The sequence below is a fragment of the Musca autumnalis genome, unplaced genomic scaffold (genome assembly GCF_047663935.1).
Source record: "Musca autumnalis isolate F117 unplaced genomic scaffold, ASM4766393v1 scaffold_3, whole genome shotgun sequence".
NCBI lineage: Eukaryota > Metazoa > Arthropoda > Insecta > Diptera > Muscidae > Musca > Musca autumnalis.
The window spans coordinates 191,490,239-191,562,327 of NW_027411866.1; the positions used below are offsets into that span (position 1 = coordinate 191,490,239).

Here is a 72,089-nt window from a genome sequence, read left to right on the forward strand (position 1 = left end):
TACGAACGCAGTATTCGGTACCAGCTCTCTAGCCATTACATATGGTGGAATAGGAGTCTTTTACAACTTTCGGGCTGTTTTCTCAAGATGTATAGATTTGCCCCTGAAAAAGCTTTTACTGTCATAATTGAGGGAGCGAATGCAAGTTGCTTCAACAAAAATCAAAGTGATTCGAGAGCTGGTCTTAAAGTGAATTTATCCCAAATTTTGTGTGGGAGGTACCCGAAGGAGTGGACAAATATAGTCCATATTCGAACCTGATCTATATCTGGTAGATATATTAGGATGTGTAAAGTATGGACCAAATAGGTCACTCCCATCAAGAGTTATCGTGCGAACAATTTTTCGGACATATTATAAATATAACGAAGGCAAAATTTGGACCGAATCGCCAGATCCGTTCGAGAGTTATCTTGCGCTCCAACCACTACACACGGTGTCATAGGGATTTTTTGCAACTTTCAGGCTATTTTCTCAGGAAGTATGGGTTTGCCCCTGAAGATACTTGTACCGTCGTATGGGGTGCAGTGAATACAAGTTGTTACAACAAAAAACCAAGCGATTCGAGAGCCTGTCCTAAACTGAACTTTTCCGAAATGTTGTGTGGGAGGTAACCGAAGGAGTGGACCGATTGAGTCCATACTGGAACCTTATCTAAGTCTGGTAGAATTTTCACGATGTGCAAAGTATGGACCAAATCGGTTACTCCCCTCAAGAGTTATAGTGCGCACAAATTTTCTGACAATTTTTGAACTTTTGTGGGGGAGATACCGGAAGGAGTGGACAGATATAACCCACCTTCGAACTTAAACTAAGTTTAGATAACTCTCGAACTCATCCGTTCGAGAATTATCTTGCGCTCCAACCACCACACATGGTGTCATAGGGGTTTTTTTCAACTTTCAGGCTATTTTCTCAACAAGTATAGACTTGCCCCTGATGAAACGTGTACCTTCGTATGGGGGACAGTGGACACAAGTTGTTACAACAAAAACCAAGGCGATTCGAGAGCAGACACTCAACTGAACTTTTCCGAAATGTTGTGTGGGAGGTAACCGAAGGAGTTTACCGATTGAGTCCATATTGGAACCTCATTTAAGTCTGGTAAAAATTTCACGATGTGCAAAGTATGGACCAAATCGGTTACTCCCTTCAAGAGTTAATGTGCGCACAAATTTGCCGAACATTTTCGAACTTTTGTGGGGGAGGTACCGGAAGGAGTGGGCCGATATAGTCCATCTTCGAACTTGAACTAAGTTTGGACAAAATATTACGAAAGCCAAATTTTGGACCGAATCGATTCGTCCGTTCGAGAGTTATCGTGCGCTCCAGCCAGACAGACAGACAGACGGACGGACATGGCTAACTCAACTCAAAATTGTCTGAAACGGATTTCATTCAAACATACTTGGGGTCTAAAACCACTATTTCGATGAGGCACATATTGCCCGTATGAAAGTGCGTATACCCTCGTTAGTATAAATGCTGAGGGTATAATAAAGGCTATAAATTAAGACTTAAACTGTGGGATGATAGAGTACCGGCTACACAAACGAAATCCTATTTTACCCAAAAATTATTTGTGACCTTTTTTAGGGACTTCCGATGACAACAACAAGCAGATTTACTTTCCAAAGAGAATTTTAAAAGTTCAATTACAAAACTTTCAAAAGTAGGTGAAATCAAAACATGTAGGGGCTACCTCTTATAGAAACAGGCCATAAATGTGTATAAACAATATAATATTAATAATGTTTTAAAGGAGATTTCATCAAAATTATTATTCAATATAGGGATAAACTTGACTATCATCTGCTGGTAAATTTCTTGGCTTTGCAAACATATTTCGTAAATTCTTGCGATATTTTCGATGAGTTTTGCGAACACGTTTTACCCAGGTTTTCTTTTTTAAATCGGTGGCGGATATTTCCATGTTATACGAATCTTTGGTGATCCACTGTAAAAAATAATCGACTTTAAACAAAGCTCCAGGAAATAATTAAAAGCGGTATATATACCTTTATTTCACTTTGTCTGCGTTTCTTTTCCAACTCCACTGCACGGGAAGCACAATATGGTCTCACGGTGATATAATAAAATATTTCAATTATGGAAAATATGCTAAAACCCATAAAGAGACCCAATAGACCACCCGTGTTGGCTGAAAAGAACGATTCATACAATAAATGACGGACATATTTTGTTAATTCTTACACAAAAATTCTGTAAATCCAAACATTTCCGATTTTGTGGTGCCACGAAAGGTATTCGATATGTAATAGAAGTGCATAATCGACAAATCATTAATTTTCGTATCAGCATTAAAAATACCCGGAGGAAAATCATCTGAAGTACGAAAATCACCCAAAACCATGGCGGATGATGTTAAAGTTGTTCGATAATTCAGCTCAAAACAACCCGGCATGCAATAATCACATGAAGCACTTTTATTTGATGATTCAATTTCCGATTGCACCTGGGTTGTACAACGATTATCATTTGGTCCACAAATCGATATATTTGGATCGATTCGAGGTAAATAATACAAAACACATGAACATTTTTTCATTAGAATTTTTGCTTCACATTCTAGTTCACAATTTTTCCTTGAATAGGTTCGATAATAGACCAAATCGCCTTCATCGGAAAACAAACAACGACGTACATTTTGCTTAATGCTTCTTATACTAGCGACAGCATCCTGATAGATGGGTTCTATGGGTATGCGAGCTTCACGACCAGCTGTCATTAGAAAACCGTAATTGCTAATTTTTGGTAACTCAGCGGGATTGTGTATGAGGACCTGAAAATTGGAAAAAAATGCACAGAAATCGAATTTCGTTATTTCGGCGATTACACTGAAAGAAAAAAGGCTTCGTTGCATCAACAAACATTTTCCTTAATGTAATGAAACTATTTCATAGTACTAATATCAAAAAGTTTCATTAGTACTATGAAATAGTTTCATTACATTAAGGAATATGTTATTGATGCAACGAAGCCTTCTTTCTTTCAGTGTAATGGCCGAAATAACGGGATTCTTTTGCATTAATGAAACTGTTTTTTAGCAAAAATGAAAAACTTTTATTACTTTATGATAGTCCTTCATTGCAGTTAGGAAAAATGTTAGAACAAATTGCACAGAGATCGAAAATAAAAGAATCCCCTTATTTCGTCCATTACACTGAAAGAAAGAAGGCTTCATTGCATCAATAACATATTCCTTAATGTAATGGAATTATTTCATAGTACGAATGAAACTTTTTGATAGCATTAATGAAACTGTTTCTTAGCAATAATGAAAAACTTTTATTACTTTATGATAGTGCTTCATTGCAGTTATGAAAAATGTTCATCGCATTAATGAATATATTCATTAATTTTATTTTAATGAAACTCGATGGTATATTTTAAAACCGTAGAAACTCGTTAATTCGTTCATTACACTGAAAGAAAAAGTCTTCATTGCGTCAATGTAACTTTCATTAATGTAATGAAACTGATCCTTAACAATAATTAAAAACATTCATTACCTTAATGATAGTGTTTCAATGCAGTTTTCGCTGATTTCAAATCTATGACAAATATCATTTATATAACTTACTTAGGGGTAGTTTACACTATATGTAAATGTCATATGACATGAAATTTTCCATCATTATATAGTCGCTAATATGTGCAATATGGGGGATTTTCCTTACGCAATTTACTTTGTGCGTCCACACCAGCAAAAATGTAATAAAACAAGTAAAAAAGTATCAGTCAGCTTTGCCGACAGAGATATACCCTCAGCCTGTGTATATTGAAACAATTTTTTCCAAAAAACGTATGTATTTAGCGGGTTTTAAAAATGTTGGTGTATGAACCGACAAAAATGTTAATTAGGATTAAAGATCAAAAGTTTTGCGGAGGAGATACTTAAAGGAATGGATCGACATTGGCCATTATGGAAGTGGATCTCCAGCCATTACTTATGGTGCCATAGGGGGTTTTTGCACCCTTCGTGCTGTTTGCTCAAGAAGTATGGACTTGCTCATGAACAAATTTTACCATCGTAATTGAGGCAGCGAATGCAAGTTGCTTCAACAAAAATCAAAGTGATTCGAGAGCAGGTCTTAAAGTGAATTTATCCAAAAATGAAGGAGTGGACAAATATAGTCCATATTCAAACCTGACCTATATCTGGTAGATATATCAGGATGTGTAAAGTGTGGATCAAATCGGTGTCTCCCATCAAGAGTTATCGTGCGCACAATTTTTCCGAACATTTTCGAACTTTTGTGGGGGAGGTACCTGAAGGAGTCGACCGATATGGCTATTTTCTAAGGAAGTGTGGACTTGCCCCTGATGAATCTTGTACCGTCGTATGGAGGGGCAGTGAATACAAGTTGCTGAAATCAAAGCGATTCGAGAGCAGGTCCTAAACTGAACTTTTCCCAAATTTTGTGTGGGAGGTACCCGAAGGAGTGGACCGATACAACCCATCTTCGAACTTAAACTAAGTTTGGACAAAATATTGCGAAAACCAAATTTTGGATCGAATCGGTTGATCCGTTCGAAAGTTATCGTGCGCTCCAGCCAGCCAGACAGACGGACGGACATTGCTCAATCGACTCCAAATTGTCTGAAACACATTTCGTCCAAACATACTTGGGGTCTAAAACCATTATTTCGATGAGGCACATTTTGCCCGTATGAAAGTGTATATACCCTCGTTAGCATAAATGCTGAGGGTATAATTACGTCTCCACATTGCCTGCGTGGGTAGATATGGAATGTTTTTATTTCGTGTCATATGACATTGATAGATAGTGTAAACTACCTCTTACTTAGCCCATTACAGAACATTTGTTCCATAGACCGAACTAAGAAAAGATCTCCAATTCTCTCTGTTTAGTGTGTCCCTTTCTGGAATACCGCGCCTTGTCATCTCTTCATCCATCTATTCCTTGGCCTGCCAAGTCTGCGTGCACCGCCATGTGGCTCGAATTTATACGCCTTTTTAGAGGGTTCATCATCGCTCATTCTTATTATATGGCCTAGCCAACGCAATCGCTGCATCTCGATACGTTTAATTATATTGATGTCGTTGTATAGCAGATACAGCTCGTGGTTCATACGACGCACACTGGTCCAAACCATTGATCTAGCGGCGCGAAAGTCAAAAAATCAAAGTATAAAATTGCGAAATGTTTTCCATTGTATCGATTACAGACACTCTGCTGACTAAAAATTTGTTTTTACTTGTTTGTGCATCAGATTTTAACAAAATTGTTGCTAAAAAACTGATTTCATATTTGTTTAATTGTTAAATAAATTCGTAATAAAACTAAACAAAGTTTATTTTTATTGATAAAGGAGAGTGTAAATTAAATTTAAAAAAAATGGTTGGAGCCTGAAGTTACGCGGTTTTATAGAAATAAATTTTCAAAAATTATTATTTTTTTATGTTTTTAGGTCAATATACTTTTGCTGAATGGAGCGTAACTACAAAGGTCCTCTAAGGTCCAGTCCAATTTTGGTTTTACTAATTAATTTGGACTTCCTAGATTCCGAATGACCCCAATTTAGCTGCAAATCTTGCTGATAAATTGTCTTGAAAAATAGCCTAAATCCTCAAAATAGCCAAAATCTGTCGGTACAATTTTTGGTGGAGAATGTTTGTGTTCACTGGGAACCTCAAATACCAAATGACACCTAATTTGGCCGGAAAATGTACATAGCTTTAAACCCCCAAAATACTGAAAATCGGGAGGTAACATAAAAGGGGCCTATACAAACGTGGACCCATATTGTTACACAAACATCCCATAAGGGACAAGGGAGACTTCTCTCATATCAATGAGTGCACCCCGATTCATATTAGCTCAATGATATGGGACCTACAGTTTATCGCCGAGACCGAACGGCGTGTCTAAGACACCACTTTTGTAGAGAAGTTTTACATGGCCGAAATACTCAGGAAATGTCGCCAACATTACTGAGGGGTATTTTGCCACCGTTGAAAAGTGTTTTGATATTGCCGGGCCGGGGAATCGAACCCACGACCTAATGTGTGCAAGGCGGGTGTGCATACCATTGCACCACGGTGGCACCCGTGGACATATGTCCACAATTTTTGGTGGAAAGGTTTAGTAACCACTATAAACCCCAAGTACCAAATTACAACTAATTTGGAAGGAAATGGTGGCTTAAATCCTCAAAATACCGAATATCAGGAGGTACCGTTATATGAGGGCTATACCAAAATTTTAGCTGATGTTGTTCATATTTAGTCCATTATTACCCACGGACACATACTACGTTTGTGCAAAATTTCAGAAAGATATCTCCATTCGTTTCCACGTTATTAATTTCGCGCCGCTAGATCAGTGATTTGGACCGCTGTGCGACGTCGATATTCACCGTCAACGAAGATTGGTCCATAGATCCTTCGAAGAATTTTTCTCTCAAACACGCCAAGCACTGCTTTATCTGTTTGCGCAAGTACCCAGGTTTCGGAACCATACATCAGCACAGGTAGTATCAGTGTTTTGTTATTTATTTCTGTTTGACGAGTTGTGGCTTTGTTTTTGAATTGCTTACTTAAGCCAAAGTAGCATCTGTTGGCCAATACAATTCTTCTTATTTCACAACCGATGTCGTTTGTTGTGTTTACGGTGGAGCCGAGGTATACGAAGTCTTTTACTACCTCAAAATTATAGGAACCAACTTCAACAGTTGGTCCGAGCTCAATGGACGCATTGCGCGTCGACACCATCAACTTGGTCTTCTCGTAGTTTACCGCCAGACCCACTTTAGCAGATTCTCCTTCGACCTTCATAAAGGTATCGGTTACTTATTTTACTGAACGTCCCATGATGTCTATATTATCAGCATAAGCAAGTAACATGTGGCTATCGTTGTAGATTGTGCACTTTCTTTGACGTTTGTCCTCGTATAACCTTTTCTAGCAGGATGTTGAAAAGATCACACGAAAAGCTGTATCCTTGCCTGAAACATCTTTTGGTACAATGCTCTTCGGAGAGGTTCTGTCCTCTTTTAACTGAAGATCTTGTGTCTGTTAGAGTCATTTTACAAAGCCGAATGAGCTTTGCGGGGATACCAAATTCAGACATAGCTTGGAATACCTTTGAACGTAGCGGGCTGTCGAAGGCTGCTTTATAATCGACAAAAAGGTGGTAGGTGTCGATCTGCATCTCTTGGGTCTTCTCCAGAATTTGCCGCAGGGTAAATATCTGGTCAATAGTGGACTTGCCAGGTATAAAGCCGCATTGTTTGATCCAATTATTTCGTTGACCATGGGCTTTAGTCGTTCGCACAATATCCCCGACACTATCTTGTAGGCAATAGGGAGAAGACTTATGCCCCTATAGTTGGAGCATACAGTCTTATCTCCTTTCTTGTGGACGGGACATAGGATGCTCAGGTTCCAATCTTCGGGTACGCGTTCTTCTTACCAGATGGTGCTAATTAGCTGATGCATACACCATCGGCTCCTGCTGCTTTATTATTCTTCAGCCGGTTGATTGCTGTTTTTACCTCATCTTGGCCGGGCGGTATACATTCTATACCATCTTCTGGGATTAGATCTGTGGTACCTTCGTCGACTTTGCTACTATTGGATACCAAAAGTTTGGAAAAATGCTCTTTCCATATCCTTAGCACACTATCTGTATCAGTTACCAGATTACCTTGCTGGTAACTACAGGAGGATGTGCCAGTTCCAAAGCCATCAGTTTGATGTTTCACTCTTTGGTAGAATTTTCGGACTTCATTCTGTCTCCTGTACATCTCGATTTGTTCACACTCCCGCTTTTCCATCTTTCTCTTTTTCCTGCGGAAAAGACGTTTCTCCTCTCTCCTTTTCTCCCGATACCTCTCACGTGCGGTACGCGTTGCTACTGATTGTTAAGTAGCCATATATGCAGCATTTTTCTCTTCGGTAGCAGCACGACACTCCATGGATTCCTTGGTGGAGGTCTCTGGTATCCAAGTACTGATTTTGCGGCTGTTTGCATGGAGTGGGCAATGTTTTGCCATTGCGCTGATATGTTATCGGGACGAGGAGTGCTTTGATTAAGCAGTTGGGCCAGTTGAGTGGAATATGCTGTGGGTATCGAGATTCTTAAATCTGGTACTGCTAACTACCATGTTTCTTGCAGCTGGAAAGTCTATCAGCCTCATACCATTGCCAGGTGTTTCACTGTGGAGACTGAATTTCCCGACTGTTGGGCCAAAGATATTCTCCTTTCCAATTTTGGCATTAAAATCGCCTAGAATAATTTTAATGTCATGGGCAGGGCAACGGTCATAAGTTTCTTCTAAGCGCTCGTAAAATATATCTTTGGTCTGTTCGTCCTTGTCTTCAGTGGGAGCATGAGCGCAAATAAAGCTGATGTTGAAGAATTTTGATTTTATTCGAATTGAAGCAAGTCTTTCATTCACTGTGGTGAAGCTGGGGACCAGATGTTTTAACCTCCGACCAACTACAAATCCGCAACCAAACTCATGCTTTACGTCATGGCAGCTATAATTCACTGCGTGACCTTTAGGAGTTATTGTGACGCCTTTCCCAATCCATCGTATTTCCTGTATGGCAGTATTGTCGGCCTTGTACTTTTCAAGTACATCTGCCAATGCGTAAACTGCACCTTCTCTATAAAGAGTGCGAACATTCCAGGTGCAGATTCGCAGATCATGGTCCTTAAAACGTTTGCGGGGTTCGTCAACCTTGGAGGGGTTTGTTTTTCTTTTCTTTCGTTTTTTCATAGTAGGCTGTTTTTTCTAGGGGATGCTTACTAACCCGACGCCCAAACCCAAGTTTTTAACGTTCTTATGCGTGAACGCGCGGCACATGTTAGCTCAATACCTTTAACGAGTGTTAAAGGCAGCTCCCCAGGTGACACCACGGGAGGTCAATGTCCACTTGAGATGAAAGAGGGACGGTCAGGACCGATCCTTGATATCTTCCATCCCCTACGACACCCATATTCTAAAGTCTATTCAGTGGAATATTTCGAATAATACTTCTTCTTTAACATAATTTTTTATAGAAATTACATTCTATTGAGATCTTCATATCACAACCACTTACCTTAAATCCAACGCATTTTGTTTTACTGCAATAATACTCATCGGATGATACATTCAACACAACTGTCAGACCCATTCTGCTTCCTGTACCACCTGATACGCGGGGATAGAAATGCGAAGGCAAATCACTTGGATAACCTTTTTCCGGGGTCCAATCAATTGGTACATAATGATTTTCTGAAGCCGGCATCAGGGAGTTTTCTTCGCTGCAATTAATTATTGAAATGTAGTTTTCAAAGCCGTAGTAGTAAATTCCCTATCTATTGAACGTACTTACCTAGAATTTAACAATAAAAATTTCGAATCCAATGCATTAAATGTACAGCATAATCCATCGTCTGTCAACACCGTATTGAATATATTCGAACAATTTTCAACACGTGAACCAAAACTACAAAACAATAACATGCGATCACAGGGCTGAGCTACCTATAAATAATTTCTTATTATTAGAATAAACACATAATAATTAATGCACTCAACTTTACCTCTATTAAAATAGCTTTAAAATATTTCCAAAATCCCAAATATGTCATCACCACATCATTTGCATCTTGATCGCATAAACTCATTAACAATGAAAAATTGGAACTTCCCCTGATAAATAATATTATTTTCAAAATCATACAAACAAAAAGAATCAATGACCATACCTTGGAATATTTCTCACTTTACTTCTTTGTGCTTGATTTAAATTACAAATGGTTATAGCCGGAAATGGTACTTCAGTGCTCAGGGTTTGCTTCGAACTAGTCGCTATTATAATGGGAGTTGCAGACCACTTAACATAAACATTGGATATAAAGAATCCCGAAACAAAAACAACACAAATGAAAGCCAATCCAAAGAAAACTCTGAAAAAAAAACAAATAACGTTTATAAATCAAAATTTAACAAGTAAAAAGTTTGCTTTCTATTATAAAAATACCAATGTCCGCAATATAACATGGAAAAGTTTGTTGACCACTAATTTTAGATATTTTATTCAGATAAAAACTTGAAAATACCTTAAACCGTATGGTAAGGTTATATGGGCCATACCACAACGTGGGTCTAAGTCCGCAATTTTTTTTATGGAAATTTTTTTATTGTCATGCTTATGTGCATTTTCCCGTAATATTTTGCATTGCAACTGCGTGGAGCTGACTAAAGAAAATATTTATAATGTTGACTTGAATTATTAATAATAGTGTACAGAACATATGTGCAAAAATATAGAGGAATATACATTGGAATATAAAAGTTACAGAGATTTTTTTAAAAATAAAATTTTTAACGATCTGTTCCATATCCAAACTTATGACACAAATGTGTACACCATATGGAATAAAGTGACAAAATTTTTTTTCCATATTTACCTTAATAAATTAAAAACTTCTAAATCGAAAATTAAAGTTTTGATTTTTGAAATGTGTTTTTAAACTATTAAGTTTTTTGATTGCTTAAGCTGGAGTATTCCCCCAATGGCTTAACTTCATTTATTACCCTCTATTACAGAGAGTAATGTTTTTCAAAACGAAAATTGCAAAATTTTACTGATCGCTACCAATATCATGATATCATGAATTATCAATTGGCTTTTCAGCTTTTTGAAATGATTTGTAGCAAAAAATCGAACTCTTTAAGTGTCTAGTATTCTCAAATAAATGAGAATAACACTCACTTTTCGGCTTTTCCTAAAAACATTACTCTCTGTAATAGAGGGTAATAAATGAAGTTAAGCCATTGGCGGAATACTCCAGCTTAAGCAATCAAATGAGATTGAATCTTCAACAATAAACAAAGCAAACAAAAAACAGAGAATGGCACGCGCAAATGGAATTTGTAATAAATTCTAAGAACAACCACTCACAGGCAACTGTGATGATGTTTTTCAACTTACAGAAGTCGATGAGTTCTTAGTTGATACGTGCTGATAGTTGTTTGCAAATATTTTGGTTCTGATGTTTTTGGAAAAGCCGAAAAGTGAGTGTGATTCTCATTTATTTGAGAATACTAGACACTTAAAGTGTTCGGTTTTTCGCTAAAAAAGGCATCATTTCAAAAAGCTGAAAAGCCAATTGATAATTCCCTTCGCCGGTATGAAATCATGATATTGGTTGCGATCAGTAAAATTTTGCAACACTGTCAGTTCGTTTTAAAAAACATTAATCTCTGTAATAGAGGGTAATAAATGAAGTTAAGCCATTGGGGGAATACTCCAGCTTAAGCAATCAAATGAGATTGAATCTTCAACAATAAACAAAACAAACAAAAAATAGCGAATGGCACGCGCAAAGGGAACAAATTCCAAAAACAACCACTCACAGGCAACTGTGATGATGTTTTTCAACTTACAGAACTCGATAAGTTCTTAGTTGATACGTGCTGATAGTTGTTTATTAAGTTTTTTTTAATATTAATTTTATTACTATCTGGAGCAGATATAAGAAAGCCGACCAAAAATTCAGGAAGATCATACCGGAAAACCCTAGAAACCACCTGTATCTCAAAAAGTCAAAAATGGCGTATGTAACACTTAAGCACGACACTGACAATATGACATTAAACTTTGCTCGAAAATGTGGATAAAAAACAGGAGAAGTTTATTGACCACTGCGAACTTTAAATGCCAAATTACCGCCAATTTAACCCGAAAATGTAGATGATAAAATAAATAATACCTGAAATCGGGCAGTACCGTTATATAGGGACTATTTCAAAACGTGGACCTATATCTAAAATTTTTGTTGAAGAAGTTTACTATTAAAATATTTTATATATTTGGGGCTCTCTATTAACCAACCAGGTACCATCACTTTGAATGGGGTTAACAAGATTTAATTTTCTGCTCCCAATGTACTGCCGGCCAGAAACTTCAGGACCTTGTTACCAGATAATATGGATTTTGTTTTGTAGTAATTAGTGGTCGAAATTGTTAACCCTTAAAATTAACGTAGGAAAAATCATTACCACTAGAAGTTGAAAAATAAGCTAACAGTTTTATTTTTAGAGAAGTTAAGGTGGATTTTTATTCTGAATTCCAAAACCCAGCATATTTATACCCTCAGCATTTATGCTAACGAGGGTATATACATATATCAGCAAAAATGTCTAAAATCGTCTTTTCCATTTCAAAAAAATCAAAAAAAAAATTTGGTACTACATCTATGATTTTTGGTACATAGATTAAGAAAAAAATCGTCATTCCAAATCTGTTATCGTTACCAACTTTGATCGTTGCGCGCAAAAGATATGACCGTTTTAATTATGCTAATTAGAAAAAATTCTAAAAAAATCGCGGCTTAATATAGTAAGCTGTTATATCCAACTATCGTTAACTGAATTCGCACCCTTTGAGAATACGCAAAAAAAAATTCAAAAAGTTTCAATGGATTCGCGAAAAATTAAATTTGTTAAATAATTTCACGTATTTACAAACATATTTTTGAAACAATAGCGCTTATACTTACAAAAAAATATATAAAAAAATTATAGCAGCATTCAGACATTGTGACGAATAAAATGAAACCTAAGTCGTGAAGTTTGGAGCTATAGTATTCGTGTTATTTGCAAAAATACAATGAAAATATGACGAAAAAAGTAAAAATTATGTTATTCTAATTTTATTTTTTTATGGTTTTATAGGAAAGGTTGAAGAAAAAATGATTGAGTTCTTCGTCATTTTCGTCCAAATTTCACGCAATAATGAAGATATTCCGTTGCAACAACTTTTTCACTTATAGTTTTCCTATTGGCGAATATTTTTAGATCATTATATTAAATCACAAGGAATTCCAATTGTGGCATAACATTAAAATAATGTTATATTAAATATTACAACATTTGAAACGCATAGAAACCGCGTAATAGTGGAAATCTCAATATGCGCATCCGATTTTCCAAAACTGCGAATCAATACCTCTTATTTGATATACACTTTGTGAAATTCCATTTGGCGACCACGATGTAGCATCAGTTGCATGTTAGGGTGCAAAAAACAGTAAAATGCCCATAATTTCCACGAAGTACATTTGCATTTTATGCGCATCCGATTTCAATGATCACCATTAAAAAATACATCATCCTATGTCATTTCAATGCGATCCATCAAGAACCGTGGATGTAGCATCGCACTCAGTTTTTAGAAAAAATCTATTATATCTCCGGATTCGCGAACGTTTTTTCAATATCTGTTTTCGCACATTTTAAATATGCGTTTCGCTCTATTTATCTAAGTAGTAATAACACATCTAAAACGCGTCTAAATACGCGATATTTTCAAAAATATTTTTTGCAGATTTTCGAAATTTGAGGGGTATCATATCCGCCGATCTAGTGGATGGATTTAGACGCGCAAAGGCTTGTTAGATTCAGAAGGTAAAAAAACTAAATTCACGCGGGTTTCCACTGAAATCGAATGGCATTTGTGAATTCCGAATCCAAAAAACTGGTTTTTTAGAAAAATTTACGCACAAAAATTTCGACTTTAAGCTGAGATTGTTGTGAACCTTTGAAGGCTACACGCCCGTGTTATACATCAAAAAATGCGTAATCGCGAGTAATACAATCTCATAATCAGTTTTTAAACGAGTACAGTTGCGCGTCTCGATTAGAGCAAAAATTCAAAAAACCCAATTTTTCAGTCTTCAAAATGTCAGCATCCGTTTGAGATTGATACGGTGGTTATATTAAAAAATCATACATTAGAAACTTCATCTCTGAAGTGCATTCTTTAACTTCTTCTTTGAACATTATACTCTACATTGTATTGTAAAGCCACTAATTGAAAATTGACTTAAAAAAACTCGTTTCCTTCAACGATTTATTCCTATTTTTTTTACATTAATATGACCACAGCTTCCGCTCAAATTATAATTTTAAGAAATCCATCGGTGAATCGTGCTAAAACAGTTTATTTTACCTAAGTGCGTTCAAAAGTTATGGTATATTACAACAATTCGCGAGATACAATACCCAATACCTCAGTTTCAACAGAAGTAAATTTTCTACAAAAAGGCCGATATACACTTCCATACGGGCAAAATGTGCCTCATAAAAATAATGGTTTTAGACCCCAAGTATGTTTGGACGAAATCCGTTTCAGCCAATTTGGAGTTGATTTAGCCATGTCCGTCCGTCTGTCTGTCTGACGTCTATCTGCCAGTCTGTCTGGCTGGATCACACGATAACTCTCGAACGGATCAACCGATTCGCTCCAAAATTTGTCTTTCGTAATAATTTGTCCAAATTTAGTTTAATTTTGAAGATGGGTTATATCGGTCCACTGCTTGCGGTACCTCCCCCACAAAAACTCGAAAATGTAAGTAAAATTTGTGCGCTTGATAATTTTGAAGGGACTAACAGATTTGGTCTACTCAATCGGTCCACTCCTTCGGGTACCTCCCACACAAAATTTGGGAAAAGTTCTCAAATCACTTTAATTTTCGTTGTAGCAAATTGTATTCACTGCCCCCTATACGACGGTACAAGTTTCTCAGAAAATAGCCTGAAAGTTGCAAAAAAAACCCTATGACACTGTGTATAGTGGTTGGAGCGCTAGATAACTCTCGAACGGATCTACCGATCCGGTCCATAAATTGGCCTTCGTAATATTTTGTCCAAACTTAGTTTAAGTTCGAAGATAAGCCATATTAGTCCACTCCTTCAGGTACCTCCCCCACAAGGGTTCAAAAATGTTCGGAAAAATTGTTCTCACGATGACTCTTGTAGAAACTGGCCGATTTGGTCCATACTATACACATCCTAATATATCTACCAGATATAGATCAAGATCGAATATGGACTATATTTGTCCACTCCTTCGGGTTCCTCCCACACAAAATTTCGGATAAGTTCACTTCAAAACCTGCTCTCGAAACACTTTGATTTTTGTTGAAGCAACTTACAGTGGCTGTCTCAGGAGCAAGTCCATACTTCTTGAGAAGACTACCCGAAAGGCGTAAAACCTCCTATGGCACCATTAGTAGTGGCTGGAGGGCACGATAATTCTCGAACTGATCAACCGAGTTGGTCCAAAAAAGATCTACTTCCAAAATGGAGTATGTCGATCCATTCCTTCAGTTACTTCCTCCGCATTATTAGGGCCACAATATCTGAAACCTCCTTAATACATAATTATTGGGGAAAGGATTTTGGTCGATGAAGGTTTGAACTCGTACAGGCTGAGGGTATACCTCTGTCGGCATTTTATTTTGCCCTCTGCTTGATTTCATCATGCGAACTTCTGACTTGTAGCCGAACACACTACACACTGTGCTACGTGTACGAATATTAAGGGTTGTTTAAACGTTTACATGTGCTAGGGTATGTAGTCGGACACACACACACACACACTGTGCCATCGTACTCATTACTCAATAAGTACAATGGAAGATGTTGCGAATGTCATCAATAACGCTAAATGATTCAAAACATTGGACTCTGATGGAATCTCCATGGTAATCCTGAAACAGCTGGATGTGACGTGAGTCGAGTTTCACACTAAAGTTCTCAACCTTATGTCATCGTTCCCGAAGTCTGGAAAGTGGACAGTGTGGTCCAGCAACTGAAGCCTGTATTCCGCTACCACCAGACGGCATTGAGATCGTAAGGTAAGCGTATGATTGTACAATTTTGGTATCAGGTACCTTGTGTCATTTGTGGAAGCCGTAGTTCTAGCGGTTTGGGTCGGTTTGTTCAACTGTAACAAAAATGATAGAATAAGAGAAAAATTTTGATTTCGGGGAGGACGTGCAAAGCACTGCCTTCGGGAGTTTTGAACTTTTATGGGGGAGTGGGCCGATATGACCCATCTTCGAACATTAACCAGTTTGGTGAATTATAACTAGTGCCAAATTTTGTACCTAATCGGTTGATCCGTTCGAAAGTCTCATGCACTACATATGGTGCCATAGAGGGTTTTAACAACTTTTGGACTATTTTCTCAGGAAGTATAGACTTGCCATTAAAAAAAAACTTGTACCGTCGTAATGGGGGCAGCGAATACAAGTAGTTGCAAAATCAAAGAGACTCGAGAGCAAGCCCATACTTGCTGGAATCATTTATTCAAAAACGTACATGAATATTGTACCTACTTACTTAGCTGGCCCGTTACAGAACATTTGTTATATAGGCCGAACTAAGAAGAGATCTCCATTCCTCTCTATTTGTTGCTTCGCACTCTGGAATACCGCGCCTTTTCATCTCATCATCCACTTGTTTGCGCCATCTATTCCTTGGCCTGCCAATTCTGCGTACACCGCCAAGCGGTCCGTATTTATACGCCTTTTTAGCGGGTTCATCATCGCTCATTCTTATTATATGGCCTAGCCAACGCAATCGCTGCATCTCGATACGTTTAACAATATTGATGTCGTTGTATATCTGATACAGCTCTTGGTTCATGCGACGTCGATATTCACCGTCAACGCAGATTGGTCCGTAGATCTTTCGAATAATTTTTCTCTCAAACACAGGCTTCGGAGCCATACATCAGCACGGGTAGTATCAGTGTTTTGTAGAGCGTTATTTTTGTTTGACGAGATGTGGCCTTGTTTTTAAACTGCTTACTTAAACCAAAGTAGCATCTGTTCGCCAATACAATTCTTCTTTTTATTTCACAACTGATGTTCGTTTGTTGTGTGTTACGGAGGTGTCGAGGTAGACGAAATCTTTTACTACCTCAATATTATAGGAGCCAACTTCCACAGTCGGTCCGAGCTAATTGGACGCATTGCGCGTCGACACCATAAACTTGGTCTTCTCACCGTTTACCGCCAGACCCACTTTAGCAGATTCTCCTTCGACCTTTATAAAGGTATCAGTTACTTCTTTTACTGATCGGCCCATGATGTCTATATCATCAGCATAAGCAAGTAACATGTGACTATTGGTGTAGATTGTGCCACTTCTTTTGACGTTTGCCTCTCGTATAACCCTTTCTAGCAAGATGTTGAAGAGGTCACACGAAAGGCTGTCTCCTTGTCTGAAACCTCTTTTGGTACCAAACTCTTCGGAGATGTTCTTTCCTATTTTAACTGAGGACCTCGTGTCAGTTAAAGTCATTTTACAAAGCCGGATAATCTTTGCGGGGATACCAAATTCAGACATGGCTTGGAATACCTTTGAACGTAGCGGGCTGTCGAAGGCTGCTTTATAATCGACAAAAAGGTGGTAGGTATCGATCTGCATCTCTTGGGTCTTCTCCAGGATTTGCCGCAGGGTACATATCTGGTCAATGGTGGACTTGCCAGGTCTAAAGCCGCATTGGTATGGTCCAATTATCTCGTTGACCATAGGCTTTAGTCGTTCGCACAACATCCCTGACACGATCTCGGCTGGTAAGCCATCGGCCCCTGCTGCCTTATTATTCTTCAGCCGATTTATTACTGTCTTTACCTCATCTTGGCTGGGCGGTATACATTCAATACCATCTTCTGGGACTGGGACTGTGGTATCTTCGTCGTCTTCGCTGCCATTGGATACCAACAGATTTGAAATCTGTATCAGTTACAAAATTACCTTGCTGGTCTCTACAGGAGGATGTGCCTGTACAAAAGCCATCAGTTTGATGCTTGACTCTTTGGTAGAATTTTCGGACTTCATTCTGGCTCCTGTACATCTCGATTTTTTCACACTCCCGCTTTTCCATCTCTCTCTTTTTCCTGCGGAAAAGACGTTTTTCCTCTCTCCTTTTCTCCCTGTATATCTCTCGTGCGCTACGCGTTGCTACGGATTGTTAAGTAGCCCTATATGCCGCATTTTTCTCTTCGGTGGCAGCACGACACTCCTGATCATACCATGGATTCCTAGGTGGAGGTCCCTGGTATCCAAGTACGGATTTTGCGGCTGTTTGCATGGAGTGGGCAATGCTTTGCCATTGCGCTTATATGTTATCGGGATGAGGAGTGCTTTGATTAAGCAATTGGGCTAGTTGAGTGGAATATGCTGTGGCTATCTGTTGTGATTGCAGCATACCGATGTCTAACTTTCGTGTTGTGTCTGTTCGTACTTTGTTTGCTACGTTTAAGCGGGTGCGTACCTTTGCTGCAACAAGGTAGTGGTCCGAATCAATGTTTGCGCCTCGGAACGATCGTACATCCAACACGCCCGATGAATGTCTTCCATCTATCACAACATGATCAATTTGGTTTCTTGTTTTCTGATCTGGAGACAGTCAGGTGCCCTTATGAATATCGAGATGATTAAATCTGGTACTGCTAACTACCATGTTTTTTGCAGCTGCAAAGTCTATCAGCCTCATACCATTAACAGATGTTTCACTGTGGAGACTGAATTTCCCGACTGTTGGGCCAAAGATATTCTCCTTTCCAATTTTGGCATTAAAATCGCCTAGAATGATTTTAATGTCATGGGCAGGGCAACGGTCATATGTTTCTTCTAAGCGCTCGTAAAATATATCTTTGGTCTGTTCGTACTTTTCTTCAGTGGTAGCATGAGCGCAAATAAAGCTGATGTTGAGGAATTTAGCTTTTATTCAAATTGCAGTAAGTCTTTCATTCACTGGGGTGAAGCTGGATGTTATAGTCTCCGACTAACTACGAATCCACAACCAAACTCATGCTATACGTCATGGCAGCTATAATACAGTGCGTCACCTTAAGGTGTTGTTGTGACGCCTTTCCCAATCCATCGTATTTCCTGTATGGCAGTAATATCGGCTTTGTAGTTTCCAAGTACGTCTGCCAATGCGAAGACTGCACCTTCTCTATAAAGAGTGCGAACATTCCAGGTGCAGATTCGCAGATCATGGTCCTTAAAACGTTTGCGGGGTTCGTCAACTTTAGAGGGGTTTGTTTTTCTTTTCTTTCGTTTTTTCATAGTAGGCTGTTTTTTCTAGGGGAGGGTTACTAACCCGACGCCCAAACCCAAGTTTTTAACGTTCTTATGGGTGAACCCGCGGCACATGTTAGCTCACTACCTTTAACGGGTGTTAAAGGCAGTTCCCCAGGTGACACCACGCGGAGGTCAGTGTCCACTTGGGATCAAAGAGGGACCAAGATAAATCCTGGGCTTTGCCATGTTAAAACCGGTCAGGACCGTTGCTTGGTATCTTCCATCCCCTACGCCACCCACATGAATACAGTACAGAATGTCTATATTGGAAAACATCATCGGATGCCTCCCTCACAAATGTTCAATATTTTGGCTTAATTGCAGTTTAAGAGCTTTTCAAAAATCTTTTGCAATTTTTACTGAAAGTAATTCTTGAGGTCCTTTTGCTGCAGTTTTTTTTCGTGGGCATGTTCATGGCGCCTGACAAAATAGTCCAAAAGCTTATAAAGTCCACAGTGACCAACTAAAGCGCCTGATGGGCACGAAAACTATCGAAAGGAGTGATTGGCGCATCCTGATATTTCTCTCGCACTCAAATCAAGTACGAGTGTATATTGGTGCAACTCTTTCGGGTATATCCCACCGAAAATGAAATGTCTTATACCCTAGACAGACGGCAGGGTTAATTTGCATTAAGGACTGTATTTAATTTTACCCTGACAGACGACAGTTTCTGCATTTACGAAACAACTGATTGCTGGTAAACAACTGTTTTGTTGTTTTTTGCAATGTAAATTGTGTCTCAGAGCATGAATATGCTCTCCCTCTTACATGAATATGGACACTCTTCTACAGTATTGCCATATTGAAATACCTAAATTCAGTTTGATTTTGTGCATTGAGAATGTGGAGAATGAACGAATTAATTTGAATTAAGGCAGTTAATGCAAACTAACGCTGCCGTCAGTCTAGGGTATTAACAGTTTTTAAATTTGTATAATAATTTTTTGCGGCTCCTGTTACGACAGTATAATTGTTACCGGGGATAATTCCATACTGACTGACTGTAAAACTCTACGGCCACCAACTAAGAATCTTAAAGGGATTCCTCGATTTGGTCCAATATTTGCACATCATAACCTTTTTTCCAAACTTACATTAAATACGAAGTTGGACTATATACAATAGCGATCATCTGAATAGGTTTGATTTTTTTCTTTTTATATGTTAAGGTATCTTCTGATGTGTTCGTATTACAGATCCATACTATTTAGTTTTTGAGAGTCCTATACTATGCCAACATTCCCAAGAAAAAACTTGACGGTGTTGCCATATTTTCGGAAAATATCCCAATTATAATAAAAAATGTTCAAAAAAGTGCCCAATTTTTGCGATCATCAGAATAGGTTTGAATCAAATAAAATTGAAAAATTGTACTACACATGCAAATATTGCGCTGTATTTTGGTTTAGTTTAGTAAAATGGAACATTCTCATAAATCCTACAACAAATTTGATCCGCTTTATTTGCAACGTGAGTTCGATTCTCAACATGGAAAAGTTAGCAAGAACTTTCAGATAAAATCAAGAAATATTCCAACAAAAACGTTTTATAAACTTGCTTTAAATGACTTTTTGATTTCGTTAGATCTCTTCTGAGCTTCGAAAATTGTCTGAAAGCAAATACCAAGTGTAGCCATATTATTAAGATCGATAAATTAGAAAGGCCAGTGAAAATATTTGGTATTATAGTTCAAGTTTCATTTTTTAACTATCCTTGCAGTACAAATTTAAGTATTATCATGCTCACAAATCCACCATAGGTGACCACATGTATCATAAATGCTCGAAAATTGGTCTGGAAGAATGTTTCTTCGACGACAATAAAGTAGAAAATTGTAATTCAAATTTAACTCAAAGGGGCATGATATCGCCGACTTTTATAGTGCAGTATAACCTCAGTAGTCCATTCTTTTGTACTTATTCGTGTTTGTTACAGTGTTTTATTTAACTTGCTTTGGTGTGTGTTTAGTTCAAATCTGGTAACTCATTTTTAACACGGTTGAAGTTGACCAATCGAACTAAATCTTTGCACACTTTTCAGATTTGGATGACAATACATGAATATGAAATCAAAGCCAATATTGGTCCATTTTTACACTGTTTTACAGTTTTTTATCTAATTTGCTTCTGGTAACTGGTAACTCATTTTTCACATAGTTGTAGTTGACCAATCGAACTAAAACTTTGTACACTTTTCAGATTTGGATGACAATACATGAATATGAAACCAAAACCAATATGGGTCCATTTTTTCCTGTACCTCCCATCCAGCGGTACCTCTCGATTTAAGGTATTTTATCGTCATTTTAAGCCCGTATTGACTGTTTTTTGACAATTAGGGTTTCCAATGGTACAGAAACGTACCCATTAAAAATGATGGACATAGGTCCAGGTTTTGGTATAGCCCCCATATAGCGGTACCACCCGATTTCAAGTGTTTTTGTCTTAATTTTTGGACCGAAATGGCTGTAACTTTGATTTCGAGTTTCAGTGTTCTATTTTTAAATGCACTAAAAACTAGAAAACAAGTATACAATTAAAAAAATTAAGTAACAGTGTTTTATTTATAAATACACTTAAAAGTAGAAAATAATTTTTCATGATGGAATCTCTCAAATAAAACGCTTGCCGTTCAATATTGTCACAATTTTTAATTCAAATGCAAGCGTTTTATTTGAGAGATTCTATCATGAAATTATTCTCGGAGTCGACTCCGGAGTCGAAACAAAAATGGCTCGACTCCCAAACGTTGGTAGACACTTAAAAGGTTTGCCGTAAAGTAAGTTGAGTTTTTGTGAAATTGATTGTAAAGGATCTCTATCCTTCCCGCTCTCTACCAAACAATCAATATATTTTACGGCAAACTTTGTACTTCTAAGAGAAACGACATCATTTGTCAGACCAGGTGACACGATGGTTATGTCTGTGACATAATTCTGGAAGGGGCGTCCTCATTGGCCGTGCAAAACGTAGAGCTCTATCCCAAAAACTCAATTTACTTTACCGAAAAATTTGTACATATGACTACTGACATAGCTCTGTGAAAAACTGGTTTAATGAATTCAATCGTAGTGAACGCTTGCTCAGCGAAGAAAGTAGTAAGGGTGGTCCAAAAACTGCCGTTGTGACAGAAAACATTGAAGCCATGAGTAAACTGATAATGCAAGATCGCCATGATAGAGGCATACTTGGACATTTCCTTCACCGGCTTACATTCCATACTGCATGAAATCCTGGTCGAAAAAAAGGTTTCTTATCGATGGATTCCGTACCGATTGGTGCAAGAAATTTAAAAAAATACACCGCTGTATAAGCCTTGTATGATGCATATGATACGACTGATTTCATTTCAACAGCGACAATATTTGGTTAAATTTCTGCCTAGGTTTCTCGGATTTCATTGTATTCACATGTATTTGTAAAACAAATCAAAAATAGAGGACATAGAGTACATATGATGAAAATAGAGGACAAATAGAGTACGTTGAAAAAATAGAGTACGGACACCTAAAATAGAGTACTGTCCTCTATAATAGAGTACGGTTGGTCACCGTACGTATAGGCATACACTTAAGCCAGAGTAAGTCTGTTGTGCGCTCTAATTTCGGAAGCCTAAAGGAGGATAATTTTGTTTTGTTTAATTTATTAGAAACTAAATTTGTCAGTTTAGAAATTCTGTACCATTGACGTAATCTCTTAAGTTTTTGAACTAGCTTGCCCTAATTTGCCTGAGTTCTTGTATTATATTATTTCCCAGAAATTGACTTCTTAACGTCGCGAAGGCTGGGCTTGTAGCCCTAGGTGTCCTTAAGGATAGCTGTCAGTCTACTAATGTCTTTCTTATGGGTTCCCCCATAGGCCTTTTGTGTTTTTTCCTCTCTCTTCTGTGTTCCAGAGGGATATATGGGCATTTTTTGCCCATAGCTTTAACTCTAGACGCGCCGCACAGTGTTGCCGCGTGGACAAAAATCAAAAAATGTGATGTTAACTTTTACATATGTTTATGTTTTTGTCTTACAGTAAACACATTCGATACAAGGAATCTGAAAGAATTTTGTCGATATGTGCATCCATAATGAAGTTATAGCTCTTTAAATATGAAAAATATTTCCCATGTAATCTAAGGCGATAATCATATGAAAATTAGACGACATTTAAAATAACATTTTCTGAAAAATTTGTTGATAATACTAAAAGTTTTATATAGGGATTTCATGAGTGGGCTATAAATATAACGTTTTAGTACAAAAAGTTGACATTAACTGCACATGGGCAATGTACCGTTATCAAGGAATCAAAATTTAAATTTGACAAAAACAATTCAAAATTCTTAATATTTAGTAGAGCAGATCTTTTGATCGCCACCTATTGCCACCTTGGATCCTGTTTTCCGTTAATTGGACATCTCTGAGATATATCAGTTCAGATTTTATATAGCCCCCATATAAATATATCTTTCCCGATGTTTCTACAACTTGTTCAATTTTGATCGAATAGCCTTAAAATTTAGTATGTGTTTTTTCTTAAGCCCCTGAGTAGCTACACCGATTTTTACAACAATCGGTTCACATTTAGATATATCCCTTATATATATATATCTTTCCCCGATTTTGCTATAATTCGCTCAATTTTTGATGAATAGCCTTCAAATTTAACGTGGGATTCCTCAGGCCCCTGTTCAGTTTACCGTTGACCTGGGTTGATGAATGCTTGCAAAATTACTTTTGAGGGCACAGGCCTAAGAAAATATCCCATGTTAAATTTGAAGGTTATTTTTCAAAAATTGACCGATTTTTAGTAAAATCGGTGAAAGATATATATAGAGGCTATATCCAAATCTGCACCGATTTTTGCGAAATCAAGTCAAAATCGGTAAAACTGAACAGGGGCCTGGGGAAACGTCCCATGTTAAGTTTGAACACTATTCATCAAAAATTGAGCAATTTATCGCAAAATCGGGGGAAGATATATATGAGCTATATCCAAACCTGAACCGATTTTTACGAAAATCGGAGAAACTACTCAGGAGCCTAGGAAAATATCACATATTAAATTTGAAGGCTATTCAATTCAAATTGACCAAGTTATAGCAAAATCGGGGAAAGATATATATGGGGGCTACATCCAAATCTGAACCGATATGGACCAAAGTTGATATTTTTCATTCCTGTGCCCTCAACCTAAGTCAACGCCTTCTATTTTTGTCAACATTTGTATGGAAGCGGCAACACTGTGTGCCGCTTTTAAAGGATTCGCGTTGTCTAGGCTTATCTTATTATTTGTTATGAAGCAAAATATGTTGGCGCACATACGACTTTGGTTTGATGCGTTTCAACAATGAAGACATTCTGAGCTTTAAAATATTCCCAATTGCGTCACCAAAATTGGTGAAATGCTTGTGATGTTGAAAAAGACGCTGGGATATCACAAATTTCCTATTTATGGAATTTTATTTCCATGTGAGATATTTCTGCTTCTGTTGGGTATATCCAAAGAGAGAGCGCTTGATAATTAAACTAAACCATCAGAGTAAATTTTTGTAAAATATCAGAGTTATTGCAAAAGGCGCTAAGGTCTCTCAATTTTAATATTTTGAAATTTTTACTTTAATGACAAATACTTCGGCTTATATTTGGTGCATTAAATGTAAAATGCTAATCAAGAAGACCAGCAAAGCTTTCAACCAGTACCAAGATTTCAATCAGTACAGTAGTCAAATATAAAGTTAAATATAAATTATTATGGTTCACTTCGCCATAAGTCATTTGGTATAAAAGCCAGATAGGTAAAAAGTTTAGTATCTCCCTAAAAGAAATGTTTTCGGGTGAATAGCGTCTGCAGTGAATAGTTTATAGTCGGCACCGTCCCGACTATAGCCCTTGCTCACTTGTTTTTTTTTTTTCATTATATCGCAAGCTAAACATTAATATATATTAATTTTAATTGCTAAACATTAATATTGATATATGTAGCTTACCTTTCTGATATTGTAATTTTATCCTCAGCAATGTATTTTAATCCATGTAACGTTGTATTTGCCAAATAATCTTTGATGTTCTTCTTCACAGCTACTTTAGTGCAAATATTATCCTCATCATCACTGGAATAACTTGGCGGTGGTTGGTCATAATCTTAAAAATTACCAAGAATCACAAAACACACAAAATCAACAAAAAACAATAAAAACTCAAACATACTTATAATTTTGCTTTCATTCAACATTTTATTGTTATATTTGGACAAATTACTGTCCTTAACTGACCAATCCATTATCACTTAAAGAAAACTTCAACCGAAACACTTTGGCGAATAAAATAACTTTTCCACTTTCTACCACTCCTTCAGATCTAAACGATTTAACGGACACAACGTTAATTACTTTTATGATTTGGTCGCATGGATGAACCGCCGTTTATATACTTGCAATGATTTTGATTTGCCACTTGTGATAAGTTTTAAAAAAGTTTTTCAAGTAAATAAAAAAATTGTTTGCTATATCGATATAATCGTATACACCTTTTTGCCAAACGATGGCATAGCGGCCAGGACAAATGACATTTGACATGCGAAGACATAACACAATTGATTCAAACTCAAATTAATTTATGAAATGAAATGTTGCGGCTGTAAATATTGAAACGTTTTCTATTTGAAATTTAATATTCTGGAGGGACAGTAGCTAAATTTGGTGGTTAGGCTTTAAAAGATAAGAAATTATTGCAAAATTTTATTGAATTTCTAATAAAGATAATATTTTAAGCGTGCTAAATAATATGCTTTATATTCATAAATAAATATTCCTTTTTGAAAATAATCCTCTAATGTTAAGCCACAAAACCCCTACGCCAATCATATTGAGTATTGTAAATATTCATATTCTCCAAGTCACTTATTTCGAGCAAATCGCCGGTCACGGCTGATGGTGGGTAGGCATTATTTGTATTATGAAAAATTTTCCGGTTTCTGGGTGAAACGGCATACGGTGATAAATAATTTCGACGAAATTTCAATGCACGTGGACTATATTTGTCAATACCAATACTCAATTTGCCTGGCTTCTTGGCCGATTTCGATTTGGTCTTCGGTTGGCGAACCTTACGGCAAGGACGAATAAAAGTGTAAAATATTATTTCTGCCAGTGATATGAAACTAAAACCAAAGAACAAGCCAATAAGACCACCAATGCTGGCTGTAAAGAATCAAAAGAATAATATTTTGTTGTAAAATTACATTCCCAAATATGACTTACACAAAACATCTGTCATGCCAATGAATTCCGTTTGTTTATTACTGTGAAATGAATTATCCTTATAGTACATGGTCAATATGGCAATATTTCGTTCAACAAATTCCTCCGACATACTTTCCAGTGCCGGTTTATTGCTTATAAAATCACCATGTTCCAGTGGTGTGGAGAAAAATTCCGCATAAAATTTCAAACTATAACAACTCGGCAGACACACTTCATCGCATTCGCGTTCATTGTCATCATCATCGTTGATCATCGAATGTAGACGAATACGTTCAACACATTCACTGTCATAAATGCTGCAAACCGTTTCGTTTTCATAACGTTTCGGCATGTAGTGAGGTAAACAACGACAATGACGCATCATGGTGTTGGCAATACATTCCGCCTCACAGTTCGATTGGGTATAAGTGGCGAAATAGGCTAGCTTGTGTTCATCTTGAAACTCACACTGGCGATGTTTTAAGTGGACCGAATGTAACATCGTGTCTGCCTCCAATTTCTCCATACGAACTCGTGCCTTTGTTTCATAACCAGCTGCCAGTAGCAGTCCAACCTCTCGGACATTAGGTCTCTCATTGGGATTGTGCATGGCCATTTTAAAACCAACACCATTTGTTGAAGAGCAATGATATTGATCCACTTCGGCATTCAGTATAATGGTAAGGCCTAATGATTCTCCAGTTCCCGCAGCAGTGCGGGGATAAAATTGTTTTGGTAATTTTTTAGAGTAACCGAATTCAGGATTCCAACTTACAGCTTCATCCATATCGCTGTGATTTGTATAGGTTTCCTTTATCAGAGATTGAGTGCTAGAAAGATAGAAAAAAACTTGAGATCTCTAGTACAAGTAATATTGGGTATTGTCGATTTTTAGGGTAAAGGAGCCAAGCTATCGAGCTTGGCTCATTTCACCTCAAGTAGATATTGGCTTTTACTTGATGTCGTCTAGAATGCTGCTCCCAATAAAAACAAAAGACAAATACCATGTTATGTTCAGCCCAACGTGTCTACGCATGCGGTAGCACTCAACTATCCCACAGGAATTTATTGAAATAGGCCCGCTATTCTTTAGCTTCGTACTTCTAAAACAAGTTTACCAAGGCTATAGTCGGGTCGGGGCAGACTATGTGATATTCTACACCACTACATCGTCAGTACAACTCAAATAAAAAATGGATGTACGCCAACCATCAATAGGCTTCCTTCTCTGTGAGACCCCATCAACCCCCAAAATTTAGAGAGGATCCGAATGGAAAGGAGTGCCAAAAATAGTTATAATGGAGCTACCGCCTCGAAATTTTAAACATAGTTTTATAACGAGCCCAAAAGAGAGAAAAACAATTTTAATAAATGTAGGTTCACGTTTAGGTATAGCTCCCATATAAACGTACCTCCCTATATTCGGTATTTTGACGATTTTAGCCAAATTTTCCAATAGATTTGGCTGTAATTTTGCATTTTGTGTACTGAGAGAACAACATACCTCCTTGCAACAAATTTTCATTACATGTCCAAGTTTAGATATAGGTCCCATATAAACGTACCTCCCGATATTCGGTATTTTGACGATTTTAGCCAAATTTTCTAACCGAGTTAGCTGTAATTTTGTATTTTGATTTCGGAGGGAACACCATATCTCCGTGCAAAAAATGTTCAATATAGGTCCACGTTTAGGTATAGCTCCCATATAAACGTACCTCCCTATATTCGGTATTTTGACGATTTTAGCCAAATTTTCCAATAGATTTGGCTGTAATTTTGCATTTTGTGTACTGAGAGAACAACATACCTCCTTGCAACAAATTTTCATTACATGTCCAAGTTTAGATATAGGTCCCATATAAACGTACCTCCCGATATTCGGTATTTTGACGATTTTAGCCAAATTTTCTAACCGAGTTAGCTGTAATTTTGTATTTTGATTTCGGAGGGAACACCATATCTCCGTGCAAAAAATGTTCAATATAGGTCCACGTTTAGGTATAGCTCCCATATAAACGTAGCTCCCGATTTTCGGAATTTTGGCGATTTTACAGGCGTGGTAAAAGGAGAATAACTTACAGGGCGGCAGCTGGGGGCAGCTGGATCTCGTATTATTGTAAACTAGAGACTTTCCCATGTATTTAAAAAAAATATGGACTTGCCCTTACGGGGCCAACATTAGTAAAACTCAACATAAATTTATAGTAATGATATTAAATAAAGTACAAAAAGTCATTTACAAATAATTTATTTTTAAGAAAGTTAGAAAACGAATCTTCAATATGTTTTTTCGTAAAAACATAGTTAATGCCATCAACTATAAGTTTCATTTTGGAAATTGTACATTTACCTCTTATTTTTTATTTTTTTTTTTTAATTTCACTAATAAACTACGAATGCTTTGCGGATCTATTTATCGTTTTTAAGGTCTCAACTTGTTACAAGTCTCAACATCTTCGACTTAACTTGACATATTACCGCTGTAAATTGGCAAAAATAATATTGGATATTAAAAATTTAATGTGTTTAGAGAATATTTCTTTCAATCGCAATCAAAATTGCAGTGCTGCAGTGCGATTGCACGAAAAATGGAAAAAGGGATGCATTACCGACTATTGCGATATCTCTGTTGTTTGACCACCTATGACAACCTACTTCACATCGTTGTAAAGGTGATATTTTCTACTTTCCTTGTCAGGTTTTGCTTTCGATATACCTCTTACAGAAGAGAGATAACGTTTGCCTTTTCTCCAAAACGTTTGCTTTTCTCCAAATAAGTTTTTTCACATTCCGACCCCTGAATAATATCCGACCATTACCAAAATCAATACGTTTTTTTCTCTGTGGGACCCCCATTAAAACCCAAAATTTCGTGACGATCCAATCATGATTGCGACGTGTAGCATGATTACAAAGAAATTAAAAAATGGGATGTATTACCGACAATTGCGATATCTCCGTTATTTGGCCACCTACGGCAACCTGTTTTACATGATTGTAAAGATGGGATTTTCTACTTTCATAGTCAGACTTTGCTTTTGGAAGGTCCCCAACCAAAGCGGTATTATTAAAATCGCAAAAATTAAAAGTTGTGTTCTATTAGCGGCTATTGCGATATCTTCGTTGTTTGACTACCCACGACAACCTACGTTACATCGTTGCAAAGGTGATATTTTCTACTTTCATTAGTTGAATGGGTTTACGACCATTATTTCGATGCGTTACAAACTTTTTGGCCAAAACCAACTTATAATACCCTCCCCATATAGTGGTGAAGGGTATAAATAGTGGGCCTATGTCAAAAAATTCAGAACGGATAGCTGGGTGCTATCGGACGGGTAGACAGGTTGATGATATAGATATGTTTGCGTTTGTGTCATTTTTGTATCCTCCAACATAGTATGGAGCATATATTAGGTTCCGTAGTGTAAAACAGAGAGTTTCCAAGGTGGAATGATATCTCTATACTGTTTGTCCTCTACCCACTTCTGACGTCATTGAGATTGTTACGTATCGTTATGATTGTACACAATTAGTTGGGATACCTGACGCCATGGGTACCTTCCCCAATGTAATTTGTGAAAGCCTGAACTTCTATTTTCAATGCAAGAAGGAGAGAAGCACAGAGCTGAAGGTATATGGCAACAGAACTTCAACCACTAACTACCCCAAAACGTGAAGTAGGGGTTGGAAGATACCAAGGAACGGTCCTGACCGGATTTAACATGGCAAATCCCAGGAATTATCTTGGTCCCTCTTTCATCTCAAGTGGACACTGACCTCCCCGTATTGTCACCTAGGGAACTGCCTTTAACACCCGTTAAAGTTAAACAGCACATATGCGGCGCGTTCACCCATAAGAACGTTAAAAACTTGGGTTTGGGCGTCGGGTTAGTAACCCTCCCCTAGAAAAAACAAAAGAAAAGAAAAACAAACCCCTCCAAAGTTGACGAGCCCCGCAAACGTTTTAAAGACAATGATCTGCGAATGTGTACCTGGTATGTTCGCACCCTTTATAGAGAAGGTACAGTTTACGCATTGACAGATGTACTTGAAAAGTACAAGGCCGACATTACTGCCATACAGGAAATACGATGGAACGGGAAAGGCGTCACAAAAACACCTGAAGGTGACGCACTGCATTATAGCTGCCATGACACAAAGCATGAGTTTGGTTGCGGATTTGTAGTTGGCCGGAGGTTAAAACATCTTGTCTCCAGCTTCACGCCAGTGAATGAAAGACTCGCTGCAATTCGATTAAAAGCAAAATTCTTCAACATCAGCTTTATTTGCGCTCATGCTCTCACTGAAGACAAGGACAAGGAGAAACTTATGACCGTTGACCTGCACATGACATTAAAATTATTCTGGGCGATTTTAATGTCAAAATTGGAAAGGAGAATATCTTTAGCCCAACAGTCGGGAAATTCAGTCTCCACAGTGAAACATCTGACAATGGTATGAGGCTGATAGACTTTGCAGCTGCAAGAAACTTTGTAGTTAGCAGTACCTGATTTAAGCATCTCGATAGTCATAAGGGCACCTGGCTGTTGTCAGATCAAAGAACAAGAAATCAAATTGATCACGTTGTGATAGATGGAAGACATGCATCAAGGGTGTTGGATGTACTATCGTTCCGAGGTGCAAACATAGACTCGGACCCCTACCTTGTTGCAGCAAAGGTACGTACCAGATTAAACGTAGCAAACAAAGTGCGAACAGACACAACCCACATCGGTAAGCTGGAATCACAACAGATAGCCACAGTATATTCCACTCAACTGGCCCAACTGCTTAATCAAAGCACCCATCGTCCCGATAACATATCAGGACAATAGCAAAATATCGCCCACTCCATGCAAACAGCCGCAAAATCAGTACTTGGATACCAGAGACCTCCACCAAGGAATCCATGATATGGCCAGGAGTATCGTGCTGCTACCGAAGAGAAAAATGCGGCATATAGGGCTACTATACAATCAGTAGCAACGAGTAGTGCACGAGAGAGGTATAGGGTGAAAAGGAGAGAGGAGAAACGTCTTTTCCGCAGGAAAAACAGAGAGATCAGACCAACTGTTGAACTTAGTTCCTATAATTTTGAGGTAGTAAAAGACTTCGTATACCTCGGCACCGCCGTAAACACAACAAACGACATTAGTTGTGAAATAAATATAAATGAAATAATAAATTCAAAAACAAAGCCAAAAGCAGATAAGGCAGTGCTTGGCGTGTTTGAGAGAAAAATTCTTCGAAAGATCTACGGACCAATCTGTAATGGGCCAGCTAAGTAAGTAAGTAACTACCCCATAATTTTAGGGGTGACATGCCACAGATATCTGCGACAATCTGAAGTGTAAAACAATGTTCTCAAGTCCCTAGCCCTCAGCACCTAGGGTACCCACAAAAAACCTTGATTACCTCATATAATGTGATAGGCCGGCTAGTTGGTTCACTCACGAACATAAATACAACGCGATGGCACAATATCAAAATGCATATCATCATCAGAATACTTGCTCTGGTGCTGCCGTGAGAATCATCCTAATCTCGGCATGGTGGATAGGATTCCTCCACCCTGGCATGTCAGGCAGTAATTTACAGTGTCTAGAGAGTTCAGGAAAACAAATGTTGCCAATTATTTCATATTCCATTTCCAAAGAAATTGAATTTTTTCTTTTCGCGCTACATTAACGATTTTTGGTACCTAGGTTAAGAAAAAATTCCCCAGTACAAATCCGCTCGCGAGCAAATTTTTGGTTGTTGCGGACAAATGTTATCGCGGTTTTATTTCTGCTTAAAAAAAAAATTATTTTAAAAACGCTAATTATTTTATTGAGCACAATTGTCACTAAAAAGTTATCACGAAGTGACGTCATTAAGTAGATTGCATAATATTTGTAAAATGTTACTCAGCATTCGCGGAATTTACAAAAAATTGACAAAATTTTAAATGTAATCCGAATTGTTTGAAAATAAAGGTCCATTTACCCGTCAAAAATTAGAAAAAAGTAACAGTTTTAAAGAAAGTCTTCACGGGGAATCAAATGAGACCAAACTTATAATCATCGGGATAGTAGTTAGGATATTATAGCCAAAATAAACACATATTTGTGATACAAAAAACAAATTTTGGTTTGGAATAATAGTTTTCACATGCATTCTAGAGTTGAAAATATTGGAAAAATTCTATAGGAGTACTTCTTTTATTTTTCTTGAAACTCCCAAGAAAATGGGCGGATTTTGCTTTATCTACATTCACATAGAAGGTTTCCCATTGAGGAAAGTTATCGGGTTGATGAAATAAATCATAGAGTTCAAATAAACCGATTTAACTTATATGCATTATTAAAATATGTGTAAATCGCGTAATTATCAAAATCGTTTTGTCCGCATGTGATTTTCATGTACAGCAAGACCATATCTTTAAATTTGTATATATTTTTCGAAATATAACTTGGACTACTATGGCGCTGGGGCAATATTAAATCAATTGTTACATATTTATGAATACTAAAATAAATAAATAAAAAAAAAATACCTATAAAACATCTCTAATTTGCGCAAGGTACAATAAATTTTGTTCCGCATCCGGTTTCAGTGTCACCACGAAAGTCTACATCGATATATATCTATTTCAAGACGATCAATCAGGAACCGTGGATGTAGCATCACACACTATTTATACCCTACACCACTATGTGGGGAGGGTATTATAAGTTGGTTTTGGCCAAAAAGTTTGTAACGCATCGAAATAATGGTCGTAGACCCATACTTATATATACCAAAATGAATGTCTCGACGAGCTGAGTCGATCTGGCTATGTGTGTCCGTCCGTCAGTCCGTCCGTCTGTCCGTCTGTCCATCTAAACCTTGTAATCACGCTACAGGTCGCAATTTTGATCGGATCGTCACGAAATTTTGTACGTTGATGGGGGTCCCGGAGGGGAAGAAGCCTATTGATTTTGGTGATGGTCGGATAATATTTAGGGGTCGGAAAGGGCAAAAAACTTAGGTGGATAAAAAGACAACGTTTTTTTCCAAAGCCAATATCTCAGCTTCTATATGGGCTATACCAAACAATGAAAGCAGACAATATCACCTTTCTAATGATGTAAAGTAGGTGCTCGTAGGTGATCAAACAACGAAGATATAGCAATAGTAGCAAATAAAAACCCAATTTTCATTTTTGCAATTTTAATTATATTGACAAATGTCACAGCTTTGATTGAAAATTTTCCAAAAGCAAAGCCTGACTATGAAAGTAGAAGATCTCGTCTTTACAATGATGCAAACTAGGTCGGCGTAGGTAACCAAATAACGGAGATATCGCAATAGTCGGTAATACATCCCATTTTTCTATTTTTTGGCAATCACGCTACAGGTCCAAATTTTGATCGGATCGTCACGAAAATTTGAGGGTTAATGGGGGTCTCACAGATGAAGAAGCATATTGATTTTGGTGATGGTCGGATAATAATTAGAGGTCGGAATGGGCAAACACTTATTTGGAGAAAAGTCAACATTTTATTTCAAAGCCAATATCTCTGTTTCTTTAAGAGGTATATCAAAAGCAAAACCAGGAAAGGAAAGTAGAAAATATCACCTTTACAACGATGTAAATTAGGTTGTCAAAGGTGGTCAAATAGCAAAGCTATGGCAATAGTCGATAATGCATCCCATTTTCCGATTTTTTTGTAATCACGCTACAGGTCGCAATTTTGATCGGATGGTCACGAAATTTTGGGGGTTAATGGGGGTCCCAAATAGAAAGAAGCCTTTTGATTTTGATGATGGTCGGATAATATTCAGGGGTCCGAATGGGCAAACACTTATTTCGAGAAAGGTCAACGTTTTATTTCAAAGCCAATATCTCTGTTTCTTTAAGAGGCATATCAAAAGCAAAATCTGGCAAGGAAAGTAGAAAATATCACCTTTACAACGATGAAAATTAGGTTGTCATTGGTGGTCAAATAGCAGAGATATGACAATAGTCGATAATGCATCCCATTTGCCGATTTTTTTGTAATCACGCCACAGGTCGCAGTTTTGATCGGATCGTCACGAAATTTTAGGCGTTAATGGGGGTCCCACAGAGGAAGAAGCCTACTGATTTTAGTGATGGTCGGATAATATTCAGGGGTCGGAATGGACAAAAACTTATTTGGAGAAAAGGTCTACGTTTTATTTCAAAGCAAATATCTCTGTTTCTTTAAGAGGTATATCAAAAGCAAAACCTGGCAAGGAAAGTAGAAAATATCACCTTTACAACGATGTAAAGTAGGTTGTCGTAGCTGCTCAAACAACAGAGATATCGCAATAGTCGGCAATGCATCCCATTTTCCGATTTGTTTGTAATCACGCTACAGGTCGCAATTTTGATCGGATCGTCACGAATTTTTTGGGAGTTGATGCGGGTCCCTCCTATTGATTTTGGTGATTGTCGGATAATATTTAGGGGTCAGAATGGGGAGAAACTCATTTGGAGACAAATTCAAAGTTTTATTCTTTGTGAATATATCGGCTTCTAGTAGGGGTATTCCAACGGCAAAGCCTGTCAATGGAAGAAGAAAATATTACCTTTACATTGGTGTAAAGCAGGTTGGCGAATGTGGTCAAACAAGGGAGATACCACAATAGTCGGTTATGCATCCAATTCTTCCATTTTTTTTGCAATCAAGCTACAGGTCGTAATTTTGATTGGATGGTCACGAAATTTTGGTTGCCTATGGGGGTCCCAGAGACAAAGAGGCATATTATTTTTGGTGGTAGTCGGTTTATATTCCCTAAAAGAAATGTTTACCAGTGAAAAGCTTATGCACAGGGGTAGTGGTGTAGGGTATCACATGGTCGGCCCCGTCCCGACTATAGCCTTTGCTCACTTGTTTTGGGATAAAATTAATGTAGCTCCCTTATCAGTGAAGTTTTTATACCCTCCACCATAGTATGGAGGGTATATTAAGTTTGTCATTCCGTTTGTAACACATCGAACTAATCATTTGGGGCCCTATAAAGTATATATATTCTTGATCAGGATAAAATTCTAAGACGATCTAGCCATGTCCGTCTGTCCGTCCGTCTGTTGTAATCACTCTAGCGTCCGCAATAATTGAGATAGAGTGCTGAAATTTTGCACCCGAAGGCCTTTTTTCCATAGGCAGGTCAAGTTTGAAGATGGGCTATATCGGTCCACTCTTTGGTATAGCCCCCATATAACGGTACCTCCGTATTTGAGGTATTTTGACGTTCTTCGCCACATTTGCAGACCGAATTAGCTATAATTTGGCACTTAGGGTTCCTAGTGATCGACAAACTTATATCTCAAAGGATATGGGCATAGGTCCATGTTTTGGTATAGTCCCCATATAACGGTACCTCCCGATTTTAAGTATTTTGAGAATTTCAGCCACAATTTTTAAACGAACTACCTGCAATTTGACATTTGAGGTTCTCAGTGGTCATGAAACATCTCCACGAAACGTCGTCAATGTTTTGGTATTGCCCCCATATATCGGTACCTCCCGATTTTCGGTATTTTGAGAATTTTAGCTACAATTTTTAACCGAACTAGCTGTAAGTTGCCATTCGAGGTTCTCAGTGGTCATGAAATATCTCCACCAAACATCGTCAGCATAGGTCCGTGTTTTGGTATAGCCCCCATATAGCGGTACCTCCCGATTTTCGGTATTTTGAGAATTTTAGCCACAATTTGTAACCGAACTATCTGCAATTTGACATTTGAGGTTCTCAGTGGTCATGAAACATCTCCACCAAACATCGTCAACATAGGTCCATGTTTTGGTATAGCCCCCTTATAACCGTACCTCCCGATTTTCGGTATTTTGAGCATTTTAGTTACAATTTTTAACCGAAATAGCTGTAATTTGACATTTGAGGTTCTTAGTGGTTATGCAATATCTCCACGAAATATCGTCAATATAGGTCCATGTTTTGGTATAGCCCCCTTATAACCGTGCCTCCCGATTTTCGGTATTTTGAGCATTTAGTTACAATTTTTAACCGAACTAGCTGTAATTTGACATTTGAGGTTCTCAGTGGTCATAAAACATCTCCAACGATACATCGTCAACATAGGTCCATGTTTTCGTATAGCCCCCATATAACGGTACCTCCCGATTTTCGGTATTTTGAGAATTTTAGCTACAATTTTGTCTATTCAAAAATAATCGTCAATATAGGTCCATGTTTTGGTATATCTTACCATATAACTTTACCACCCGATTTTCGGGAATTTTCAGTGGTCACGAAATTTCTTCACTATAATTCGTCAACATGGGTCCATTTTTGAGGGTCTACATTGTTTTGATGAAACTACCCTCAATTTGACTCTTGAAGTTCCCTGCAGCTATAAAACTTTTCCGCCAAAAAATGTAAAGATAGGTTGACTCTTTGATATAGCCCCGTAGGTGGTACCTTTCTGAACACATTTTTTAGATTAGATAACACTGTGCAACAAAATGGAGGTGAAAGTCTGGGGTACGAAAAATTCCTCTTGGGGAAGAAAGGCCTTGGTGAGTATATTATGAACCCCGAAGGACAGATCTGCCGTGAGTCGAACTTCCGCGTTATGGCTTGATGAAATTTTTTTTAGAGACACAGTGGGCCATCAGGAATTAGCGTTATATATTTGTTCACTGTTGCTTAAGTGCTCTACAAAAACAACAAACAAAGATATAATGCTAATTAATGATGGCTTACAGGGTCTCTTGCAAAAACTTCATCACGCCATAACGCGGAAGTTCGACTCACGGCGCATCTGTCCTTCGGGGTTTTTAATATACTCACCATTGTCGAAAAGTTGTTACACCTAAAATTGTGAAAGGACCCTAAATATTCCATTTTAATTAAGCCTTTTTTATGGTGGAGGGTATAAAAAGTTCGGCCCGGACGAACATAACGACTTTTTACTTGTTAAATCTATGTTTCCATAAAAACAAAGATGCTGCACTTTTTTCATTGCAGTAGAAACGGCCCCCAGAATTCGCGATAAAATGCGCAATATTTTCGAAATCAATTTTAGGTGATTTTCCTACCTTGGAATTTCTCGTATCTCGCGTTTTAGTAGATGGAAAGATTTATTAGATCCGCAACGTCAAAATCTAAAATTTGCAATCAAGTACGAGTAAATCGAATGACAATTGTAAAAGTTAGGCCCGAAAAATATGATTTTTAGAAAAATGTTCGCACACAATTTTCGTATTTGGATGCAGATTTCTGTGAAGCTGTGTAGGCTACATTCACACATATATCAAATAACACAGAATCGCAAGATCTACAATCCTATATACGATTTTTTTAAAAACCTGTTTGCAGAACGAAATTAGAAGAAAATTTCAAAAAACACTTAAAATATGGCTTCAAAATTTCAGCATCATTTAATGGTAGACGCAGATCAAATTTTGAGAAGTTATACACTAGTGAGATGATCCTTATTTAGTTACCTTCTACAAAAAAAGACACGTTGGCTTCAACTCATTTTTACCCATTATTTAACATAAATGTAGCCACAGCTTCCACGCAAATTAACTTTTAAGGCTAATATTTTTTGCCAAGTCTAAAAACATTTCATTTTATCCGAAAGCATTTCATTTGTGTAATATTCAACCACATTTCGCGAGTTATTAAAGGCTAAACCTTGGCTTCAACTATGTTAAATTTTCAAAAATATTGCCCATATACCCTACTTCACCACCAAAAGGCTGCATGTATAAAAGGTTAGCTAGGGTTAAGAAGCCCACCTAATTCAGTTTTTTTTTTTCTTTATAATTCCCTATACCAGCTCCCAGTTTCGCGTTCAGAAGAACCGTAGAACAAAACAATGTATGTAAGTTATCCACTTACCCTGCGGCATACAGAAATTTCGGATGTACCATGTTAAAGGCACAACAAAGACCCTCATCCGTTACAATGGGATGGAAAATACGTTGACAATTGTAATTAATGCCACCAAAACGACAAGAAATCAACATTTTTTCACATGGTTGAGATATCTGCAAAATGTACGAGTATAAAATTATTCATTTCATAAATGTCAATATCTAAATACAAAGTGTATGCCATTACATTTGATATAAATTGATTTAATGTACTCCAATCTTCAATGGTGTCCGCCACGGTTACATTCACATCACGTTTGCACAACATTTGTATTATTGAATATTCAACAGAGTTCCTAAAAAAACATTATATTTATCTCTTCTTTTTTTAATGAAATTATTTTGAGTTACTCTTCATATTGTTGAATTTTCGCCTTATACGCTTTATTCATATTGCATATCGTCAAAGCTGGAAACGGTTCATTAGTTATATAGGTTGGTTTTGGATTTATACTGAAGATAACTGGTGTTGTATTCCATTTGATATAGACATTGAATATGAACATTGTCGCAATAAGTACGACCGATATGAAGGATAATGCGAAATAGGCTCTAAAATGAAATGATGGGTAAGAAAATGGAAAATTTTAATTAGTAGCATAAATTAGAAGTGTTATTTATCCATTACTGTATTAAAAAAAAATATATTTTATGGCTGTCATCAGATCATTAAGGAATCGATGATACGAAGGAAAGACAAGCAAATGAACTGTCAAAAGCAACAGTTAAACAAGTATAGCGGTGCTATAATAACACTGTGCGACACTGAAGGCGCAAAAAATTTGTAGTATGCCTTTTTTGAACGTAAATGTCGAGACTAAGTAACCTTTTTTGCACTCTTTATCTCAGAGACGAAAAGGAATTTTTTCTTTGCAATATTGCAGCCTTAAGGACGTAGAACTTACGTGTCGAATAAACCATTTAGGATCCATTTAGTAGATCTAGCGGCGCACAATGGTTCGAGAAACGATTTTCCTGGCCAAAAATCAAAATTTTGTTTTGTCACAGACATTTAACTTCTATATGGGATTCGATAGTAAACATATTGAAACTAAGGAAACAAAAAAAGGGTCAAAATATTGGAAGGTGCGGGCGTGCGGTGCACCGAACATTTTTCCCAAGTTTTTGAGAAATACCTAATTTTTGCAAACTTCTGGAGAAAGAAATAGCTATTTCCCGAAAACTATAACAGATATTGTGTTCATTGTTTTTTGTTACGTAGGTAGCATTGCGGCCTTAAAAAATAGTTTAAACAAATTACCGTAGCGTTTACATTAGCTATTTTATGAGCTATTTTATTTTTCCTCAGATACTAAATTTTATTAAATTCTAAATTTAGAGGACTAGAACTTTTGTAGATCAATGTTTTCACAGAAAGATTCCCGAGAGTCTCCTCTTTTAGCCCATATATACTTTTGTACACGTCCCGTTCCGTCTGTTTATAACTTTTTTAAATTACATGGGTAAAAATATGTGTTTCCCATACCATTTCCCATATGAATTACAGCTTTTTTACACAAATTAACATGTTTCGGAGTATATGAGTTTTATAAGTTCTATGAAAACCCAAGGAGTATGTTCTTTAATTTTTGAAAAAATTGCATAAATTTTTTGTATTTTTATACCCTACACCACTATGTGGGGAGGGTATTATAAGTTGGTTTTGGCCAAAAAGTTTGTAACGCATCGAAATAATGGTCGTAGACCCATACATATATATGTATATACCAAAATGAATGTCTCGACGAGCTGAGTCGATCTGGCTATGTGTGTCCGTCCGTCCGTCCGTCTGTCCGTCTGTCCATCTAAACCTTGTAATCACGCTACAGGTCGCAATTTTGATCGGATCGTCACCAAATTTTGGACGTTGATGAGGGTCCCGGAGGGGAAGAAGCCTATTGATTTTGGTGATGGTCGGATAATAATCAGGGGTCGGAATGGGCAAAAAACCTATTTGCGGAAAAAGTCAACGTTTTATTTCAAAGCGAATATCTCCGTATCTATAAGGGGTATATTAAAGGCAAAGCCTGCTAGGTTGTCGTAGGTGGTCGAACAACGAAGATATCGCAATAGTCGCTTATAGAACCCAACTTTTCATTTATTCGATTTTAATTCTAATGACGAATAACACAGCTTTTGTTGGATACTTTCCAAAAACAAAACCTGGCTATGAAAGTAGAAAATCCTGTCTTTACAATGATGCAAAGTAGGTTAGCGTAGGTGGCCAAATAACCGAGATATAGCAATAGTCGGTAATACATCCCATTTTTCCACTTTTAAAGAAATCACGCCACAGGTCGTAATTTTGATCGGCTCGTCACCAAATTTTGGGTGTTGATGGGGGTCCCGCAGGGGAAAAAGTCTACTTATTTTGGGGAGGCTCGGATAATATTTAGGGGTCGGAATAGGCAAAAAACTTGTTTGGAGAAAAAGACAATGTTTTTTTCCAAACCGAATATCTCAGCTTCTATAGGGGGTATGCCAAAAGCAAAACCTGCTAATGAAAGTAGAAAATATCGCCTTTGCAACGATGTAAAGTGTGTTGTTGTAGGTGGTCAAACAACGAAGATATCGCAATAGCCGCTAATAGAACACAACTTTTCATTTTTGCGATTTTAATAATAATGACGAATATGACAGCTTTGGTTGGAAACCTTCCAAAAACAAAGTCTGAAGATGAAAGTAGAAAATCTCATCTTTACAATGATGCAAGTAGGTTGACGTAGGTGGCCAAATAACGGAGATATCGCAATAGTCGTTAATACATCCCATTTTTCCATTTCTTTGTAATCACGCTACAGGTCGCAATTTTGATCGGATCGTCACGAAATTTTGGGTGTTAATGGGGGTCCCACAGAGGAATAAACCTATTGATTTTAGTAATGGTCGGATATTATGCGGGGGTCGGAATGTGATGGTTGATGGTTGGCATACATCCCACTTTTCCATTTTTTTATTTGAGTTATTCTGACGATGAACTTAAACGCGTTTCAATAAAATTGACCTGTATTAATGAAGACATTCAGAGCAAAGGCGCTAAGCTATCCCAATTTTAATATTTTGAATTTTACCAGTCAAAAGCTTATGCACAGGGGAAGTGGTGTAGGGTATCACATAGTCGGCCCCGACCCGACTATAGCCTTGGCTCACTTGTATTTTTTAAATTGAAAAATTTTTTATAATTTTTTTTTTTTTGAAACATTTTTTTTTTTTTTGGTATTTTTATAGTTTATTTAAAAACACTCATATTTTGATCCTCCGCAACTACAGACCGAAATTGACCGGTAATAATTCACCGGAAGGCTGACTGTGTTATCAGTCTAACAAAAAAAAAGAATTATGAAAATATCTCTATCCAGTTCTGGAACTTTCCGGAGATTTCACCCTACCCTGGAGAACTCGCTTTTTCACCCTACGTGTCTTAAACTACGTATTTCTGAATTCCACAAACGATTCGCGTACACACATAGTTGTTTAACCAATGCACATAGGGGAAACATAGGGCAAAAGTTGCTCAAAACTCAAAGTATGAAAATCGCGTCTTTAAAACAGCCCGAAAGGTGTAAAAAATCCCTATGTCACCATATGTGGCGGTCGGAGAGCAGGAAAACTCTCGAACTGTTCAACCGATAGGTCCATTATGGTCTTTGTCATATTATATCCAAACTTAGTTTCACAACTTCCGGTTCTTCTCCCCAATATTTAAACAATGTCACTAAAATGCTAGGACGATATCACTTGAATGGGGCTACCAATTTGATCCAAACTTTGGATCTTCAAATATTTTGTCAAAATTTAGTTTAACTTCTAAAATGGCCCATATCGGTCCTCCCTAAGGGTACCTCCCACACAAAGGTTCTACATTTGTGCCTTAGTGCAGTTAACTCCTAATCCACATTTTTGTCGGCAAGTTCAAATGTCTAAAAAGGGCCACAAAATTCTGAAAAGACCTTAAATACATTCGATCTGTCCGTAGGTGAAAGTTCCACTTCACATTGGTTGAGGGTATATCTCCGTCGGCAAAGCCGACTGATCCTTTTTTATTTGTTTTATTTTATATAAACATTTTAGAAATTGATGCATACTTTTTCTATATTTGAAAAAATCTGTAGTTGTAGGTATCTACAAATTGACTTGCTTGCTAGGGTTCACTAAGCAACTGCTTGTAAAATGTATCGAACGGAGTGCCTTTTTCCGGATGCAATTTAAATGTGAGAAATGGATGTCAATCGTTGGATCGCATCCAAATGCTGGTAAAATGTAAGGAATTGGAGTGCCTTTTTCACGACTCCGATTGAACTGCATCCAGATGCTGTTAAACTGTGAGGAAAGGATGGCATTCATTGGATCGCATCCGAATTCGGTTAAAATGTAAGGAATGGGGTGCCTCTTTCACGACTCCGTTTGAACTGCATCAAAACATGCCGTGAAAGAACTAATCTACATTGCACAACTTCCAATTTGTTTTGCTGGGAATATATGTGGGAGCTATGTCCAAATCTGGAACGATTTTGATTATTTTCTACAGAAATAATCCCTGGACCGAAGATATGATTCGTGCAAAATATTAAACAATCGGATTATAAATGAGCTATTCATGAGTTTTAATCAACTTTTAGCATACATTTCCCCTATGTGCAACGTTTCGAACACGATTGGAGGAAAGTCTTCTCTATGTATTTAAACAACTTGTCTAGTTGGCGGTAGCGAAGGCCTTCGATAGGTGAAGAGTCACCCCGACTGTTGGGCCAATTGACCTGTCCAAGTTCAGTCCTAGACTGATATGTTTTCGGGTATTCGACCAGCAGGTATGTAGCGAGCAGCTACTGCAGTGATGATGTCCCAGAAAGTTCTCTCAGCCAACCGAGAGAATGGGCAGCTCTCTGAAACGGTGATTAGTAAATTCTCTGAACCCTTGCCAATCAGCTTTCTCATGGTTCAGAAAAGTACGGCGTTTAGAGGTTATGAAATCGGGTGGTATATTTACGGAGACAATGATAGGAAGGTGGTCTGAGCCAAAGAACATGACGGATACGTTATTAATCAGACCTGTTACCACATTGGTGATATCTGGCAAGATGTGACAACCTCCTCTTATCCTCGTTGGAGTGTCTTCATTCGCCGTGTTATCAATGTGGAGCTTTCAATTTGCTCGGCCAGCTCTGTAACCCTCTGGTCATTGCCTAGAACGGAATGCCAAAACTCTTGATGGGCATTAAAATCTCCTACGCCAGGCGGTTATTGTCCTCTAAAAGCGAAATAATATCGGGCATGTAACGCAGGGCACCATTATTCCATGTATGGGTCACTACAATCAAGCTCAAGCGAGATAGGTCTGTACTGGACAGACTGGTATTTAAGGAAGACAAGTCCTCCTCCTCCTCCTCCTCTTCTGGTGCGATCCTTCCCCAACACGTTGTAACCATCGCAACGTTGCAAGCTACAGTTGGCTGTGAACTTTGTTTCCTGGATCGTGGCGACCATGATGTATTTCCGATTCATAAAGTCTACAATTTCGCTGACCTTATTGCGGAGACCGTTACAATTAAATTACTGGTAATGGTCTGGCGCAGCATACAGCAACCTATCTATCGCAGTAATCCTGGGTGCGGCTAAGGCCAGAGCACCCTCGGAATTTCACCCTACATCTATTACATCTCACAATTGTTGACATGTGGTGAATGCGGATCTGGAAAACGGAACAGATCCATAATGGCCCGGGACTCATTTCTATTCCGGCACGGACCGAAAGAGCTCGAAGTAGACACTCCGGGATAAATTGTCCCCACCCCTCATGTTTTCCAACATAAACACATAATTGATTAGGTGACGGTCCCTGGTCGAAAATTCCTCCTAGTCAATCCGGTGCATAGTACCGGCCGCCGTGGCATTGAGTCAATTCGGTAAATAAATGTAGTCAACACCTTCAAAATATTTCAAACCGACGGGTTGCCCTATATGGGGGCTATAATATAACGTGGACAAATGGGACTAAAATCTACAACATTTCATAAAGCGAAGCATCGCATCGGTATACAAAAACATGGACCTTAATAGTCAAAATTTCAATACCAAAAGTTCTACGGACTTGCAATACTTTTGAAAAACATTTTATCCACCTACTTCAAACCTTTCAAAAGCTAGAAAAAAATAAAAATAGAAAATAACACACAGTGGGCTTGGATGCAATTTTTGCGATTTAATATTTAAAATCAATTTTTATCACTGATTGTACTCTTTGGTTTTCTTGAATTTTTTGTATTAAACTATGATTATATACACCAATTTTAATTTATTTTAATTAATTTATCAATAAAGTTTTTCCTATAAGGGAAATGATGCCAATTCTTTCATATTCCATTTTCCAAAAAAATATTTTTTTCTCTTCGCACTACATCTCAGAGCTCAGATTTACTCGCGAGTGAAAATTTGGGAGGAGTCTGTAAGTTTTTTTGGGAGCAATTTTTTTGGTGGACATAGGGCAAGTTTATTTGAGGGTGGGGTAATTTTTTGTTTGAGTGGGGAAAGGGGGCAATTTGCCTCCCTCAACTTGCTCGAATTCAAGAAGAGTTTCACTCGCGAGTAGAATTCGAGCGAATTAGGGCGAGTATTCGGAGCTCTGCTACATCAACGATTTTTGTGTACATAGGTTAAGAAAAAATTCCCCGGTACAAATCCGCTCGCGTGCATATTTTTGGTTGTTGCGGACAAAAGTTATCGCGGTTTTACATCTGCTTTTAAAAAAAAAATTATTATAAAAACGCTAATAATTTTTTCAATGAGCACAATTGTCACTAAAAAGTTATCACGAAGCGACGCACAGAGGGGAAACATAGGCCTAAAGTTGCTCAAAACTCAAAATATGAAAATCGTTTTTTTTTATGAAAAAATGTTGATAAACGGCAACCAGACTCTCTTCTACATTTGCTATAACCATCCTCGACTTTGTACGATTAACCAATCCAATGCAGCAGTCGATTGAATTCAGCCATACTGAAAACAAAAAGTAAATTTTCGAAAACTAAAAAATTAGGTGAACATTAAAATGGCATTATTTTCGCGAAAATTTATATTTTTTTAAGATTTATTGTTTTTGTACAGTCTCCGAACAAGATTAGCATTTAAAATGTTCAGATTGATTTTACATCTTTGCTCTTTAATAATGGTGATACATATCCTCTTTATGAAATTTTTTTATGATAATTTTTAAGATTACTACAATTTCAATAGTGAAAAAGTCTATTTCCCCGTCGTTTCCCGACCATAGTTTCCTCTAATGTTTTATGCGCTTGAGTCTCAAATATCAGATTCAATCATAAAATAATTGCGCATATTTGCGCCATTCCGAAAAAATCTAATTTTTCTAAACTAAGATATGAAATATTTTTATGTGGAATTGCAAGATTTATTCACACTAAATTTTGTTCCGCCTTATAACCGGGACTCTTATTTATCAGACTAAACCAGCATTATTCAGAAACATTCACGGCTTTTCTCATGTGAATTGAGAAAAATTTAATTTAAGTAAGTTTCAAAAAATAAAATTTGGAATGAAATATATGTATATGGGACTATATATACATCTGTACCGATTTGTTTGAAAATTGGCTCAATGTTTTTTAGGCTAGTTCAGGTTGCATGTGTCAAATTTCATTGATTTTGGTGCATTTTTATCTCATATCAGATGCGAATATATATGGAAGCTGCATCCAAATCTGGACCGATTTTCATTATTTTCTATAGGATTAATCCTTATACAGAAGATATGCTTTGTGCAAAATTGTATATCAATCGGACTATAAATGAGCTTTCTAGGGCTTTTGATCAACTTTTAACACAAATTTCCCCTCTGTGCGACGTTAGTAGGTAGATTGCATAATATTTGTAAAATGTTACTCAGCATTCACAGCATTTACAAACAAAATTTAAATGTAATCCGACTTTTTTCAAAATATAGGTCCCTTTACCCGTCAAAAAAGCATATGATGTATCTTAGTATTAAAAAACCTATAAAACATCGTTATTTGCTTACAATTTTTATCCGCATCCGGTTTCAGTGTTACCATGAAAATATACATCGATATATATATTTCAAGGCGATCAATCAAGAACCGTGGATGTAGGTAGCATCAAACACTATTTTTGGGATAAAATGAATGCAGTTCCCTTATCAGTGAAGTTTTTAAATCTCTGTTCCCGTAAAAACGAAGATGCTGCACCAGTTTTTTCATTGCAGTGGAAACGATCCGCATAAAATGCTCGATATTTTCAAAAACAATTTTAGGCGATTTTCCTACCTTGGAATTTTTCGTATCTCGCGTTTTAGTAGATGGATTTTAACTAGTAATGATTTATTAGATCCACAACGCAATCTAAAATTTGCAATCAAGTACGAGTAAATCGAATGACAATTGTAAAAATTAGGCCCGAAAAATATGATTTTTAGAAAAATGTTCGCACAAAATTTCCGCATTTGGATGCAGATTTCTATGAAGCTGTGTAGACTACATTCATGCCACATATGTCAAATAACTCAGAATCGCGAGTTCTACAATCCTATATATGATTTTTGATAACACTGTTTGCGGAATGAACATTTAAAAAAATTCTGTAAAATTGGATTCAAAATGTCAGCATCATTTAATGGTAGAAACTGATGAAATTTTGAAAAGTAATACTTAGTGAGATGATCCTTATTTAGTTTGCTTCTACTTTTACTTTGACAGGAAAGTCGTGGGAAGTATGGTTTAATCACAAATCGAGAGAAAACAAAAAAGACAAGTTGGCTTCAACCCATTTTTACCCAGTTTTTAACATAAATATAGCCACAGCTTCCAAGCAAATTATCTTTTAATGTCAATATTTCTTGCCACGTCCAAAAACATTTCATTTTATCCAAAAATATTTAATTTGTATACAATCACAAGTCGCGTGTTCTAAAAGGGTAAACCTTGGCTTCAACTATGTTAAATTTTCAAAAATATTGGTGTTATATCAGCAAAAATGTCTAAAATCGTCTTTTCCATTTCAAAAAAAATCAAAAAAAAATTTTGATACTACATCTATGATTTTTGGTACATAGATTAAGAAAAAAATCGTCATTCCAAATCTGTTTTCGTTACCAACTTTGATTGTTGCGCGCAAAAGATATGACCGTTTTAATTATGCTAATTAGAAAAAATTCTAAAAAAATTGCGGCTTAATATAGTAAGCTGTTATATCCAATTGTCGTTAACTGAATTCGCACCCTTTGAGAATATGCAAAAAAAAATTCAAAATGTTTCAATGGATTCGCGAAAAATTAAATTTATTAAATAATTTCACGTATTTACAAACATATTTTTGAAACAATAGCGCTTATACTTACAAAAAAATATATAAAAAAATTATAGCAGCATCCAGACATTGTGAGGAATAAAATGAAACCTAAGTCGTGAAGTTTGGAGCTATAGTATTCGTGTTATTTGCAAAAATACAATGAAAATGTGACGAAAAAAATAAAAATTATGTTATTCTAATTTTATTTTTTTATGGTTTTATAGGAAATGTTGAAGAAAAAATGATTGAGTTCTTCGTCATTTTCGTCCAAATTTCACGCAATAATGAAGATATTCCGTTGCAACAACTTTTTCACTTATAGTTTTCCTATTGGCGAATATTTTTAGAACATTATATAAATCACAAGGAATTCCAATTGTGGTATAACATTAAAATAATGTTATACTGAATATTACAACATTTGAAACGCATATAAACCGCGTAATAGTGAAAATGACATGATGCGCATCCGATTTTCCAAAACAGCGAATCAATCCCTCTTATTTGATATACACTTTGTGAAATTCCATTTGACGACCACGATGTAGCATCAGTTGCATGTTAGGGTGCAAAAAACAGTAAAATGCCCATAATTTCCACGAAGTACATTTGCATTTTATGCGCATCCGATTTCAATGATCACCATTAAAAAATACATCATCCTATGTCATTTCAGTGCGATCCATCAAGAACCGTGGATGTAGCATCGCACTCAGTTTTTAGAAAAAATCTATTATATCTCCGGATTCGCGAACGTTTTTCAATATCTGTTTTCGCACATTTTAAATATGCGTTTCGCTCTATTTATCTAAGTAGGAATCACACATCTAAAACGCGTCTAAATACGCGATATTTTCAAAAATATTTTTTGCATATTTTCGAAATTTGAGGGGTATCATATCCGCCGATCTAGTGGATGGATTTAGACGCGCAAAGGCTTGTTAGATTCAGAACGTAAAAAAACTAAATTCACGCGGGTTTCCACTGAAATCGAAAGGCATTTGTAAGTTTTGAATCCAAAAAACTGGTTTTTAAAAAAAAAAATACGCACAAAAATTTCGACTTTAAGCTGGGATTGTTGTGAACCTTTGAAGGCTACACGCCCTAGTTATACATCAAAAAATGCGTAATCGCGAGTACTACAATCTCATAATCAGTTTTTAAACAAGTACAGTTGCGCGTTCCGATTAGAGCAAAAATTCAAAAAACCCAATTTTTCAGTCTTCAAAATGTCAGCATCCGTTTGAGATTGATGCGGTGGTTATATTAAAAAATCATACATTAGAAACTTCATCTCTGAAGTGTATTCTTTAACTTCTTCTTTGAACATTATACTCTACATTGTATTGTAAAGCCACTAATTGAAAACTGACTTAAAAAAACTCGTTTCCTTCAACGATTTTTTTCTATTTTTTTACATTAATATGACCACAGCTTCCGCTCAAATTATAATTTTAAGAAATCCATCAGTGAATCCTGCTAAAACAGTTTATTTTACCTAAATGCGTTCAAAAGTTATGGTATATTACAACAATTCGCGAGATACAATACACCATACCTCAGTTTCAACAGAAGTAAATTTTCTACAAAAAGGTCGATATATGTTTTTTTTAATCGATTTGTACGTTAATTTTTTTATATTTCAATAAATAAACGTTATTTTAGTGATTAATAGTCAAAAGTTTATTAATTCGTGCTACAGGTAATCATTTATGAGAAAAAATGTCGAAAATTCATAACCCTAGTGTAGATATCAGATGATCGGCCCCGTCCGACTATAGTCTCTTCTTACTTGTTTTTATTGGAGATTTCTTATATATTAAAGTTTTTCAACAAAAAATTTACACACTTTTTTAAATTTTTAATATTTAAAACAATGATGCTTTGTATTCCAATCTGTAAGGAATTTCCAGCAATACCTCGAACAACAGGATGTCTCATTTATCTGGAGTAAATGATTAAGAGACATAAAAACTATCACTGAGTAAATGTATCGCAATGCCAACAAGAGTCACGAAATCGTATCTATTTGCAATCTCTGCGTAAAGTCGTTTTCAACTGGCATTTACAAAAATTCAAGTAATTTGAAAATATTCCACATTTTTATAATAAACTTTCATTTCATTCACATTGATGCGTTGATCACTTTATTTACCTCTCTATTGAATACAAATCCTTGTTCACCATATAATTTAAACCATGCAAAGTTGTATTTTTACAAAATTCTTTAATATTTTGTGCCATTGTATTCTTAACCGATTTCCACCATCTTTTATTTCTGTCGTCATTGTCAATGTTTTCTGAAGATTTGCAACTTTCCGAACTATAAGCGGATGCCATACTGGACTGAATAGTCCAAAAGTTCAACAGTTTTATAAATAAAATATTCAAGGACACGAAACTACTTTTTAGTTGTTGACGTTATTTGTGATTGATTTCATGAATGAGCAACTAATTCTATGAATGAACCAATAAACTATAAAAAATAATTACTTTATTAAGTACTTCCTCGGCTATATTTACAATGAATATAATTAAGAAGAACATATGAACTTTCCTGGTTATTAATATGAAGTCAATATAAATTAATTTTTACTTCATTTAGGAAATTAAAAATGTGTTGTTTTATATTCGTACTACCTACCACATGTAGATGTCACTGACCTTCCAATTTGTAAACAAAACACTGTTTGTTTTATTTTTGCCTTATTTGTTTCAAACTATTTTTTATTAATTTCTTCATTGTGTACAATAGCATGTTTACATTTGTTCTTTGTGAGGATTTATTTGACATGTATCCAATGAAATTCACAATATATATTGACTCGATTTATTAAATTCAGTACAATGTAAAGTAAGAAAACACTATAGTCGGAAGCCGCCCACCAAGTAATAGGGTATTACTACTCGTATTACCACTTTTTCCTGTTACCCCTATTGAGATCATAGCCCTTTCACAAATCATCGCCATCTAACAAGTTTGCCGTTGCAGGTGTTTCTTCGTCGACCTCGGTTTCATGATCCTTCGGAATTCCACATACGTATGTTTGGGTTTCTGGTTTGTTAAGATCCATAGCTTTATGGTTTTTGTGACCCCTAGAATTTTAGAGCAGTTTGTTGTCGGAATTCTGCTACCATCGACCCTGATCAGAGTAGCCGTCAATTTAGTGGCGGATATCTGCATATTCCTCTCGTGGAAAAAGGTGGTAAGATCGGTTAAATAGGAGTTCAGTCTCTCACAGATGTCATCAGGGTAGGTACACGACGCCAGGATCGTACAATCATCCGCATACGTTACGATCTCAATGCCGTCTGGAGGGGCGGAATACAGGAAAGGTAGAGATTAAACAGTTCCTGAGATATCACCCCTCCTTGGGGAACACCCTGTTTCACTCTACGGGGCTTGGATTTCTTGTTCCTGAATTCCACGTACGATGTGTAGTTGATATAGTTGATTATCCAAAGTTTCATACTTGGCCGGATGGTTGTCTGCTCGATGTCCTCGAATAGCGTGGAGTGCTTGACAGTATCAAAGGCTTTTGATAAGTCAAGCGCCACCATCACTGTTCTATCACACGGGGGACTCTGGTTGAGTCCTTGACAAATATACATACATACAGTTTGACAAGTAATTGTTTTCAAACTGAGAAAACGAACACTTTTCATGCATTAATTACTAAAAAATGACAAATAGTTGTGACAAAAATGTCGGGTTTTTTGCAAAAATTACTTGATCGACTTGTTTAAGACCAAAATGAATGGATAAATAAAAAATTAACCCGCTTAGTTCAACAATAATAACCAAAAGAATAATTAACATGTAATGCAAGGTGCCAAGAAAATGTTTTCAAAATGTAATTGAGGTTCCAAAATACCCCATGTTTTGGTAAATACTTAAAAATAATGACATTTTATGAATTTTATTCTTAACAAGGATTAGTTGCTAACAAGTATTAACAATATTAGGCATGGAATATCCCCACTAAGAGGCTTACCATATGGACCAAGGGGGTACCAGATCGTATTACACGTAAACGATGTCCAATAGGTCTCAAACCGGGAATATCTGAAAACTAAGACATTTTATGAGTATTTTTAGTTCACCAGGATGGACTTCCATCAATTACAATAAATATTGCCTACAGAATAGCTCGATCAGGAGGGTTGCCAGATCGACTAAAAAAGTACAAGGTCTTATTAACAGTAAAAGGGACCAACTAGGCCCACAACCACAGCCTACAAGTGGTTCATTCAACTCAAAATTTATTAAGAGATAAGAATATTTCATGAAATAGTCGAAAATAGCACATTTGGAGACTAATATTCCTTAGAAATTTGTGGGGTACAGATTTCTACAATTTTCGCAAATGCTTACTATGACCTACTGGAGACATTTCGTGTACTGTGAAGTAATACTGTGACAAAAATTTCTATGTGACGGAGAAATAATGCTACAGTGTTACCATGGTATACGATCAAAGCCAAAAAACTTACGGGAATTCCTCAATCTGGCTGTTAATAGATAAAATTGGATGTCTATAGCAAGCTCAGTATAATTTAGCAATATCTTCCATATGCATTCCTAACCGATTTTTGTACTTCTTGGTTATATTTTGGTTTGTTTTAGTGATTATCTTTATCCCTAAATTAAATTTTAGTTAAATAAACCACTTTTAAGATCTAATTGTGGGCCTAGGAGGTCCAGTTTACTGTTTTTAAGACCTGGTACATTTTTAGTCAATATGGCAACCCTCCTGATCGAGTTCTGCTGTAGGTAATATTCATTTTAATTGATGTCATACCATCTTAGTAAACCGAAATACTCATAAAATGTCTTAGTTTTCAGATATTCCCGGTTTGAGACCTATAGGACATCGTTTACGTGTAATACGATCTGGTACCCCCTTGGTCCATATGGTAACCCTCTTAGTGGGGATATCCCATGCCTAATATTGCTGATACTTGTTAGCAACTAATCCTTGTTAAGAATGAAATTCATAAAATGTCATGATTTTTAAGAATTTACCGAATACATGGGGTAATTTGGAACCTTAATTACATTTTGAAAACATTTTCTTGGCACCTTGCATTACATGTTAATTATTCTTTTGGTTATTATTGTTGAACTAAGCGGGTTAATTTTTTATTTATCCATTCAATTTGGTTTTAATAAGTCAACAAACTAATTTTTGCAAAAAATCCGACATTTTTATCACAACTATTTGTAATTTTTTAGCAATTAATGCATGAAAAGTGTTCGTTTTCTCAGATTGAAAACAATTACTTGTCAAACTGTATGTGGAGATGGCGTGCAGCGCTGCCGTTCTGTGCTGCTTACGGAATCCATGCTGATGATCGGCAACTTGATAGCTATTTATAATGCTAGGGAGGACTAAGGTCTCAAGGGTCTTCGCTACAGGTGACAAAAGCGTAATCGGCCTGAACAATTCACCTTTGCTGGCATCCTTGCCTGGCTTCAGTAGGGGGACCACCCTGCCCATTTTCCATACTTCGGAAACAATAAGGGTGGCTAGCGACAGGTTGAGAACTTTAGTGAGGTACTCCACTCCCGGCTCATCCAGCTGTTTCAACATTATCATGGAAATTCCGTCAGAGCCCAACGCTTTGGATGATTCCGCGTTCCTGATGGCATTCGCAACATCATCCATTGTAAACTGTGGTGGTTCATCCTCGGCAGGAAGAGATCTAATGCGACGGACGAAGAGAACTAATGACGTCATTTGTCAGATCAGGTGACACGATGGTTATGTCTGGCGAACAGTGACACGCTCCTCTAATTCTGGTAGGAGCGTCCTTATTGACCGAGCAAAACGTAGAGCTATCAATCTGCTCAGCCAGCGCTGGTCCTTTCCGAGGGCCGAATGCCACATCTCATGATGAGCATTAAAGTCCCCCAGTACCAGACGATTATGACCTTCCAACAGCGGGCTAATGTCAGGCTTATAATCTGAGATACAGCTATTTCTCGGCGGGATGTATACGTTCAGCAACTCTATCTCGGCAGTTCGACAATGACGCCATGCTTCCTACAGGGTAAATTTGTAATGACTTATTTGCTGACAAATACATACACACATTTATTCAATAAATATTTATGGGTGCATTTAAGAATAAGATAAATGTGCTTTAATTTTTATGCACTCCTCTACATCAATCGGAGATTATGTTAATGGACATGGACATCAAATGGACATGGAGATCAAATTCTACATATTTAATGGCAAAATGGTAATTGAATTTTATCATTCACAGGAACTTCAAATCCATACGTGATGGCATATGGGACTTTGATGATCTTAGCATTCGGATCTTCAACATCCGCAGATGAAGTGAATAACTTCTTGTAATTAGACTTGAAGATGGTACGTTTCTTTTTCGCTTTCGATGACAACTTTCGTACTTTTTGCAAAGTTTTAACCATCTCCACTGAGTTTTCATATCGTCGCACAGTACGGCAAGGATGTATGACGGCATAGTAGATGCATTCGGCAATCGATAGGAAACTAAAACCCAAAAATAAACCCATTAAACCTCCAACACTTGCTGTAAAAATGAAATTAATTATTATTAACACCATATACGTTTCAGGAATAGTAACTTACACAGAAAATCAGAAAAATCTATAAATTCCGTTTGTAAATTACTGCGAAAAGTATTGGAACTGAAAAACATATGGACAATGGCAACATTTTTAACAACATATGAACGTTTCAAGCCGTTGATATTGCGATTGCTAAATATCAAACCAGTATGAGCCAATTTCGTCGAAAACGAATCCATGGGATAATCCATTTCAAAACATCCCGGTAGGCATTCTTCAAAACACGACGTACGTTTATTGTACAATCCCAGACGCACTGCCGTGGCACACTTGGCCTCATTTATACTGCATACTGTAACGTTATTGAAAATTTTCGGCATATAGAAACTAATACAGCCACAATATTTCCACGAGACTTGTGCCACACATTCCATTTCACAGTTACGTTGGGTATAATGGCTAAAGAATTTCAATTTTCCCTCATCATGAAATAGACATTTACGCAATCGCCTTGACATTCCCAAAAGTTTTTTATCCGATTCAGTTTTATCGGGACGTATTCGTATATTTGTCTCTTTACCGGGTTCTATAAATACCCCAGTTTCGTGGACATTAGGCGTTTCATTGGGACTATGTAGGGCAAATTTAAAACCAATGCTATTCGATGAGGAGCAATAATATTTATCTTCCTGCACATCAATGGCCACCGATAGTCCCAACGATTCACCAACTCCGAGAACTTTTCGCGGAAAGTAACTTTTGGGTAATTCTTTTGGATAGCCTGCCTCCGCATACCAATCGATGGGCGTTTGTGTGGGAGTGACATTCGGGTAGGATAAAGGAATGCTGAAATAAAATAGATTTTTATATGCAGAAGCTATTCTTGAAATTGAATGAAAAATTTGAGCAAATCGTCACCATAAATGCCAAAAGTCGTAACAAAATAATAATTTTACAGCAGAAGCATAAAACGTTATAAATAAAATGAAAATCTGTTATTTGGAATATTAATCTTATGAAGGCGAGTATATGGGATATTATCAATCATATACAAATGGGAGTAAGTAATTAAACCAAAACCGTGGAAACGCTTGGTTTTGGGATCCGTCATTACAATAAAATCTGCTATTTTATCCCATTGTCGGTAATACTTTTTCTTGAATAGAATCGTTATATTTTTACGTAGAAGCTTGACATTTTGTAAGAGCATGTATTTTAGTCTTATGTATTAGATTCAATCAAAAAACTATTTTTGACTTTTTTGAGATACTACTTCGGGCATTTGTGGTGACAAAATACAGTTGTCACTGAGCGAGTGCATGGTTTTTTCAATGAATTAAATTGTGTAAGTGGAGAGAGAAACTCTCTTTGCTTGCTCACTACTAAAGGCGCTGCCGATGGCCGCGATAAGCTTGCGTAATCACCAATACATATTTACTTACTGTGAAACATACATGAACTTGGGATGCAACATATTGAAGGTACAACACAATCCTTCATCCGTTACCAAGGGATAAAATAGATGACTGCAGTTAAGATATATACCTCCAAATCGACACTCAACTAGCATATCCTTGCATGGTTGGGAGATCTATTTCAATAAAATTTCGTTACAACAAATAATTCTCATTTGTCCAATATGCAAAAATTCACCCACATTAACAATAAACTGTTCCACATGATTCCAATTTGTAATTGACTTGATAGCGGTTTGATTAACTTCACGTTTACACAACAGTTGTACGATTGTAAAATCGGTCGAATTCCTGCCAAAATAACAGCAAATATGTCATTGTGTTAAATTGAAGGTAATATAGTATTCAAACAAAGATTGAAGTATTGAAAATGCAAATTAAAAAATAAAAATAAATAAGTAAGTACGAGGGTCACTAGAAAACTATCGGCCTAGGCAACACGCAGTGTAGCATTTTGGAAAGTTTGACAGTTTTTAGTCTCGTAAAATATATACATACATACATAAATAAAGATTAACTAACTTATATTATGATTTTATAATAATAATAAAATTTACATAATTTCTAATTATACGGATTTTATATATTTCATCTCACTTTGAAAATTTTGTAGCCGTATGGTTGAGGGCTTGATTTAAATTACATATCGTTACTGCTGGGAACGGTTCATCAGTGATAGCTGTGGATTGAGGATTAATGCCCACAATTACTGGCGTGTTTGCCCATTTCTGATAAACATGGACAATTAAATAGGTAGCCGCAATTATAACCGTTAAAACAGATACACCAAAAAAGGACCTGAAATGATACATTTTAATGTGATGAAATATAACACGGTGCTCTTGAAACTATTTTAAATGGAAGGTGCTTACACCTGGGAAGTTTTTGCGGATTCTGAAACTACAATGTTTATAGATGAGAAAAATCAAAAAACAAAAAAAAATCGCCGGAGCGCTTTTTAAATAAATCGCGATTTAAGTTGAAATTTTTAGGGGTTGTTTAGGTTTTCACGATTTTGCTTAGAAACCGCAAGTCCTATCAAAAAGGGACTAAAGAAAATACTGTAGCTATACAAGATTGACCTTTATGGTATTCTCGGCAGATTCATCGTTTTTGAGATATGGAAGTTCAAATTGGGACAATTCAAATTCAATTCAATTCTGTATCGCCCCCTTATAAAACAATGTCATGACTTCAAATTCCCAACTTAAACTTATATTTCTAAAAAGTGTTACAACTGAGGATAAGTTACTTAAGCCAGTCTTGTAGAGAATTTTCACAGCTTTAAGATTTTCTCAGGTCCCATATCGATAAGACTTACCGTATTCAAGCAAAATCGCGAAACCCTAACAAAAAAAACCTGAAAATGTAAACTGAGCTTCATTATCTCAAAAATGGTACAGGCTGGGAACATATAATAAGCGTCAATCCTATAGAGAATTTTCACAGCTACAACATTTTCTTCAGTCCCATTTCGATTGGACTTGCGGTTTCCAAGCAAAATCGTGAAAACCAAAAAAACACCTAAAAATGTGGATTTTGACCGCGATTTATTTAAAAATCCCTACAGCGATTTTTTATTGTTTTTGGATTTTTCTCATTTATGAACACTGCTGTTTCAGAATTTTCAAAAACTTTCCCTGTGTAAGCGGTTTTCATCAAAAGTTAGTTAAGACGCACCCTTCATGACATTGTTTTGTAAGGGGGCGATACAGTCAGTGCATTGTCCCAATTTGAACTTCTATAACTCAAAAATAGTAAAAACTACGAAAATACCATAAAGGTCGATCTTGTAGAGAATTTTCATAGTTACAACATTTTCTTTAGCCCCATTTTGATAGGACTTGCGGTTTCTAAACAAAATCGTGAAAACCTAAACAACCCTTAAAAATGTCAACTTAAATCGCGATTTATTTAAAAAGCGCTCCGGCGATTTTTTTTGTTTTTTGATTTTTCTCATCTATAAACATTGTAATTTCAGAATCCGCAAAAACTTCCGAGGTGTAAGCACCTTCATTTAAAATAATTTCAAGAGCACCGTGATAAGTTACATAGGGGTAGATTCCAAACAATAGTTTAAAATGGGAATTGTGTCCAAAATTTTTTGGAGTTATGTCCGTTGTGAGTTTTGTCATGGCACAAAGTCTTCCATTGGGGTGAATTTGAAGATGTAATGTTTTAGTTACCGAAGAAGAAATTTACTTATTTTGAATGCGTTGTGTTATGTTGAACAGCTCACTTGAATATCACCCCTTTAAATTTTTCCTTTGTCTTCACTTTTTTCAAATGTATACAGATTTTTTAAATTATGCTTCATGTATTTTTATATACGCCAAAAATTCACTCAATAGCACCCCCTAAAAGTTAGCGTATAGAAAATATTGAAGACAAAAAAATTTGGATTTTACATAAAATGTTATATTTTTGCATAGTTACAATATACATATAACCATATTTTTATACCCTAAACCACATTGTCTTAAGGGGTCTCAATATCATAATAATCTGCTAAAAAAAATCGACATTAAATGGCCAACAATTTTAATTTAGAACACTTTGAAATTTTTGACGATTTTTCAACATTAACTGAAAATTTTCAACTTTTATGACGATTTTCGGCCAAAAAATGTTTGCTTATTTTTTGCATAGTTTGCATATTTAGCATGTTTTTCATATGACCCCAATATCGAATAATTGACGCAAAACGTCTACAATCAAAAACTGCACTTAGACACAAATGTTGGACTTTTGTGTGGGAGGTAAACTAAGAAGAGGAACAATATGGACCATTTTAGAAGTTAAGCTAAATCTGGACAAAATATTAGGAGATCCAAAGTTTTGAACAAATTGGTTGCCCGTTCAAGAGATATCGTGCATACCTTTTAGTGACATTGGGGGGAAGTACCGGAAGTTGTGGACCGGTATTGTCCATCTTCGAACAGAAACAAAATATTACGACCAAATCGGTTGATCAGTTCGAGAGGTATCGTGCCACTACATATGGTGCGATAGGGGTTTTTACATCTTTCGGTCTGTTTTCTCAAGAAGTATAGACTTGCCCCTGTAAAAAACTTTTTCCGTCGTAATTGAGGTAGAGAATGAAAGTTGCTTCAACAAAAATCAAAGTAATTCGAGAGCAGGTCTTACAGTGAACTTATTCGAAATTTTGTGTGGGAGGTACCTGAAGTAGTGGACAAATATAGACCATATTCGAGCCTGATCTATATCTGGTTGATATATTAGGATGTGTAAAGTATGAACCAAATCGGTCATTCCCTTCAAGAGTTATCGTGCGAACAATTTTTGAAGATTTGTGGGGGAGGTACCTGGAGGAGTAGACCGATATGGCTTATGACAAAATTTTACACATTTTTTGAAATAGTAGCGGTTAGTTATATGTAAAATACATATAAAAAAACTGCATCAGCATCCAGAAATTGTGAAAAATAAAATTAAGCCTATGTCGGGAAGGTTGGAGCTAAAATATTCATGTTATTTGCAAAAATACAAAGAAAATATTAGAAAAAATAAACATTTTATTATTCTAATTTTATTATTTTCTGTTTTTATAGAAAAAATTGAAGAAAACATTTTTCGAGGTTTTTCCCTTTTTCATTCTCTTTTCTGATATGTGTTGATCATGTGTGCTGCAAAATATAAGTATGCGTGTCCGATGCTGTTTTATTGTAGCAACAATATCAAATAGCATCAGCATCTCTAGCAATATTTTTATGAAATTTGTTTTTACCTGTTGCCGTTGTTCATTGTTGATAAAAATATTTCGAAGAAATTTTAGCAGACAAAGCTACAAATTTTCGGTACTTTTGCTAATATGGCGTTAGCATTTTAAACCCTGATTTGGTTACAACCAACTTTTACCTTATAGTTTTTCTATTGACCAACATTTTTTATATCATTATTTTAAATCACAAGGTATTCCATTCGTGGAATTAAATTAAAATAAAGTTATATTGAATATGACAATACTTGTGGAAATAACATCGTGCGTATCCGATCTTCCAACATAGCGAATGAATGCATTTTATTCGATATGCAATTTGTGAAATTCTATTTGGTGACCACGATGTAGCATCATTTGCATATTAGGGTGAAAAAAACAGCCCATGCTTTCCACGAAGTACATTTATCCGTTTTCAATGATCACGATTAAAATATACATCAGCCTATGACGTTTCAGTGTGATCCGTGGATGTAGCATCTTACTAAATTTTTAGAAAAAAATCTATTATATCTCCGGATTTCCAATAGTTTTTAAATATCTGCTTTTCCTGTTTTTTTATTAATACGGCCAAAGGTTCCGCTCAAATTATTATTTTAAAAATCCCTCGCTGAATCGTGCTAACGTATTCTTCCTGTTTTTATACCCTTAGCCTTTAGGCTAAAGAGGGTATTTACACTTTGATACGACCAAAAATGTGCCTCATCGAAATAATGGTTTTAGACCCCAAGTATGTTTGTACGATATCCGTTTCAGACAATTTTGAGTCGATTTAGCAATGTCCGTCCGTCTACGGTAACTCTCGAACGGATCAATCGATTTGGTTCAAATTTTGGGTATCGAAATATTTTGTCCAGATTTGATTTAAGTTCGAATATGGGCCATATCGGTCCACACCTTCGGGTACCTCCCCCACAAAAGTTCAAAAATGTTCGGAAAATTTGTCCGCACGATAACTCTTGAAGGGAGTAACCGAATTAGTCCATAATTTGCACATCGTGACATTTCTACCAGACATAGATGAGGTTCCAATATGGACCCTTTTGGCCACTCTTTCGGGTACCTCCCCCACAAAATTTTGCTTAAGTGCAGTTTAAGCCCTGCTCTCGAATCGCTTTGATTTTTGTTGCAGCCATTTGTATTCACTACCCTCATTACGACGATATCATTTTTTCAGGAGCAAGCCCATATTTTCTCAGACATCAGCACAAAAACTGCAAACAACCCATGTGTCGTAGTTGGAGCGCAAGATAACTCTCGAACGGATCAACATCGAAGATAGACCATATCGGTCCACTCCTTCCGGTATCTCCCCCACAAAGGTTCAAAATTTTTCGCCAAGATTGTAGGCATGATAACTCTAGGAGGCAGTAACCGAATTGAGCCAAACTTTGCTATTGGTAATATTACTTTCAGGCATAGATCGGTCCACTCATTTGGGTACCTCCCACACAAAATTTGGAAAAAGTATAGTTTAACAACTCCTCTCTGATCTTCCCCTCATACCAATTGCGGATATTATTCGAATGTTCGGCACAACTTTCGAAAACGATATCACATTCGAAGAATTAGAAAATGTTTGTCGGTTGTTCTTTTCTTCGTCAAAAGTTTAAAAACGATATCGTTTTCGAACATTTGGCGAATGTTTTTTCTTCACAAGAAAAAATGTTACGAGAAACATCCCCCCATACCATTGCTATCGCAAACAATTCGTTTTCGAATATTTTTCGATAGTTTTGCGGATATTTTGTTCGAGAACGACACAGAGAACGCATTGAAAACGATTAACTCGTCGCTCACTTTGTGGCAGGAAAACCCTCGAATTCGAATATCGTTAATAATATTATTAGCGAATGAAAGATGATAGTTTTTACGATAGTGCCGAAAAAGCATTTTTGGCGGAGTTTCGGTGTTATGACGTGTTTAACTTTATCTGACGTCTCTTGATATTTTTGTTATGTAACCTTTTCTTCTTTGTAATGTTTGCGATACGATGTGCGATAACTGTTTATAAACATTGTTGTCTTGTATTTGTAACCTAGTCATATGTTGAGTTTATCATCACTTCTTGTTTATATTATACCTAGCATTTATATCGAAAATATTTGAAAAAAGCAAATGGGAATTTTATACGAACTACATAAAATTATTTTTTAAAACTAAAAAAATTCCGAAGTAAAAAATGTTTCTCGTAACATTTTTTCTTGTGAAGAAAAAACATTCGCCAAATGTTCGAAAACGATATCGTTTTTAAACTTTTGACGAAGAAAAGAACAACGTGCTTGTGTACACCCTACAAACATTTTCTAATTCTTCGAATGTGATATCGTTTTCGAAAGTTGTGCCGAACATTCGAATAATATCCGCAATTGGTATGAGGGGATTTTTTACTTCGGAATTTTTTTAGTTTTAAAAAATAATTTCGTATAAAATTCCCATTTGCTTTTTTCAAATATTTTCTATATAAATGCTAGGTATAATATAAACAAGAAGTGATGATAAACCCAACATATGGCTAGGTTACAAATACAAGACAATGTTTATAAACAGTTATCGCACATCGTATCGCAAACATTACAAAGAAGAAAAGGTTACATAACAAAAATATCAAGAGACGTCAGATAAAGTTAAACATATCGCAAAACCGCAAAACTATCGAAAAATATTCGAAAACGAATTGTTTGCGATAGCAATGGTATGGGGGGCTTATTAATTTGTGATGCAGCAGGTTGCACTTGCGACCACTTTTACGACGTTGTATTTTTTTTTTTGTGGGCAAGTCCATACTTCCTGAGATAATGACCCAAAAAGGTCCAGAAAATCCTATCGGCACCACCTAAACTGGCTAATGTGTAAAAAAAAACCATTTAAGAGAGAAATCGATTTAGCTCAAACTTTGTAAATTGAAAAGTAAAATTGTAATATATTTAAATTCAGAAAATTAAGTACAACATTTTTAATTATATAGTCTGTAAGGAAAATATCCATATACTAATGAAGAAAAAAAATTATTTCCTACAGATTTGTATTAGGGCCGAATATGTACTACATCGGATCACTCCTACGGGTACACCCTACCCAAAGTTTGGAAAATTTTTCCAACAGCTAAAATACCTGCAGAAGTATTGTGTTAACTTTTTTTCTTCGGGTACGTGTCTGAGGGTATATCTCCGTCGGCTCAGCTGACTGATTCTTTCTTACTTGTTTTTATTAATACTGTCATAGCATCCGCTCAAATTATTATGGTATAACGCAATTGTTCGCGTGTTACAATAACAATAAGGCTCATATACAGGTATATTGGTATAGCCCCCATATAAAGGTACCTCCCAAGTTCATGTGTCGAACCCATTTGATATGGGGTGTGCTAATTCCAAATGGCATTTGGTCAGAAGAACAAAATCCTAAAAGGGGTATTGAATTCTCAGGCCAGGTAGCGTATAAACGTAGTGAGCTGTTTTATTTCTACTCTTTTGAATCTCTCACCTCTCCGAGTGAAAATGTCCAACTACATTAAAGTCAGGCTGATATGATTCGAAATTTTGTATAGTTTTAGATTTATTTATTGTACCCTCAGCCTTTAGGCTAAAAGGATATGTACACTTTGGTACGGCCAAAAGTGTGCCTCATCGAAATAACGGTTTTAGACCCCAAGTATGTTTGGACGAAATTCCTTCGGGTACTTCCCCCACAAAAGTTCAAAATTTGTCTGTAAAATGGTGTGGACGCTAACTCTCGAAGGGAGCAATCAAATTGGTCCAAACTTTCCACATCGTATTATTCCTTCCAAATATAAATTGTGTTCGAATATGAAGTATATTGGTCCACTCCTTCGGGTACCTCCCACACAAAATTAGGTTAAAGTCAAGTTTAATAGCTCCTCTCGGATCGTTTTGAAATTTGTTTCAGTAAGTTTTCCTTCCGGCTCCATTTACGACGGTATAATTTTTTTCCTGCGCAAGTCCATACTTTCTGAGATATTGATCTTAGTGTTCCAAGAAACCCTGACGGCACCAACCAAAATGGCAAATCCGCAAGTAATTCTTGCAGGGAGTTTCTGATTGGTGCAGGCTTTGCTTATAATATTAATTTATCCAGTCATGTATCAGGTTGGAATATGGACTATATCGGTCTACTCCTTCGGGTACCTCCCACACAAAATTCGGATAAAGTGAAGTTTAATAGCTTCTCTCGGATCGTTTTGAAGTTTTTTCAGCAGGTTGTCCATGCGGCTCCCTTTACGACGGTACAATTTTTTTTCTGCGCAAGTCCATACTTCCTGATATATTGGGCAAAATGTTCCAAGAAACCCTGACGGTATCACCCAAAATGGCAAATCCGCAAGATAATTATTTCATCCAGCCATGTATCAGGTTGGAATATGGACTATAACGGTCCAGTCCTTCGGGTACCTCCCACACAAAATTCGAAAATAGTGAAGTTTAAGAGCTTCCCTCGCATCGTTTAGATTCTTTTTTCAGTAGGTTGTTCTAGCGGTACAATCTTTTTCTGGAATAAGTCAATACTACCTGAGATAATGGCCCAAGATCCAAAACTTAGTTTCATGTAATTTAATATTTCGTGAAGAAATTTGATTACTAAAAATGTTTGGTATATATCAATGATTTGGTATAGCCCCAGAATACGGTACATACAGATGTTAAATCAAATTCGGGATACAATATTAATATATTTAATATAATGGTTTTGTTTTTGGGTCAGTGTCTGAGGGTACCTGTCAGCACAGTTGAATGATACTTTCTTACTTGTTTTTCTTATATTTGTGAATTTTGCAAAATTTAAAAAAAGTGCCTCTGTACCAATATTCGGCCACATTTTACCAATTTTTTATGGGTAACTAAAGACAAAACAAAACTGAAAACAAAAAACATGAGATTACTTTACGAATAATAACTAAAACACATCTCAAAAAATCTGCCAAGATGAAAGTAAAAATAAAAAGAATCATAGAATTCCACTACTTTAGAGGGATTCTAAAACTATAACCACAAAAATTAAAACTAAAATTATGAATGAAGAGATTAAAAAAGTTTAGAACACTCTTGGCATCGGCAATTGTTAATTCATCTGTCGTAACCGAAATACAAAACGCACTACTGAAGTTCGCCATTTTAAGCCGATTGGGACTAACACTTGTTATCTTTAATCACCCACTCTAGTTTACAAAATAAAAAGAACATACCTTTCGCATGGCTTCAGATTTGGATCCACAATATATTTCATTCCATGTAAAGTAGTTTGACGGCAAAAATCCTTGGTATTTTGCCAAAAGATTTCTTTTAGATTTTGAGATTCATCAGACTTAACACCAAATCGTCCGAATTTCTTAAGATTTTCCCAAAACAACATTGCAGGAAACAAATAATAACCAAGACCGAACTTTAGGACGCTTCAAAACACTTTGAAATTGTGGTAGAAATTGTCATTTCTTATATAATAAAATCTAACAAATTAATTAAAATAGATTATATTTGTTTAAGAAAAAAAAAAGGATACTTCAACACAAATATTTAAGAAAAACATTCAATGTTTTCCTTACTTACCATGAAATATCCCCAAATATTTATTACAATGTGTATCCCTTTAGTTGTGATTTAATTTTATTAATTTACGTAAATATTTATTGTTTGTTTTGACATTCACACTTGTATTTATTTTGATTTATAGTTGCTGCCATCACTGTTCCATGACAGTCGTTTATTGAATATCTCATTGTCCAATTCGAAACTCTGTCGACCGCCAATGAATGGATTTTGGGGTGGAAACATTTGTAATTTCTTTGATTTCATCAAATGCTCAGGAATATTATTTATGGCCCTTTCAGTTGGACTTACAAAGCGAACTTGATAATCTCGTAGCAATGGTGGTGGTGGTTGATTTTTGGCATTATTCTGATTAACGCGATCATGTTTTTTGATTTTGTGATAAGGACGTAATATGGCATAATAAATAAATTCGGCAATTGATATAAAACTGAAGCCCATAAAGAGACCCATTAAACCACCAACACTGGCTGAAATCAAATGAAAAAATTAAAGGATTTGACATTTTGACTTTTACATTTACAACCATTTACAACCATCTACTCACACAAAAAATCTGTCATGCCAATAAATTCCGTTTGTTTGGTACTGCGAAAGGTATTATCGGTAAAATAGAAATGGGCCACCGCCATACTCTTCTCAGCATAATCACTTGACATTTTCTTTATTAATTTATTGGAAATCTCAAAACCCTCATGCGAAATGGGTGCCGAAAAGAAATCACTGTAAAAATTCAAATCAAAACAACTTGGCCAACATAAATGTTGACAATCCTCAAGAACGGCCCGTGACCTATTCAGATTATTTTGTGCCACCGTATTAACACATGGTGTATCGAGGATACCGCATATTCTTGTATTATTTTCAATTATTGGCATATAATAGTTGCGACAACCACAACGTTCCAACAAACGACGAGCATGGCATTCCATTTCACAATTACGGCGATTGTAATACGAAAAATACGTCAGTTGTTGTTCACCGTCGAAGAGGCATTGACGATATTTCCGATTAATTGATTTGAGATTCAGTGCAGCTTCGGTTTTATCGGGACGTATACGAATTTTCGTCTCACTACCAGCAGGCAACAATGTACCAATTTCTCTAACATGTGGCACTTCCGCGGGACTGTGTAAAGCCATTTTAATACCCACACTTGCGGTTGATGAGCAATAATAATCTTTGATGTCCACATCAAAGGTAATACTCAGCCCCAGAGTTTGTCCAGTGCCAACTGCAGTACGAGGATAAAAATTTTCTGGTAAATTAGCAGGATAGCCCTTTTCCGGATTCCAATTCACACCAACGGCATTGTCTGTGTAGGGTAGCTCACGTTTTCTGGGAACACTGTGAAATAAGTAAATAATACAATAACAACAAAATTTGATAAACAATTTCCAATTTCACTCTTACTTTCGTTTATACATATATTTAGGATCCAATTTATTAAAAACACAGCATAGTCCCTCATCAGTAACAATGGTTCGAAAAATATCCGCACAGTTGTAATCAACTCCGCCAAAATTGCAACCAATTAACATTTCTTCACAGGGTTGGGAGATCTGAAAATAATGAAGAAATAATAACTTTATGTAGATTAGATTTGAGAAGTAAAGAAGAAACACTCGGCTTTGTCGACAACGTGAACAATAAACATGAATTTTTTAAGTTTTTTAAGAGGACCCAAAGTGAACAATTATCGTGGATTTTCTTAAATTTTTTGGGAGGAACCAAAATGAAAAATACATATGGATTTTTAAAAGTTTTTTAGGAGAACCCAATGTGGTCAATAAACTTTGATTTTTTAAAGTTTTTTTAAGAGGACCCAAAGTGAGCAATAGACGTGGATTATTTAACGATTTTCGGAGGACCCACCGTGGCCAACAAACGTGGAAGATTTTTGGGAGGACCCAATGTGGGCAATAAACGTGGATTTTACGAGGACCCAATGTGTCCACTAAACGTGGATTTTTTTAAAGATTTTTAGGAGGACCCAATGTGGCTAATAAACGTGGATTTTTTGAAGATTTTTAGGAGGACCCAATGTGGCCAATAAACGTGGATTTTTTAAAGATTTTAGGAGGACCCAATGTGGCCAATAAACGTGGATTTTTTAAAAAAAATTTACGAGGACCCAATGTGGCCAATAAACGTGGATTTTTTTATAAAATTTTCCAGGAACCAATGTGTCCACTAAACGTGGATTTTTTTAAAGACTTTTAGGAGGACCCAATGTGGCCAATAAACGTGGATTTTTTAACGATTTTTAGGAGGACCCAATGTGGCCAATAAACGTGGATTTTTTAAAAAAAAATACGAGGACCCAATGTGTCCACTAAACGTGGATTTTTTTAAAGATTTTTAGGAGGACCCAATGTGGCCAATAAACGTGGATTTTTTAAAAAAATTTTACGAGGACCTAATGTGGCCAATAAACGTGGATTTTTTAAAAAAAATTTACGAGGACCCAATGTGTCCACTAAACGTGGATTTTTTTAAAGACTTTTAGGAGGACCCAATGTGTTCAATGAACATGGATTTTTTAAAGATTTTTAAGACGACCCAATGTGGCCAATAAACGTGGATTTTTTAAAAAAAATTTACGAGGACCCAATGTGGCCAATAAACGTGGATTTTTTTATAAAATTTTCCAGGAACCAATGTGTCCACTAAACGTGGATTTTTTTAAAGACTTTTAGGAGGACCCAATGTGGCCAATAAACGTGGATTTTTTAACGATTTTTAGGAGGACCCAATGTGGCCAATAAACGTGGATTTTTTAAAAAAAAATACGAGGACCCAATGTGTCCACTAAACGTGGATTTTTTTAAAGATTTTTAGGAGGACCCAATGTGGCCAATAAACGTGGATTTTTTAAAAAAATTTTACGAGGACCCAATGTGGCCAATAAACGTGGATTTTTTAAAAAAAATTACGAGGACCCAATGTGTCCACTAAACGTGGATTTTTTAAAGACTTTTAGGAGGACCCAATGTGGAAAATAAACGTGGATTTTTTAAAGATTTGTAGGAGGACCCAATGTGACCAATAAACGTGGATGTTTTTAAGAATTTTTGGAGGACCCAATGTGGCCAATAAACGTGGATTTTTAAAGATTTTTAGGAGGACCAAATATGGCCAATAAAGATTTCTAGGAGGACTCAATGGTTCCAATAAACGTGGATTTTTTTTAAAGATTTTTAGGAGGACCCAATGCGGCCAATAAAAGTGGATTTTTTAAAGATTTTTAGGGGGACACAATGTGGCCAATAAACGTGGATTTTTTTAAAGATTTTTAGGAGGACACAATGTGGCCAATAAACGCGTTTTTTAAAGATTTTTAGGAGGACCCATTGTGGACAATAAACTTGGATTTTTTAAAGATTTTTAGGAGGACCCAATGTGCCAATAAACATGGATTTTTTAAAGATTTCTAAGAGGACCCAATGTGACCAATAAACGTGGATTTTTTAAAGAATTTTTGGAGGACCCAATGTGGCCAATAAACGTGGATTTTTAAGAATTTTTGGAGGACCAAATATGGCCGTGGGGGATTGCTAGATCCTCTATCGGGACCCTCCCATTGGCGAATTGGGGACGTTCGACTCGCTAAATAAACGAGTCGGATACCAGGGAAATAAAATACCTGGGGGTGACCAAAAACTAGCCTAAGGCACTGCTGCCTGTGCCTTAGTATCACTGGAAGGCGGAGGTTGAGTGAACCGGAACGGCTATCATTGAAATACTATCGGCGCAGTGGCATCCACATAAACGGCGATTAAACGGCAGCTATTATCCCAAGCGTCTGTCCTCCATGTTAGGAGCGGCTTAGTTAGGAGCTGCTAGTCTGGAAGCTTAGATGGCAGCCCCATCCCAGAATCGAGTGCATCAGGGTAATCGCCTGGTCACTTTAAACCCCATGATTAAAGAAACCACAAGAAGATACAACAATCAAAACCACCCCTCGATGACGACCTTTGGAATGAAAACAAGGACACGATTTGGAACATGGAATATTCGCACAATGCTTGAACCCTCAAAACTTGCCCAGATAACAAAAGAGTTCTGCAGATATAAACTAACACTCCTTGGCCTCTGCGAAACAAGATGGCCGGACAATGGAGAATTTTCAGCAACCGATAATGTAACCTTTTTATACTCGGGCAAACCAGCTGGACAGCCAAGATCTAGTGGAGTTGGGCTTCTCCTTTCTAAAAATGCCAAGGAAGCACTTGCTGAGTGGAAACCCCATACGGATCGTATAATATCAGCAAGATTTCGTACGCGCGCTAGATACCTTACCGTGATACAGTGCTATGCCCCAACTGAGAACGCCGAAGATTCCGACAAGAGTGCTTTTTACAGCCAGCTCACAAATGTTTTAGATGCAACCCACAGAGGAGATATAAAGATCTTAATGGGCGATTTCAACGCCCAAGTAGGACCAGATAATAGAAATTTGGAATGTGTAATGGGCAAACACGGCATAGGAAGAATGAACGAAAATGGTACACTTTTGGCAGAAACATGCGCCAGCAACGCTCTTGTGATAGGTGGTACACTATTCCCTCACAAGAGAATTCACAAAGCCACATGGATATCTCCGGATTGTTTAACGGAAAATCAGATAGACCACATCGCCATCAGTAAAACATGGAGAGGGTCACTTCTGGATGTGTGTGTAAAAAGAGGAGCAGATGTAGGTAGCGACCACCATTTACTGATAGGAACACTCAGGTTTAAGGTAGCTGCAATTAGAACAGAAAGAACAAAAAAACGTAGACCAAGATATGATGTTGCCAAACTACAAGAGGAGACCGTGCGAAACAGATACTCAAGGAAACTCGATGCAAAATATGCCGAATTACAAGCCGTCGAAAGTTCTAACGTAAATGATTACTGGGAAAAGGCTAAGTCCACAATTTTAGAAACAGCCGCCGAATGTCTAACTGCCACGAGAGCACCCAGGAAATGCTGGATATCAGACGATACGTGGATGCTCATCGAACAGCGGAAAAACATAAAGTCTCAACTAAACGCAGCCAGAACAAGATCGATAAAACTTACCTTAAACAGACACTACAATGAGTTGGATAAGAAAGTTAAAAAAAGTGCCAGAAACGACAAAAGACATTGGGCAGAAAATATGGCTGTACAAGCGGAAACTGCAGCATCATCCAACAAAACAAAAGAAATGTACCAAACAATAAAGAAGCTCAGTAGAAAAAAGACAAAATTTTCAAAAGGTAAACCTTTAGTTGGCCCAGATGGAACATCACACACAAACAGCCAATCTCAACTCGAGGTATGGGTACATCACTATACCAACATTCTGTCCATAAACCAAACAGTTAGGAATTCAAATATCTGCAACTGTGAGCATCACGAGACAAGAGACGACATAAACACAGCACCTCCTTCCATAGACGAAATATGTCATGCCATATCATCTTTAAAAAATAGTAAATCAGCAGGCATTGACGAAATCGCACCTGAAATGTTAAAAGCAAACCCATTCACAAGTGCATTGATCTTACATCCAGGCGTCAACAAATTTTGGAGTACTGGGGAATTGCCATCCGACCTAAAGGAAGGACTGGTAATAAATGTGCCAAAAGGCAATCTTTCTCAATGCTCAAACTACAGGGGCATAACTCTTTTGAGCATGGCAAATAAAACAATTACATATATTTTAAACGACCGAATTTCATCAGCAATTGCACCCGAACTAAGAAAGCAGCAAGCTGGCTTTCGACAAAACTATTCCTGTGTGGATCACATAAATACTCTAAGAATCATCATAGAGCAATCTATAGAACTAAGATCATCATTGTATCTAACGTTCATAGACTTTCAAAAAGCATTCGACACTATATCCCACAATGCCATATGGGCGTCCCTAGTATGCAAGGGTGTTCCAACAAAAATAATCGACCTTATTAAAGCTCTCTATGATGACTCACACTGCAGAATTTTGCACGACGACTTAACTAGCCAGAGAATTAAAATATGTGCAGGAGTAAGACAAGGATGCGTATTATCGCCGCTCCTTTTTAACATTGTTTTAGATACGGTGATGGCTGCTGCGACGCGGGAGCTTGGCGGCATCATTTGGGGTTTAAACGGCAGATTGACTGATTTAGACTACGCTGATGATATTTGCCTTTTGTCGCATCAGAACTCAAACATGCAACATCAAATCAACCAAGTTCAGGAGTATGCGCAGAGAGCTGGCCTTCATATAAATGTATCCAAGACTAAATGCATGAGCATCAATGCTGGAAACGCAACACCATTAACCTTGATTTTTAGGGGGACACAATGTGGCCAATAAACGTGGATTTTTAATGATTTTTAGGAGGATCCAATGTGGCCAATAAACGTGGATTTTTTAAAGATTTTTAGGAGGACTCAATATAGCCAATAAACGTGGATTTTTTAAAGATTTTTAGGAGGACCCAATATATCCAATAAACGTGGATTTTTTAAAGATTTTTAGGAGGACCCAATATAGCCAATAAACGTGGATTTTTTAAAGATTTTTAGGAGGACACAATGTGGCCAATAAACGTGGATTTTTTAAAGATTTTTAGGAGGACACAATGTGGCCAATAAACGTGGATTTTTTAAAGATTTTTAGGAGGACACAATGTGGCCAATAAACGTGGATTTTTTAAAGATTTTTAGGAGGACACAATGTGGCCAATAAACGTGGATTTCTTAAAGATTTTTAGGAGGACACAATGTGGCCAATAAACGTGGATTTTTTAAAGATTTTTAGGAGGACACAATGTGGCCAATAAACGTGGATTTTTTAAAGATTTTTAGGAGGGCGAGGATTTTTTAAAGATTTTTAGGACGACTTGGATTTTTTAAAGATTTTTAGGACGACGTGGATTTTTTAAAGATTTTTAGGACGACGTGGATTTTTTAAAGATTTTTATTAGGACCAATTGTATAGTTCACATTATAATATGAAACAAAGTACTTACATTCACAATAAAATCCTCGAATAAATTCCAATTAATTGCCGATGCAACTGTTTGGTTTACTTCATTTTTGCACAACAATTGAAGCATTGCAAATTCACTGGAATCTCTAAAAAACAAAAACACACATTTTTTCATCAACCATTTAACTTCACATTTCACTTCATCTACACCATTAAGGATCGCATAACTCACTCTTTGTACATTTCGGCTCGTTTCTTTGAGGCTTGATTTAAATTGCAGAATGTAACCGCTGGGAATGGTTCATTGACTATGAAACTTGGTTCAGGACTTATACCGACAATAACCGGCGTTGAACGCCATTTTGCATAAACATCTCGTATAAAGAATACCGATAACAAAACAACCGCAACAAATG

At 36.6% G+C, this 72,089-nt stretch overlaps 4 protein-coding genes across 5 annotated transcripts; all 4 read right to left on the reverse strand.

Moving 5' to 3' along the window:
- Window positions 1-1,563: 1,563 nt before the first annotated feature.
- ppk28 (pickpocket 28) lies at window positions 1,564-25,325 on the reverse strand. Its single transcript, XM_073976086.1, has 9 exons — window positions 25,133-25,325; window positions 24,913-25,066; window positions 9,750-9,950; window positions 9,585-9,693; window positions 9,374-9,525; window positions 9,098-9,302; window positions 2,215-2,803; window positions 2,019-2,161; window positions 1,564-1,957 (listed from the first exon to the last, which is right to left on the reverse strand). The coding sequence occupies exons 1-9, from the start codon at window positions 25,203-25,205 to the stop codon at window positions 1,781-1,783; spliced, it is 1,803 nt and encodes a 600-aa protein (XP_073832187.1). The 5' UTR covers window positions 25,206-25,325; the 3' UTR covers window positions 1,564-1,780.
- A 326-nt stretch (window positions 25,326-25,651) lies between these two features.
- On the reverse strand, window positions 25,652-38,813 carry LOC141396843 (pickpocket protein 28-like). The gene is made up of 5 exons (XM_073972519.1): window positions 38,415-38,813; window positions 38,251-38,359; window positions 38,029-38,177; window positions 26,185-26,996; window positions 25,652-26,124 (listed from the first exon to the last, which is right to left on the reverse strand). The coding sequence occupies exons 1-5, from the start codon at window positions 38,567-38,569 to the stop codon at window positions 25,760-25,762; spliced, it is 1,590 nt and encodes a 529-aa protein (XP_073828620.1). The 5' UTR covers window positions 38,570-38,813; the 3' UTR covers window positions 25,652-25,759.
- Window positions 38,814-53,584: 14,771 nt separating this feature from the next.
- Window positions 53,585-64,485, reverse strand: LOC141396844 (pickpocket protein 28-like). 2 transcript variants are annotated; one of them, XM_073972521.1, is made up of 6 exons: window positions 64,361-64,485; window positions 56,016-56,216; window positions 55,601-55,709; window positions 55,386-55,534; window positions 54,005-54,789; window positions 53,585-53,945 (listed from the first exon to the last, which is right to left on the reverse strand). In XM_073972521.1, exons 1-6 carry the CDS (start codon window positions 64,399-64,401, stop codon window positions 53,617-53,619), a joined length of 1,614 nt encoding a protein of 537 aa, XP_073828622.1. In that variant the 5' UTR covers window positions 64,402-64,485; the 3' UTR covers window positions 53,585-53,616. The 2 variants fall into 2 exon arrangements, with proteins under 2 accessions (XP_073828622.1, XP_073828621.1); XM_073972520.1 differs by lacking the exon at window positions 56,016-56,216 and having other exon boundaries at window positions 64,361-64,461.
- A 275-nt stretch (window positions 64,486-64,760) lies between these two features.
- On the reverse strand, window positions 64,761-66,277 carry LOC141396845 (pickpocket protein 28-like). The gene is made up of 3 exons (XM_073972522.1): window positions 66,135-66,277; window positions 65,269-66,068; window positions 64,761-65,191 (listed from the first exon to the last, which is right to left on the reverse strand). Exons 1-3 carry the CDS (start codon window positions 66,260-66,262, stop codon window positions 64,830-64,832), a joined length of 1,290 nt encoding a protein of 429 aa, XP_073828623.1. The 5' UTR covers window positions 66,263-66,277; the 3' UTR covers window positions 64,761-64,829.
- Window positions 66,278-72,089: the final 5,812 nt, after the last annotated feature.

Coding starts and splice junctions, on each gene's coding strand:
- ppk28 (XM_073976086.1), bottom strand. CDS start 25,205: ATGGATTGGTCAGTTAAGGACAGTAATTTGTCCAAATATAACAATAAA. Junction 25,067..25,132: donor GAATGAAAGCAAAATTATAA/GTATGTTTGAGT, acceptor GTAATTTTTAAG/ATTATGACCAACCACCGCCA. Junction 9,303..9,373: donor TTTTTATTGTTAAATTCTAG/GTAAGTACGTTC, acceptor AATTAATTGCAG/CGAAGAAAACTCCCTGATGC.
- LOC141396845 (XM_073972522.1), bottom strand. CDS start 66,262: ATGTTAATTGGTTGCAATTTTGGCGGAGTTGATTACAACTGTGCGGAT. Junction 66,069..66,134: donor AAATATATGTATAAACGAAA/GTAAGAGTGAAA, acceptor CTTATTTCACAG/TGTTCCCAGAAAACGTGAGC. Junction 65,192..65,268: donor TGGCATGACAGATTTTTTGT/GTGAGTAGATGG, acceptor ATTTGATTTCAG/CCAGTGTTGGTGGTTTAATG.
- LOC141396843 (XM_073972519.1), bottom strand. CDS start 38,569: ATGTTCATATTCAATGTCTATATCAAATGGAATACAACACCAGTTATC. Junction 26,997..38,028: donor AAATTTCTGTATGCCGCAGG/GTAAGTGGATAA, acceptor CTATCTTTCTAG/CACTCAATCTCTGATAAAGG. Junction 26,125..26,184: donor TGGCATGACAGATGTTTTGT/GTAAGTCATATT, acceptor GATTCTTTACAG/CCAGCATTGGTGGTCTTATT.
- LOC141396844 (XM_073972521.1), bottom strand. CDS start 64,401: ATGAAATATATTGTGGATCCAAATCTGAAGCCATGCGAAAG. Junction 55,710..56,015: donor ACGGCTACAAAATTTTCAAA/GTGAGATGAAAT, acceptor TTATTTTGGCAG/GAATTCGACCGATTTTACAA. Junction 54,790..55,385: donor AAGTTCATGTATGTTTCACA/GTAAGTAAATAT, acceptor ATTTTATTTCAG/CATTCCTTTATCCTACCCGA.